General features: G+C 35.4%; 2 protein-coding genes across 5 annotated transcripts; both read right to left on the bottom strand.

Moving 5' to 3' along the window:
• Window positions 1-17474: 17474 nt before the first annotated feature.
• On the bottom strand, window positions 17475-37615 carry LOC123525682 (fibrinolytic enzyme, isozyme C-like). Of its 4 annotated transcripts, none has more exons than XM_053538922.1 (6): window positions 37481-37604; window positions 20825-21035; window positions 20126-20216; window positions 18764-18926; window positions 18076-18227; window positions 17475-17695 (listed from the first exon to the last, which is right to left on the bottom strand). In XM_053538922.1, the coding sequence occupies exons 1-6, from the start codon at window positions 37539-37541 to the stop codon at window positions 17528-17530; spliced, it is 846 nt and encodes a 281-aa protein (XP_053394897.1). In that variant the 5' UTR covers window positions 37542-37604; the 3' UTR covers window positions 17475-17527. The 4 variants fall into 4 exon arrangements, 2 of the variants coding, with proteins under 2 accessions (XP_053394897.1, XP_053394898.1); XM_053538923.1 differs by lacking the exon at window positions 37481-37604 and adding an exon at window positions 24544-24662; XR_008370289.1 differs by lacking the exons at window positions 17475-17695; window positions 18076-18227; window positions 18764-18926; window positions 20126-20216 and adding exons at window positions 24544-24755; window positions 25138-25195; window positions 27574-27705; window positions 28011-29309 and having other exon boundaries at window positions 20907-21035; window positions 37481-37615.
• A 5140-nt stretch (window positions 37616-42755) lies between these two features.
• On the bottom strand, window positions 42756-51728 carry LOC128555933 (fibrinolytic enzyme, isozyme C-like). The gene is made up of 5 exons (XM_053539764.1): window positions 51671-51728; window positions 45581-45791; window positions 44933-45023; window positions 43289-43451; window positions 42756-42808 (listed from the first exon to the last, which is right to left on the bottom strand). Exons 1-5 carry the CDS (start codon window positions 51726-51728, stop codon window positions 42756-42758), a joined length of 576 nt encoding a protein of 191 aa, XP_053395739.1.
• Window positions 51729-71168: the final 19440 nt, after the last annotated feature.

Raw genomic sequence — 71168 nt, 5'->3', positions numbered from 1 at the left:
CTGGTCAGTTAATGTGAGAAACTTATTAAATGAACTTGGATTTTCCTTTTTGTGGAATTATGATAGAATATCTGAATCAAATGTTAATGCAGTAGTTCAGAGGATCTATGACCAGTATTTACAGCAATGGTTGGCTGAACTTGATTCATCTACTAAACTGAATTATATTAAACAATTTAAGTTAAATTTTGTTCAAGAAAATTATTTAAGCATAATAAATAATGATGCTCATAGAAACGCTTTAGCAAGATTAAGATGTTCCTCTCATAATTTAGAAATAGAAGAAGGTCGTTATAGAAATGTTGTTAGATCTGAAAGAGTATTTAGTCGATGTAATTTGAATCAAGTTGAATCAGAGTTTCATTTTCTGTTAGTTTGTCCTTTATACAGAGATCTGAGATCACGTCTTTTGAACAGATATTATTATACATGGCCAAATATGATGAAATTTAGAAAACTGATGTCTACAGCAAAAAAGTCTGTTCTAGTGAAGCTCGCGAAGTTTGTTTACCTTGCTATGAGGGCTAGAAATGATAATGTTTGATGTACTTAATTTATATATATATATTATATACTGTAAAGTTATTTTACTGTATTATATGATGCAGTTTAATTGTTTTTAATGAATTTAAGTTAATGTGTTTAATACGGTACATACATTTGTATATTTGTTATTTTCATGCTATGACTAGTATTGCCACGTTTGTAAAATTGTCATGCTTTTCAATCTACTTCTGTTAAGCAAACCGCCAAATGATAGTTTTTGGCGAAAAACATGTATATATGTTTATGCCAATAAATATTTTGACTTGACTTGACTTGTTATTTGGCCACTAGACGCGTTTTTTGATATGTTCTAAATGTAAATGTACGGTAATTACGAGAACATAAGTATTGTGTATTGCTTTTACTATGATTGACCATGTATTGACTATCTTTTAACCTTTGTTTTCAGAATGTGTTGCACTACTACTTTAGTAAACGGTTAGAATAAATTGGATATAGAAGAGTTTGACCTAGTCGTATTATAGTATAACCATCCAATTACACAAGTGGACATTATTGAACTCGTAGACCCTTAGGGCTTCGAACTATTATTATTAGCATAGCGCCGATACACCTCCGTAACATATACAGGTAGATGTATTTTAATCATACTAAGCCTAGTAATTATTCTTATACATACATCGAACTTCAATGATATGGCAAGTGAATATTAGGATATCAGTCGTACAACGATAGTAATACAACTGTAGAAAATAGTGAGAGGATGTGGTTAGTGTTGACAAATTATCAACTTCAATTTTTGTTTTAATTCGGGGAGTTTTATTTACTGTTTTTAATAAAAGGCCACGCTACGAAAATCTCAATCCAAGCTTCTCGTCATTCCATAGTTCTTTTTTGATTCCGCTGTAGCTGTACTGTGCATCACCGCTGACGGTGTTTTTGTTGTTGTTTTGCAGAAAGGTACATTTTCCTGAGGATTATGTGCGAAGAAAAAGTCATTTGTTAAAAAAAAACAGATTAAAAAATATCCAGGTTAGATATTAACCATGGTTTATAACAATTGTTGTTATCTATGTCTCTGGTTATATGATAGGTTGTGCTATAGACAAAAAACAGTTTCCCTGTTGCAGGTCACTGTGACCTATTAGGGGTCATTGTCACTGTGACCATGACCTAATGACCTCAAAATCAATAAGTCATCTTCAGGTTATGATCAACCTCCGCCAGTGCGAGGACTGTAGGCCCAAGCATTTCCTAGTTACTGAATTTCATTTAAAAATGTTCAAAAGCTATAATTGTACACTGAACTTGGCCCTGGTGAAAGCTGCCAAATTAGCGTCGATATCTTTTTTTTTTTTTTTTTTGAGGCCCCTTGTGGGTAACCCCGTTTATTATCTCCGTAACTGGTATAATAGGGGTCGGAGAACCATCCGCCTATTAACCTTACAATATCCAATACATTTAAATATTTAGATATATAATAAAAGTTACTACATGCATACACAGTACGATACATAATACCATATTTACAAACAGTTGATGATATTCACTAATTGTATCTTTTCTGGCACATAAAACAATTTTGTGATGAATGTATGATGCTTTTGATGTAAAAAAGGAAATAAATTATAAAAACAGTTGATGATATTTCTAATTTAAGATAATAAACGGACTTAAGATAATAAACGGACCTCAAGAAAGAAAATGGAAGAAAGAAAAACTGACAGAAATACAAGCGAAAAAAAACTGAAAAAATGTAGCATCGATATCTTACCATTTTTGCGAGAACCTCATCTGACAGGCTTGTTTGTCAACTGCCCCGTTCGTTTGGACCCAAGAAAACTGAGTAATAAACTAGAACAAATAAAATGTTTAGAATGTCTTTTTCAAATAGCACATTAACAATAAAAATATCTCTGAAAAAAAAATACATTAAAAAAAGAATGATATATTTTTTCAGTTCCGGCAGACGTCCGTTCGATTGGGATTTTCTTCTAAGCTTTTCTAAAGTTCTCGAATTGCCGCCTTGTTTTGATCACGTGATTAACATCTCCGACTATCGTGCGGAAGACACAGAAGCTCGTAAGAACTCTTCTTATGTCGGCAGATCTTCCGAACAGGGCAAACGAACCCGCCACTTAAACAATAAATTCATTTAATTGAACGAAATACATTTTAAAGGCACGATGATTCAATTCATGTGCATATCTTTGAATACTGCGAACAAAGAATAGTAAATATATATCTATATATATATTTGTTAATAACTGAACCGTTTCCAACATTTGTAACAATAGTATTACACTGTATTTCTTTATTTTAAACGAACAAGTATTTTCGTCTTACTTACTTGTGCGCAAGGGCATTGGGCCATTTTAGACTGGTTCCACCGTAATTTGCATTAGAAAGCGAAATCTAACGCCATAAAATTAGTAGATTAGTCTAAATCCTCCTAGTTTGAAAGCCAACACTATGGACAGGTCTTGATAGACATTAATATATAATATGCGTAGGCTTGCCGGCTTAGAAAGATCTCAAGATATGAACCCCATACGTACACTACAAATTTCCTTATCGGTCAGTTTATACTGTATTACTATTTTGTTAATATTACATGTATTTACAAGAAATTTCACATACCGACATTTGAATAGGTACTGCAGCTAGTTATTGATTTATTTTTGGCCGACTCACGACCAAAGTATCCGCATTGGGCGTTTTGACCAGTATTGCATATTTTGCACGTGCATGGCATGTGCACTGATATGCACGTGTTCATGAACACTTTTGGCATTACTGACGAATGTTCTGCTAAAAAACCACGTATGAGCCGCACAATGAGAAAACCAACATAGTGGCTTTGCGACCAGCATTGATCCATGCTGGTCGCAAATCCACTATGTTGGTTTTCTCAAGGCGCGGCTCATATCATAATGAAATTGACACAAGAGTAACGCGCCCGAGCTGTCGGAATTTTACAACAAAGTTCAAAATCGGTCACTTCAATGAATTGTACTTTGGTTATATTTCTCCAAAAGAGCTCGGATGGTCGATAGCCACCAACTGAAGGTTCTTGTAAACGGAAATAAGGTTAAAAATGGAAATAACCATCAAAATAACAGCTACAAACAAATTATATCAAAATTCTTTTGAAATTGTCAAAAAAAAAAAAAAAAACAAAAACAAAAAAAAAAAAATATATATATATATCAAAAAATAACCAAGTGTCGTAAATGTGTCCCGGCTAGCAACATTCCGACAGCTCGATCGCGTTGCTCTTGTGTCAATTTCACCATGATATGTGTTTTTCTAGTAGGACTTTCGTCAGTAATGCCAAAAGTGTAAACGAATACGTGCATATTGATGCACATGCCCTGCACGTGCAAAATATGCAATATTGGTCAAAACGCCTAATGCGCTTACTTTGGCCGTGAGTCGGCCAAAAATAAATTAATAATTAGCTGCAGTACCGATGCAATTGTCGGCATGTGAAATTTCTTGTAAATACATGCAATATTAACAAAATAGTTATACATTATAAACTGACCGATTAGGAATTTTGAGCGTATATACGTGCCCTGGCACGAGTCGCGTACCAAGGGATGTAACAGCAACTGGTTACATACATGGTTATATGAAGATTTATCTTCCAAATAGAGAGATACATGAAGATCTATATTCATTATGTTTAACTCTCATACATGAAATGAGGCTGATGCAAGACATTATTAGACGTTCGCGCGACCTCAGTTTAAAAAGCAAGCTGTGAAGAAATGCCGTCTATACTGTTTTCACACCAAAATTAAATACTCCTTTTTGCCCGGTTTTCACAGCCATGAATAAATGCCGTCAGTCTGCTTCCACAGCTTGTACTTTAATTCTCTAATGCTAGAGTGATTGTGTCATCTCTTTTGAGTTAACTGAGTCTTAATGAGATAAATATTTAAGGGTGTATAAGTTCTTAATGTGTTTGGATGAAAATTATTTCCAACTATCACATTAAACAAAATTGCAATAATTAAAAAAAAGTGTACAGAGGAAAACAAACAATTATGGAGGCGAAGAGCGAAATTTATCATCATCATAACATGGAGCTGTCCAGATTTCAGCGAGCTTGCGATCAAATTCTTCAGCTAAATGAAAAACTGGACGACATCAGTAAACGTTAATTGTCTGCTAAATACAACAACAACAAGTTCTTCCGGTGTTCATTGCGCAGCCGGATATTGGTGGTAGAAGGCTTGATGACAGCATATTGCAACTACGCTAAACTGAAGAAACAGCAAATATTAAAACTTAGGCGAAAACTTCACGACTGGAGTGTCACCGACGACGAGGATATGACGAGTGACGAAGAGTTCTGAAAACGTTTCAATTTTTTCCGTATGGGCTAAAAACCGCATCCAGTACACACTATGCAGGTGCTAGAAGCCTCTGTCGGTACTCACTGCACAGTCGCGCGAGAAAAGACTGCGCTGTACAGCGGACAACCCGGTGACAATGGTTGTACAAGATTTAGGACGAGTGGCAAAAAGATGCTTCAAAATGAACTTGGTCGTTATATTGAAAAACGAATCTACATATTACACTGTATCAGGTGTTATTATCGTATTTACTGAATTTCATCGCACTGAAGGACGTTGGACAGTTCGAATGCACAATTCTCTCAGTTACATATGACTTTATATTAGAATTGCGCGTTAGTGGATGAACTTTAATGTACTATGTGATATTTGTAACCTATTTATATGAATTGTAAATTATCATTTTTTTTTTTGGTAATTTATATTTTATTTCCAGAGAAACTCCTTTTACATGTTCACATAATATAGCATGAATCTTTCAGTAAATCAATAGCATGATATGTTGAATTACAAACAGATGACTGAACATAATACATAGTGACAAACAACAGTCGTGAATATTCTATTGCCAGCAAAGATATCTTTCCTACTTATAGACAAAACAAGATAACTAAAGGGAGATAAAAGCTGTTATTAATGATAATACTTTCTGACTAAGTTGTTTCCCTCTGTAGCACTGTGTTAAAATCACGAAGAGAAACAGATATAAAGCTAGATAGATAGATAGATAGATAGATTCTTTTATTAATATAAAACAAAATTTGTTATTTTTAATCCATAAAATTTTAAATTATCTTTATAATAATATTTCTTATTCTTAATAACAATTTAATCATGCCTTTTCTAATTTACCTAATCCATTCTAAGACTATGTATTAAGAAAAATATTTAGCCAGTGGTCTGGTTATAAAGTATACTGATTATCATTATCTTCAGTTTGTTTAAGACAATAGAAATATTCACTGAGTTAAAGAGAGAAAAAAAGACAACAAAAGGTAACAGAATCTAGTTTGTAAGACAAGGTTGTCAGTTGATACTGTAATATCTTGAACACAATACAATAGGAGTACTCCAGGAAAAAAAACAGCAACAACAAAAATAGAAAGGAAAAGAAAATAGAAAGGCAAGGGGGTTTAGCGCGTGAGTCTTCTATCTGTGTGACCGAGTGTTTATTTGTAAATAATATTGAATGAATTTTAACTGAGTGTTCTTTTTTTTTGTTCACTCTCGCATTGCTATGCATGTTTAGTATATTTTGTTCTTATAACGATGAACTGTACATGTTCAAGTTATATCAATAAATTACTGTTCTGTTCTGTTCTATTTGGAGGGAGTGGGCAACCTATTTTTAACCTGATACAAACAATATAGAAGCGCTTTAACCTTCAATCTTTTGATATAAGTGCATAAAAGGTAGAAAGAAAGAGCATTTATATAAATCTGGTATAATAGTAACCACAATAATTTCTTTTCAAAGAATTTCTAATCTATCAACGGGAGGAAATGTCTGCATTGACTTTCGAAATTTTGCAACTTAAAAGTTTTAACTGCATTGTATTTATTACTTTAAATAAGCATTTAATACACTTTTTCAGTCCTTCTGTGTTTGGCAAAGCATTTTTCATTTTACATGAATAAATATATGATTTACATGAAATAAGGACAAGGTTAAGTACATCTGGAAACAGTCTGTTACCAAATAAAATATCAGTATTTGTCCAGTTTGCACCTAATGTAATTGATGAACACTTACTTTGAATCCAATTTCTAACATTTAACCAGAATGTGGTTATAAATGGACATTCGTAAAACAGATGTAAAATAGTTTCTGAAGCTCTATGACAAAAGGAGCATTGGTTATCATGTACAATACCCATTTTGAAACAAAGATGATTAGTTCCTTAGATTCTGAGATTGATTCTGTACTGTAACCACTGTAGTTTTGGATCTGATGTAACTTTAAAAGGTAGACTATACATCTTTTGCCAATCAAAGTTAACCATATTTATCTCATTTATCCATTTTTGCTGAGATATCGGTTTGTGTTTTCGTTACCACAAGTGAATCGTACATAAACCTACATCCCTGTTTTTGTTTAAGAATAACTTTAGACAAAAGAGGTTGTAATGGAAAGTTTTCCTTCTTTGCCTTATGTGAAACATACAAGGTAAAATATCATTTTCATTCTATTAAAGTAATTCAGATTTTACTCTTGAACTTATTTTTGAAATGCGAGATATGCAGTAGTGGAGTATATTAGACCAATTTTAATAGAATTAATAATGAGCAAATGCTATACACAGTATCAGCTTGTAATAAGTTCAAGTTCAAGTTACTTGTCAAACGGGCTAACATTCTTGCATTTGCCATTTACAAATATAAGTATGGCAAACACATATATCATGCAATACAAACGTATTTCATGCAATACAAACATAATATCAAACAAGAAATATCTCTAAAAATGATTTCGGCTTTGGTGGGTATTTAATGTATTGAAAATGGATTGAACAGTCTCCCACGCGTTGTTTACGTAAGAAGTGCATTATTTCTTAACAATTATAACTCAAAAGAGTCGGAAAATTCCTGTGCAATTTTGAATTAATACTGCATATCTGACACTTTTCAGTAGATATACCAGCAGACAGACGGCATTTTGCGATTCAAAGTTTGTCGTGTCCTCTTGTTGTCGTGTGGCTCCCCCCGCCAACATAATACAGTGCTATTTTTAGGTCATTGTGATGCCGCGTTGCGCCCCGCCAGTATGACGTCACGACAAAATAAGGCATCGACGCGGCAGAAAAATGTCGAAAATAAACGAGCCACCATAAAATACAAATAAACGTTATGAGGGAAGACAAAATCAAAGTAACGTCATTGTACCCTATCAAGATTAAACGTTTGATTTTTGTATCATAATTATCTAATTAGAAAAACACGTCTGTTTTATTTTAACTATATAATATTCGTCAGTTTTCTAAACAAATGTGTGTCGCAATAATTTGAATATAGTTACATCTTTGCGTACTTCAGTTTATTACATGTGTTTCAGTGAATTTTCAAAGTATTACAGTGAAATATATCTCGTATTTTCAAAATGAAAAGATATCAAAAATAATTTTCAGTGGTAAGAACTATAATCTGGGTAAATTTAGTCAAAACATTAAAAAAAATTAATAAAAAGAAATTTTGATTGTTTTACATGAAGGGTCAAAATATCACTCATGAACACCATATCTTATATTTTCACTCGTGGCTACAACACTCGCGAAAATACTGCATATGGTGTTCACTCGTGAAAGATGTTCCAGTCGCTCAGTAAAAAGCTTAAGGAGGTAGGTTACCTTCATATTTGTATGTGCGCATGTCCAACCGGAAGCTAATGTGACGATTTACGACGACGTTTACGACAAACTAAATGTGTTTGTATATTCATTCTTCTGAAAAAAAATCATGAATTTGTCTTCGATCTGATGCTTTATGGTTTAATAATGCAGAAATAATGAATAAATTGCCGCAGAAACGCTTCAAAACAATGCTGCCTTAAAATGACGTCATTGACGTCATGACGTTACGTGTCAGTTACCGCGCAAAATTAATAGTTTTTATCTTGAAAGTACGTAATTCTGTACATTTTCTTTATTTTAACTATTTTCCAATAACCATTATTTGCTGAAATATTTTTTATGAGTCTTTTGCTCTGAATAATAATCAATATTTTGCTTCTTTTATGTAGTTATATTGAAATGTTATGCGGAATGTAAGAAAATGGATGATGGCAACCCATGTTATTTGGAATATAGTTGGGTGAAAGGTTACTTGTTACGGCCATTTTCAAATAAAAAGTCTAGCAGTTTGATTTGTAATACCTATTTTTCAGGTTCCATTGATAATTTGTTACTTACATACTAAAACTAAGATCTAAAATTGTTCAAATTTCAGTAGAAAATTGTGGTTTCTTGAATTGAATTGATGTTACCATGGAAACGAAGCCCGTGACCTATGTATCTAAATGTAAAATTCAAAAGCGTTGACACTGGTCTATTTAAGAAACACAGCTTCGGCTTTTTATTTTCATTTCAACAATATCCATGAGAATAATAGCAGCACGCTGAACGATTTTTCCATGAAAAATGGCAGACGAGGGGTACTGCTGTACGTATTCTAAACTGTGAAATTTGTTTGAATAAATGCAAATAACACGAAAATGTAACCTACGTTAGAAATAATATGTTTTAAAGCTACATCAACTAGAAAGATAATCTTAATAAATATTTTTTTTAAAGAAATTACGACAAATAGCAAGATATAAGCTAATTTAAACATCTCTGTTGCCATGGTTACTTTAAAATTTAAGAAAAATAGTGTACCATGTAAAGTGCTTGGTATTTTGCTAATAATATTACCCAAATATTTAATGTTGGTCATTAACAGAATGGCACTGAAGCCGTCGAAAACCCCTATTTTTATACATAGTTGTTTAAAAATGAGAGAAAATGCGTTACCATGGAAACACGAGCCCCGCAACATATACATTTTAGGCTTATATTAGAAAGATAACGTGCATACCAGTAAAATTATCAATTATGCAGACTTCTACGGATATCAATAAAACTAAAATACACTGAAAAGTGTTAAATATCCGTATTTTCCTTCTTCTTTCAATATGAAATACCTTTGGAGGGTCATGTTCTTCAAACCTGGATAAAAATTGAACTTGAAGGGACAGAGACAAACGAAATTGAGATTGTAGCAGTTAAAACTTCATATTACACGAAATACAAAAACATGCTGCGGTTCAACTAATTTGAATTTACCCTTGTAACAAGGTATCCTACCTCCTTAATATTGATGTAGTTCTAAAATTTCGTCAATCATCTACATGTAATAATGGCATTTATAGACTTGTCAGCGGAGAAAGATCTCAGGTGTCGGGACATTTTTGTAGATATGAATCTCATACCCTTAAGTTGACCTTCCAGATTTGCTGCTTACATACGCCCTGGCACGAGTCACGTTAGGGGTGTAGCCTGCGAATCCAGTCTGTCAATTTCTAACTTGTTTTCTATCTGCAAATTGTTGATTATATCAAAAACTGGATGAATACCAATTAACACTAATTAGCGCAAATTTAATGGGAACTTTAACGCATAGGTATTAGGTATGATTCGTGTGTCAAAGCGCCCAAACTACAAGCAGCTACTTTCATAATTCATTATATGAAGACATCCTCCCTTTGACAGATCGCTATTCTATTAATTAATATATGAAGATATACATTCCTTATGTTTAACTTTCACTGATGCAAGAATGTATTTAATAGACGTTCGCGCAACCACAGCTTAAAACACAAGCTGTGAAGAAATGCCGTTTTCACACCAAAATTGATACTCCTTTTTGTATTTTTCACAGCCAGAAATGAATGCCGTCAGTCTTTTTTTCACAGCTTGTACTTTATTTTCCTTCTGAGAGTGATTGTGTCTACTCTTTTGAGTTAAATGAGTCTTAATGAGATAAATGTTTTAGAGTATTTAAGTTCTTAATGTGTTTGGATGAAAATTATTTCCAACTATCCTGCAAAACTAACAGACTTAAAAAAAGTGTGCAAATAAAACGAACAATTATGGAAACGAAGAGCGAAATTTATCACCATCATAACATGGAACTGTTCAGATTTCAGCGAGCTTGCGATCAAATTCTTCAGCTGAATGGAAAACTTGATGACATCAGTAAACGTTACTTGTCTGCTAAAAACAACAACAACAAGCTCTTCCGGTGTTCATTGCGCAGTCGGATATTGGTAGTTGAAGGCTTGTTGACAGCATACTGCAACTACGCTAAATTGAAGAAACTGCAAATATTAAAACTCAGGCGAAAACTTCATGACGAGAGTGCCAGCAACGACGAAGATATGACAAGTGACGACGATTACTGAATACGTACGGTTCAATTCCATTTCCGTTATTCAATGCGCATGGGCTCTACCGGCCGCGCGAGAAAAGAAACCAAACCAGAAAAGAAACTGTGTCAAATAGTGAACACTGGCTACAATGATCGAGTTGTATCAGATTCAAGACGATTTACACCAGGGTGACACCAAGACGCTTCAATGTGAATATGGTCGTTATTTTGAAAGAAAAAGACCTACATGCACTGTTTTAGCTGTTATTATAATATCAACTAAACCAAATTTATCACGGTGTTGACTTAACATCATTTTCAGTTTTTATTTCTTCTCGAAATTTGAAGAATGTCGGACGGCTGGAAGGCAACAGTTTTCACTGTTACTTTGTTTATCCTAAATGACTTTTATGATTATTAGAATTACACGTTAGTGGATTTATTTTTTTTATTTGTGACATGCTATTATGAATTGTAAAATATCATTTTCATTCGAATAAAGGTTCAAAAGTTTCTTGTCTTACATTATGACATATTAGATATTCAATAGTAAGTAATTTTAATGGTCATTAAACATACACAGAACAGGGAAATCAGGTAAAAATTGAAATCCTGGTTTGGTTACCGAATTCAGTCCAAAAAAGTGAAAATGATCACTTTTTTACAAATGAAAAAGGTCCCTTTTTTACATGTTTGTCGGTCTTTTCTTTGCTATTAATCTAGAAGTTCTTAATCTGTGGTATTAAAAATAACTTACATATTTCATTTACATACATACTGAATGTCAACTATATGCACCCGCCCGCTTAGCTCAATAGAGAGAGTGCAAACGTCGGTGCACGACATTACGTCGAAAGACAGATGATAGAATAATATGTCTTACTCTATCATTTATCGTTCGATGAATGGTCGTAAACCCCGCAAATGTACGGATCTCAGTGGCGAATCAATCCTCGGACGGGGCGTAAGTTCTCTGTGACGATTTGATGGAAGACATTGTGTCTGAAATCATTCCTCTACTTTTGACTTCTTGTCTTACTGCAAAAAAGGACCACGTACAGAAGTATTGCTCCAAGGTATATGAGAACTCTTGGTTAATCTGTTTTGGTCCATCAAGAACTCTGGAGATGTTATCAAAAAACTAATAAACAAACACTTCAGATGTTCTACTATAAGTACTTTTGACTTTTCTACTCTTTATACTATTTTTACCACATAATCTTATTGAACAAAAACTGGTAGCTTTATTGAGGAAATATTTGCAAGAGAAAACGTTAATTATCTTGCATGCAATGAAACAAGAGCATTCTTTCCTAACAGTAAATTTAAGAGATACACCCTATGGAGTAATGATCTAGTTTGTGAAGCTCTAAGGTTTCTATTAGATAACATATTAACCTTACAGGTAATGTTACAAATTAATTGATCAACAATTACCTGCTCTTATAAAAGCTCTTCATTAACAGTTTACCAAAAGATTATAATCTTCTTAGTTCTTCTCGCGAATATACCGCGATCATTAGTCTTCCTGCGAATATCCCGCGAACTAATATCAAATCAATCGCAGCATGATCGCGGTAGCGGCGAATATCCCGCGAATACTTCCTACGAATAGGTATGTTCTTGGCATGTTCGCAGCATGTTCTTGGCATATTCGCAGCTTTTTGACCATTTCGTAAGTGCCAGTACAACCTGTACATCTAATATATGGGTCTATCGTTTTAAAAAAATAATGTATATTCTTATAAGATTAATTTTCTATTCTTTAATTTGGTAGCTGGTGAAATTCTTGCCAAACTTTTAAACCTAGATAGATCTAGGTCTAAAGGAATAGATCTAGATATCACTTGCAAAAAGTATATCTTTGGTAATATGCAGTCTAAATGTAAGATTGTTCAATATTCTTTTTGTGATGAAAAAAAAGTTTGAAATTTGTCTGAAATCATAGACTGTAAACTTACCTGAAGTATTGGTAAATATTAATATAATTGTGTATCAGGCTTTCCATAGTTCACACTTTTTATTATCACGCCGGTATCATGGGAAACAACTTTGACTTGTCAGATTTCAACATGGCATCATACTCGGCGGGAATTGACAAACAATAACCAGATAATTGAAGTTTTCAGTTCATTATAATAATGAGGAAGGATGTAGGAAGCAGCAAAGAAATAAAAAATTGAGATGAATTGTTTTCTTTAGTTTCATTCGTTTTGCGCACGTTAAGTACCCCGATATCATGAGAAACCAGGCTACTTTGCTTGCAATACATTCAGGAGAGGAAGTGGTTTTGATTCGGAAAGACATCTTAACTGATATAAATAGATATATGAGAGTACATGCAAGGGAGAAACTACAAATCGGATGTATGTGATTATGCATGTAAGTAAAGCCATACTCTGAAGAGACCCATAAAAAGTCATAAGGGAGAGAAATGCTTTAAGTTTGATGATTGTAATTTGTATTGATTTGCAGACAAACTGAAAATATATAAGGAGAAAAATGCATTCAATATGTTTGTGATTCAAAATTAAGTGAAGCAGTTCTTTGAAGATGCATATTAAACATATGAATAATTAAGGCTTTAATTTGAAGAGACGTAGATGGAAATGCCTACTGAATAGAAACGCTTCCAATGTGATGCTTTTTGTTTTCCATGCAACAGAGGTAGTAATCTTACAAAACATCATATGAGAGTACATACTGGAGAAAATTGCTTTAAATGTGATATTTGTGATTTTGCATGCAAAGTGCCTCTTTGAAGAGACATATGAAAATACATACAAGAGAAAAAGGTTTTAGGTGTGATACTTGCGATTATGCATGTTATACGAGCTATAATCACAAGAGACATAAGCGAATACATTCTGCTGACAAACGCTACAAGTGTGTTGTTTGTGAGTATGCAAGCAATTACAATGCTGATCTGAAGAAACATATTAGAGTCCATACAGGAGAGAAGTGTTTTAAATGTGTAGTTTGTATTTATGCCTCTGCACAAAGTAGTCATTTAAAGAGACACATGAGAATCCATACAGAAAAGAAGTGTTTTCAGTGCTACTTTTGTGATTATGCATGTAATCAAAAAAATTCTTTAAAGCTGCATATGAGAAAACATACTGGAGAGAAACGATTTCACTGCAGGATTTGTGATTATGCATGTAATAAAAGTGGTTCTTTGAAGAGACATATGATAAAACATACTAGAGAGCCAGTGCTTTAAATGTGATGTTTGTGATTTTGCATTCAGTAGAAGTGTTTCTTTGAAGAGATATATAAGAGTTCCTACAGGACAGAATTTTTTTAATGTTACGTTTATGATCATGATTAGGCATGTAAAACAGATTGTGGTCTAAAGATGTATGTTTTTGTGATTATGTGTGTTATACAATCAATGTATGAGAACGCACCCGTCAATATAAAGTTTTGATGCACTTTTAGCTTTTCTGTTTATTACTTAATGGATTTTGTTCAAGCTTAAACTTGTTGTTCCACATCATCAGAAGCATCAGATGATCCAAGCTCTGTAACTATGACACCAATATTTTATGAGTCATGACACTGTTTACTTAGAATTTCAGGTAATTATTTTCATGCAATTTTATTCTACATGTATCTTACTTAATAGATTTGATTTACACTTAGAACTAGCTGTTCTACATTATCAATTCAATAAGTTACACATTAATCATTCCATGGATGGTTCAAGATTGCTCTGATATATGCATGCCTTTTATCGAGGAAGCCATCCTGCTGGCTTACGGAGGGTCGTTGGTTCTACCCAGGTGCCCGCCCGTGATGAGATAATGTACGGAGGGTCACCTGGGGTCTTCCTCCATCATCAAAGCTGGAAAGTCGCCATTTGACCTACAATTATGTCGGTGCGACGTTAAACCCAACAAAACAAAAGCCAGCATCGAAATGTTCAAACGGGCCTTCTCCCCCACTGTTGTTAAAAACCTGTTCCATTTATATGCATCCCTTTATTACATGTATTTCTAGAAGAAACTCGTTTTGATTTCAATCCACTACACCACACTGGCCATAGCTGTAGCTACAATTATACAGTCCTGATTTTTGATTGAAATTCTACAAAATCAGCAGTCCCTCATCAGATTGTACAAAAGTGTTTACATAAATGGAAAAGACTTGCACTCAGCAAGAGTTTGTGGCTGGTACAGTTCAAATGTGGGCTCCTGTCTCACTTGTTGTTTCCAGCCAAATGTGAACATGTAAGATAAACTCATCAGAAAACTTCGATGACAGCTGAAATAAATTAACCTGGACATATATATCCACTGTTTCTGGGACGAATCCTCCACCTTCGCGGCGTTGGAACCATCGCGTCTGCGCAAGCTATGGCCAGTGTGTATACAGCGGCAACTAAAATCGAAACTTCATATAAACATCAGTGACATCATGAAATGAAATATATAAATTATGGTTTTAGAAATTCATTTCGTACAGATACATTGAAACATGTCTTTTAATGGACCAGGAATTTTTCCCAGGCCATTATCGTCATGTACAACATGCATTGTAAATCAGCTACAATTATTGTGATTTTTTTTTAATCATAACGATATGAGTTATGTCTGCAAGAGACTGATCTTTTGTAACAATGCAAAGCTCCTTCATGTGTGATACAATTATTATTGAATTTGTAAAAAGGGTTATACGAGAAATAACATAATAAGTTTATTAGCTATTTTTTTATTTTCATTTTGAACAATAAACTACTAGGATGCACTACAGAACAGTGATGTCCATCTGCCCGTCCTTCAACAATTTCTGTTTGCATCAACTTCATCTAATAACAAAAATCGTCCATATCGCCCTTGCATGGCCTGACTAGCAGAAGGTCGGCAGTTCTAAACAGGCACTCACCTATATATAAAATAATGCTTGGACGGGCCTCCATCATTAAACCTGATCTGTAGCACCCACGACTTAGCTGATCATTTCTCAGATTTTTCACTGTTTATTCTGGGACTAAATTTTGATGCACAGCCGTTGTCAGCGTTTTTATACCCCCACTTTGGGGGTGGGGATGGGGGGCATATAGATTTGCCCTTGTCCGTCCGTCCAACCGTCCTTCGGAGAATGTTGTGTCGCGCCTAGCTCCAAAAGTATTTGACGTAGAGTCACAAAACTTTAAATGAATGTTGGTCAATATGTGTAGTTGTGCACCTGGGGTTTTGCGTCCGGATTCATTCAGTCGTGTGTGATTTATGGGCCCTGACTTTGTAAATATTGGTAATTTTATTGTTGTGTCGCGCCTAGCTCCAAAAGTATTTGACGTAGTCATAAACCTTTACAGGAATATTGGTCAGCATGTGTAGTTGTGCACCTGGGGTTTTGCGTCCGGATTCATTCAGTCGTGTATGAGTTATGGGCCCTGACTTTGTAAAAATTGGTCATTTTAGTGTTGTGTCGCGCCTAGCTCCAAACGTATTTGACGTAGAGTCACAAAACTTTACAGGAATGTTGGTCAGCATGTGTAGTTGTGCACCTGGGGTTTCGCGTCCGGATTCATTCAGTCATGTAGGAGTTATGGCCCCTGACTTAGTAAAAATTGGTCATTTTAATGTTGTGTCGCATGTAGCTCCAAAAGTATTTGAGCTAGAGTCACCAAAGTTAACAGGAAGGAATGTTGGTCAGCATGTGCAGTTGTGCACCTGGGGTTTCGCGTCTGGATTCATTCAGTCGTGTAGGTGTTATAGCCCCTGACTTAGTTAAAAATTGGTCATTTTAATGTTGTGTCGCGCGTAGCTTCAAAATTATTTGACCTAGAGTCATCAAAGTTTACGGGAATGTTGATCAGCATGTGCAGTTGTGCACTTGGGGTTTCGCGTCCGGATTCATTCAGTATTGTAGGAGGAGTTTATGGCCCCTGACCTAGGAAAAAAAAGTGTGTCCTTTTTCATATAGTGGGGGCATCTGTGTCCCATGGACACATTTCTAGTTTAACATTGAATCATTTGAGGAAAACTTCTCCACGAAAAGAGCAAGGTGAAATATTTATGTCGTAGCTTTGTATAGAGGTCCTCAGGCCGGGCCACATGGTCACAATTTGTTGCCGCCACACCGAATCTTACATGAAACCTAAAGGCTTAAAAGGTTACTAAGCCTAAATTGAGAGGCCAGCACAGGTGTCAGCAGTTTTACATGTAATTAGATAAATCTTCCAACTAAAAAATGTTTCAGAAGTAAAAAAAAAAAGGTTTCAGAGGTTAGAAAATTGAGGTCTCTTTTAAGTTTGATTACAGGCCAGGTTAGTAGAGAAAGTCCAGAATTAGTTTTTCTTGATTTATCACAATACCACTGCAGGTATAGGATAGATAGGTCAATTTACCGAGAGTCACGTGCCTTGATTTAGCAAAATTACATTTGTAATATTTTTCTAGTTTATCGAAAGTACATGTTTTCTTACACTATTACTACTGGACCAAAATGGAAAATAATGTTATATTATCTTAGAGATATACATTATATTTTAATAAACAAACTTAAAGAAACGTTGCTGAGAGAAATTCTGTACAAAATAGAACATTGACACTAGAGATATATGTTACTGGGCAAAAAATAATGTCAAAAACGCCTAACATTGTATATCTCCAAGTAGTCCCACAGATACAACCTTATCGTGATCGGTTTGTAGGTTTGATCTGGCCAAGAAACGAAGAAATTGAAACTATAAAATGCAGATTTCCCTCTACCTTTATTTATAACATAACAACATTTACATAAATTGTTTAGAGGTTGCAGTTTCCACAGTTGCTATTAATCCAGTCATAAAATGACGTGACACGAGCGTAAACACTAGGATATGTCACCACACCGCCGTCATGGCAACCGGAGAATCCCCAGGACGTGACACCAACTAGTTCATTTCCGCAGACCAGAGGACCGCCGCTGTCACCCTGTTTCAAAGGACAAAACGTCAGTGTATGATTGTTAGCAAACGTTGGGAGGAGTTCTGAGTTCTTAAGTTAATATCAGTTATAAATGATACTAAAACATTCTGGATAAAACTCTTCATGCTTGTTGTTTATATTCGACGATACTAAAGGTAAAATAATAAAGGCAATCGCCGATGCTTTGACAAAAAGTAAAAACAAAACATGAATTAGTCTTTCTTTAAGTGAGTGCATCATTAGGTCCTTGCATAAAAGAGGTGTAACTATAAAGGCAAAAATATCTTAAATTCATTAAGTTACATAGACAGATTATACCAATCACCTCGTGGTTAAAGCTTCGCCAAGAAGCGCATTGTAAATAAATGTGTACGTGAATTACTAACATTGCAAGATCCACTTCCTTCGACTGTATCATAACCTTTCACACAGATATGTTGATTTAGGATGTTTTTGCTTCCCCAGTAGCTCACACATTGGCTCTTGCTCAGTACAGACACGTCAGCTTTCTTCAGTTTTGAAGCACCAGACCCATCAACTGTAAGTTATTACAGGTTTACAAATCTATTTAGTTCATACATCTTGTTATACATGTATCTTGTAATCTCTTTTTAACTCGGCTATATATGGTTATTTTCGATTTTTCACTTTTATCAATGATAAATTATATTTTTACCTCGGCCATGAATGATAATTAATTAGCTATTTTAACGTAAATTATAGTTATGTGTTTTTACTCGGCCAATGATAATCAGGGGTTCAATTCTAACTTGGCCATAAAAAGAGCCTATCAACCTTATTTTAATTCGACTGCAAAAGTATTACATCTGAAACGTATGCAACACTGAGAAAAACAAAGGGTGGTACATTGCACAGACTCTAAAAAAGCCCGAATCCATTATTTTTCACGAATGAGAACCTGCATGGCGTATTGAAATATTACAATAAATATAGGGAAAAACAATCTTATAAAATACCGGTAATTAATTTATATACCGATGCACATGTTTAGACGAAAATGTTGTTTTTTTTTCAGTGTTTGCACTCGTATAATTTTTCAAAGATTTTAGGTACCTTTTACACCCCATCCACTGATGGTGCAGATTTGACCTGCATAGTCACTTGTTCCGCTTGCTATTTTGATTATGTTCTTTGTGATGTCTTGTCCATTGGGTTTAAGCCTAAGAAGAGCAACGTCATTCGGAAATCCCCCAGATCCTTGGTTGTAGTTGTTGTGCTTTTAATATCAAAAGTAAGACATAAGGTATTTCGAAGAAACAATCAATTTATGGTATAGAAAAATCGATTAGAAAGCATATTTACATGATTTATTATGCAAAGAACAGGTATTTATGAAATAAATATGAAAATGACCAGTCGTCAAAAGTTCTTTCACAAGTGTGGTTGATAGTTTATATTTTGTACATGTCAGGTCTTGTTTAAACTAAGATTTTTTTTGGGAGGGGGGTGGGGAGGGGGGTGGAGACCTGTGATTTAAAAACTATTCTAGAACAATAGGTTTTCAGATGAATACGTAAAGAGATGAGTTTTATCCTTATGACTGCCTGCAAGTCTTCTAAAGTAGTAACGATATGAAACTGTTTTTATGAATATTCTATGTTCTTTTCATTGTTTTAAATGATGTCGCTATAAACTGAATCCACGAACAAAGACCTATGAAAAGATAAGATATTTCTGACTTATGTTCGACATATTGTAAATTGTTTGACAATAAAAAGAGGGAAAAATCATAGAAATACAAATCAATATTTGGATATGCCGCCAACTACAGCAATAGTACCAGAAAAGAATGCTGCAATATCAGTAGCCTGGTTCCCTAAGTTTACTAGTAGCAGTTAAAGGGCAGGTAATGCAGTTGTTTTGCAAATGACCTTTTGGTAGCAAAAACTTTATTGTAAATAATCTACTAAATAGGCCGCAATAGACGCCAATTCCTACAAAAAAATGCCTTTGTCATTTGGTTTAAACTGTATTTATTTCCACATTTTTTTTACAAACATGAGTAGTACATTTAAATTAACAAAGTTTGATAAAAAGACATACATCAATCAAAATAGTACAAACAAACAAAGAAAATATTAATCGAATGGATTGGAAAACAAGCTACTTAAAACTTATATGAATCCCGCTCCTTTGTCATTTGTTTCCGGAACTGCCAAACTTACATGGTAGCTCAGGCCCTGTCCACAAGATGGCGCAAATACTGACTGAACAGTAAATGATGTTGCTACGCCAGAATAGTTAATATACTGTAGTTATCAAGTGAATATAAACAGGTTAAATTAGATTTATATTGAAAGTGAAAATCGTAAAGCGATTGATCAGTAAGCAGCAATAGATAAAAAATATGATTTCAATGCACCATGTTAATAGATATATGACAAGCGGATGAGTGATGCAGTATATGAGGCTTACCATGATAATATCTTCAATGTCAAACCAAATGTAGTTCCCTGGGTTAGTATAATCGTGAAGGTCTACCACTATTGCCAGTGATGATGGAGTTCTGCGATAAAAAGGTAAACATGGCCGTATTATGTCAACATATTACAACATATTACTTTTAATTTTCTGTAATGGCTTTCTCCGCGGCCTGTCCCATCTAAGCTTAATTTTGTATTAAGATAATTCTCATTTATGACATGAAATATGTAACAAAAAGGCTGCGTTGCATGTCTCATAATCGAAATACTATAATTGAATGGTTTTACACTAAATTCACACACTAGAAATCGCAGATAATTCACTAGACGTCTAAGCACACGGGACATGTAACTTCTTCGTCGTGTTAGTAGTATAAAAAACGCATTACACTGACCTAAATTTTTGGTGTCTTATATGTGTCAAGAAATAATGTTTACTTGTTTCATCGACTTATTATATAAAAAAAGCGTATTAAAATACACGGACCATGTCTTGATATCTTTAAACAATCCGAATCAGCTACAGTGGGCGTCTAACCACTTCCGTCGTGTTTGAATATGCCAGTATAATAATTAGTTCGAGATATCCTACATTATAATTCTTTATAACGTTGTACACATACTCGGAAGAACCTCGGCACTGGTTTCCATTTTTTTAACGAATATTATTACAAAAAAAACCCCCACATACCTTCCTTCTACACAATGGGCTGCTGTAAGCACCCAATCCTGTGCGATCACCGATCCACCGCACATGTGTGACCCTCCTGTTGCTCCCATTGAAAGTAGCGCCGCCTGGTGGGGAAACTCGTAGGGCGTAGCTTCGATCCCATTAATGATTCTAGACACGCCCATTGGCTTGCTTAGCGTGCGAGAACCTGCCTCATCAGAGGCGACAGCAGCTTAAAGCAGAAAAGCAATTATTTATTTATGTGTTTATGGGACATGCCTCCAGATCCACATTACAATATCTTTTTGTTTTTGAAACAGATATACAAATGTTATTGAATCATAAATCACGATCATTTAAGGTGATAATTGTTAAATTGTTATTGTGTGAGTAACGCGGTACATATCTGTTTTAATATATTCTACAAACAATACTAGTGTTCTTGTAAAGACATAAATCTGCTTGCATCACACTGAATCATAATAATAAGAATTATGTTTTTCATATGTTTTACTGATGAACAAATAAAGAAAATCAGAAAATCTCGAGACTGCTAGCTTCGAATGTAAAAGCCTCAAAACTGTGTTATATTACAAGTATATTTTTTCAGATAGATGCGAGAAAACGACGTTTATAAAAAACAATAAAGAAGACTATGAAGAACAGAAGAAACGAAATGTCGATTTATTACAATGCAAAATTTAATCTAATAAACTATAATCTGATGCTACATTTCTGTAAATGTATAAAACAGACGTTTTCATAGGTCAACAACGAAAATTCTTAATGACATAATATATAAATACATAAAATTCTTAATGACATAATATATAAATACATCAAATTCAAAGAAGTAAAAAGAACAGCTTAAAATATAAAAGGAATATAAAATATAACTCACCTGCAACTGCAAACAGAAGAGTAAGTACGAACATCTTGGATATTTGTCGATCTTACAAGTGTGATGGGAATGACAATAATTCGACCATCTTTTATACCAAACCATGTTCAAATGTTCGTGATAAGTATGGGACTGTTAGCAGGTGTAAATAATTAACAGGATCTGACCAGTGGTCAGTATGGCTATTTTATTGGTCAATACGGCTAATTTAGAGACACTTTAGCCACTTCTGGAAACGGTAAGGACAGTCAAGAACTATCATTTGCATTCACTTTGCACGACAATGCCCGAAATTAAGACTGGAAATGTTTTAATACACGTATTTAGAATTTCTTAACTGTATTTAAAATTGAAATTGCCACAATAATTTTACTAACATGTTTTACGAAGTATGCTTAATACTTTATCAATTCACTTTTCAACTTATGGCGAAACAATGCCACGGACATTTATTGCAAAGATAGTCGGCAATTTCCGTGCAATGACGAATTTCGGTCAATACAGAATTTTTCACAGCAACCGGAGAATACCGAAATCGTGGACGGAAAATACGGAAACGAACGGAAACTGCCGATTGTGAAGTAAAGGGTACACTAACTTAAAAAGAGTTTCTCAAATATTGAGAAAAGTATATAGTTTCATGAATGTAAAGGAAAAAAAATCAAGGTTTTCATGTTCATTGAAGAAAAATAGTTTCTATCTAATTATCATGCTATCTAACTACATTTCTGTTTTCTCAATCCTCAGTTATGGTAACATGGTTCGAGTTACGAGAGATACAAGTATATGCTCAAAATATTTTAAAGTATTACCCGGAGATGTCTTACATAAACATTATTTTACTTCTATCTTTAATGAGATTATTATAGTTTTCTGCAAATTTGGTCTACTTTTGTCAAATTAGCTGAACACGAATGATCGTATTTTTCAGTTTTTTTAGAATTAATGTTTTGCGGAATAATTTCACGAGTGAATTATAAATGGGGTTAAAACCGACTCGTACTATTGAGACCTGTTAAAACATGGTCCTGCTAAATATTATTTCGATTCTAATATTTCTTTCATGTAAACACTTAGACGAAATAGGGAAGCACTGTTTCATTGCGTGGGTATGGCGCCAAATATAGTAGGTTGACGTAAGTGACTTCAACACGAAACAGTATTTTTAACAACGTTGAAAAACGCGAAGTAACACATCCCGCGGAATTATTTAGGAGAGCGTAGACGTCTGATAATGCTATTATTCGCGCATAAAATAACATATACACTGTAAATGAATTAAGTGTAACACAATTCCGCTATATCATTTCAATTCGGAAACGTCATTTATATACAATATTAGATCAAATATAGCAGCAATCTTTTTTCGGTCCATGTATGGCGCCAAATAATATGTATACGTCGACTTGACGTAACGGAAATATGCCAGAATTAATGAAACCTCTGAGGTTTAAAGGTAGTTAGTCTCATCGAAGCAAAGTATGACATACATGTTTCATTTTTCGTATATTCTGTAAGAGAATTATTGTCAAAATGACAGGAAAGAAAAATCAAATTTACGAAATTTTTCAAATAAATTTTTTAACGTGTATTAAGCGTTTCCTTTGTCCTGTACTGAGCATAATTAATTATAATACAGACTCAAATTGACTGAAATGTGATATGACTTATTTACATTCTGCGGTGATGTCTTTTTGTCCTACTTAAAGTGCGCATGCACGAAATTTTACTTCCGTTGCTAAGGAAGATGCCGAGTGTAAATTCGTCTATAGATAAGATTAAATGTTGATGATTGCTTGACTTTAATCAGATTACAGGTGCAGCCACACAAGTATAAATATGACAAGTATAATGAGAGTCATCATGTTTCTAAATTTTTCTATTTTAGCTAAAAATGTCGCAACCTGTTTCATGCATTTGGATTGCTGGAATTAAATAAGAAGTTATAGCTTTCCAAAAATCCTGAAAATATTCAGATATAAGGTTTAGTTTGCTTATTCATCATACGAATAATGGATACATAAATATACAAAATATATGTACCGCATACTAGCTAATTTTTAACGGTCACAGAAAATGTAGCGTAGAGGAGAAACAAGAGGGTCATGATGACCCCATATCGCTCATCTGTTAAACTTGGCCTTGAAATCATTAAGATAAAAATTCTGACCAAGTTTCATGAAGATAGGGTCATAGATATGGCTTCTACAGTCCTTCGATTTGAGTGGTGACCTAGTTTCCTAGAAAGGAACCAAGATATTATGCCAAAACAATTTGTGTGTAAGACTGATTAAAACCGATTGCAAAATGTGGTCACTACCGTGTTCACGAGCCAAAATAGCAAATTTTGGCCCTTTAAGGGGTCATAACTCTGGAATCTATGAAGCGATATGGCCAGTTTTCGACAGGAACCGAGATATTATTCCAATACAAGTTGTGTGCAAGTTTGATGAAAATTGATAGCAAAATGTGGTCTCTATTGTGTTCACAAGAAAGTGTGGACGGAAGGACAGACGACGGGTGATCAGAAAAGCTCACCTTGTCACTACTTGACGGGTGAGCTAAAAAGATTTGTTTAAAAATAAACTTAACAACTAACAACAACAATAGCAGCAGCAACAACAAAATCAGAAATTAGAAAAATACAAACAACGTATATAGTACAGAGTTCCTTAAGCTACTCGCCAACAGTTCGGGTGAAATTTTTCAACTTGATCAACTGGCATGCTGAAGGTTGGTCGTTGTACCCAGATGCCAGCCCATGCAATGAATAATGCTAATTGTTAATTCTGTCGGTTTGACTCTAACCCCCTCCCCCCCCCCCCACACACACACAAACCTTTTAATTTGAAGATGTCACTAAACACCCAACTGTTGAGATGATGTCTATTCAGAATTGAACTTCGGCTATGCTATGCACTCTGTGTGTATATATGGTCATCATCACTGGGCTCTAGCTGGCTATAATTAGCGCCTGTCATTACATTTGCCTGTAAGTCTCCATTATTTTCATATTCCATGTCCTGTTGTGGCGCATTTAGCGGCGATGCACTGGAGAGGGAAATAAAATGATACTGCCAACCTCTAAATTAACTACAATATTGATATTGATAAATCAATGCAAATTATTGGTCTAGCAGAATGCAATAAAATGTCTGTTTCACGAACTACTTTTTTAATGTTGGTTAGTTCAAAGTTGATCGGAAATTACTAATTTCGTTCATATTTATTTAAAAAGGTCGTACATGTACTACATTTGTATATCTGAATAAGAAAACGGAAGTGAAACAATAGTCGCCACTTATAATAACATCTTCATTTAAAATGTCTGGATTTTTTTCTTCACCACTATGTAAATTTAGAGAAATACATAATGGTATACGTTAAATATACCATATTACATACGTTTGAAATACCTAAGCATATACGCTACCTTTCTGTTGCGCCTGATCTTAGTTCACCTGTACACGTGTTATAATAAACAGCCGGCTCTGAAATAGTTACTAATATATGCTATTTACCAATAAAAGAAATTGTCTTTTTATGTAAAATACAGTTACTTCAGATTAATTTTATAAAGTTTTTAGATTTTCACTCCGTCAAAGATCTATTTCACAAGATATCCATACATTTGCTTCAAGAAAACGAAAAGAAAAAGAGTTGCTGAACAGTAGTGAAATGCAAGTCACACACAGAATAAACAGCCCGTAAACAACTCGAAAACATGCGAATGTAAGCATGAAAAGTGTCTTATTTTATGTGAAATACATTCCACTAGTGAAATAATGCCCATTTGGCAAATGCGCTAAAAATGAAAAAAAAAAAAAAAAAAAAAAAAAAAAAAAAAGAAAAATAAAAATAAATAAAAAAAAAATAGGATCTATTTATTAGTGACTTTTTTCGACTACACCATGGAAGCACAATTTTGTTCGAATTTCTGATATATAAACATTTTAGATTATTCTATTTGATGCGCTAGAATGAATTTTTATGATGAAAGCGGATAAGGTGCATTAAAATGTAAGAAGAAATTCTTGAACCATTGTAGCTGCAACTTATAACAAATGTGTTAAATAAAGTTCTTGAAACTGTGAAATATGTGAAAAATTGTAAGAGATATTAAAATGACACAAAATTTACACAGTTACAAAGAATACACTCTAGGAACAGCTTCCAATTTCCTAGGATACAACGACCCGAAACAGCTTCAGTAGAACATTATTTGTTACTCAGATAGTTCATGATTTTAATATCTTGACCTGCGTATTAGCTGTAAATTGCCAAAGAATGCAATAAAACCACATTTCTTTTTTTCAAAGGTTATTGTATAACATTTGTCTGCGGGACTTTATATTTCTGTGCGAAAGGATAAAAGAAGTACTCCAGAATTGAGCCAAAACGAAATAACTGAAAATGTGAACAAATACTAAATACTTTCATTGATAGCAAAAGAAAAAGCTAATTGTTGACTATAGTTGTCTTCCGTTTTTGATTGACTCGGATAGTGTTAAACTTTAGGAAATCAATTTTGCAAAACTTGAAAATATGTTACTATTTATCTAATCTAGTATGTATCAATAGCGTTTACATAGATCTACCTTATAAAATATAGAAAACTGTTCTACTTTATAATTAAGATATAACTAAAATGCATGAAATACACTTATTCAAGGTCAAAACAATTACTTTCATGTCTTAATTTGAGGTCGAAGTCTACAGAGGACAAGTCAAACGTTTGGCAACAAAATACAGATATTACTATGGTTATAAGGAGCTTTTCTCTTGATTCTCATTTTCATATCTTTTTATGCATGTACTTGAATTATCCAGAGATAATTATAAATGTAGTATTTCTTAAAAGTAGCTTGTTATGGATCACCTCTGCATAACTTACTGTGATATTTCTTGCTAAAAACTAGTTTGTTATAGATCACCTCTGCATAATGTACATGATACTTCTTGCTTAAACTTGTTTGTCATGGATCACCTCTACGTAACTTACTGTGATACTTATTGCAAAAACTAGTTTGTCATGGATCATCTCTGCGTAACTTACTGCGATATTTCTTGCTAAAAACTAGTTTGTCATGGATCACTTCTGCACAATGTACATGATATTTCTTGCAAAAACTAGTTTGTCATAGATCATCTCTGCGTAACTTACTGCAATACTTCTTGCTAAAACTGGTTTGGCATGGATCACCTCTGCATAACTTACTGGGATATTTCTTGCTAAAACTGGTTTGTCATGGATGGATCACCTCTGCATAACTTACTGTGATCTTTCTTGCTATAACAAGTTTGGCATGGATCGCCTCTGCATAACGTACTTTGATATTTCTTGCTAAACTAGCTTGTCATGGATCACGTCTGCATAACGTACTGTGATATTTCTTGCTAAAACTAGTTTGTCATGGATCACCTCTGTTTAACTTACTGTGATATTCCTTGCTAAATCTAGTTTGGCATGTATCACCTTTGCATAACGTACTATAATCTTTCTTGCTAAAACTAGTTTGTCATGGATCACCTATGCATAACGTACTGTGATATTTCTTGCTAAAACTAGTTTGTCATGGATCACCAGTGCATAACTTACTGTGATATTCCTTGCTAAAACTGGTTTGTCATGGATCACCTCTGCATAACTTACTGTGATATTTCTTGCTAAAACTGGTTTGTCATGGATCACCTCTGCATAACGTATTGTGATATTCCTGGCAAAAACTAGTTTTTCATGGAACTCCTCTGCATAACTTATTGTGATATTTCTTGCTAAAATTGGTTTGTCAAGGATCACCTCTGCATAACTTATTATGATATTTCTTGCTAAAACTAGTTTGTTATAGATCACCTCTGCATAACTTACTTTGGGTTTGGTTTGCTCTTCTTCCTCGCCTATATAAGCAAAACAGTCCGACAACAGAGGCCAGAAGTGCTGCTGTTACAGCTGCTAAAAGCACAGTTAGTACCTCTACAGTGGCACTGTTACATTGTGTACCTGGATAATAGTTATGATTTTTAAAACATGTTGTAACAAATTTAAGAATAGAAAAAGCAACATGGAAGGATAACAAAAGGTTCATTTAGCTTCAGTGTTAATGATAAACGGACAAAAAGTCACTGAAACTGATCTCGAAATATAAGTGTTTAACGGAAATTAAACGTACTGTCCTTGTATTTTAGAATGAAAAAGTGATACATGAGAATAAGTCATTTCAAACTTTTCTGTTTTTAACACTTGTGGCATCATTTAAACGCTAGATCATATTCAAAGAAATTTATAAATTTTCAATCAGAACTTACATCTTTCACAGAAAACACCTTCAAATCCGTTTTCACATCCATTGAGACATTCAGCTGTATGGATATGACATAATCGGCCTTTGCACGCGATGCTACAGGTTTCTTGGCATGTGTTGTTGTGCCAGCCAGACATACATCCATGATCACAGTGACCTGTGTTCTGGTCACATGATCCATTAGTTTTATTATCTCCCTTCCCACAATTCTTGCTGCATTCTTGTTTGCAGAAGGTTCCAAAGTATCCATCCTGACACTTCAAACAAGACCCGACAGCTTTATAACACCGTTGTTTGTTTTCTGTAAATTTCTCACAGTTTTCCGGACAAGGTTTGTCACAGAATTGTCCATAAAAGCCGAGTTTACAATGTAAACATTCTCCATTTGCTCTATGACAAATCGTTTTTCGCGAATTTCCAACTGGTTCAGTTCCACAGTTTTGTGAACATATTAGTGTACAGTTGATGCCATAATGATTATCTTTACATGTATCGGAAATTCCTGTGGTCTTGTTACAACCAGATTCAGAGTTCGGACTACACTTTTTTGAACAGGTCAAGCCGTAGAATCCAATTTTACAAGCAGAACATTCCCCTGTGCTTTTGCTGCAGCTGTTTAATTTAGTGATAGGATCTAAACAATTTCTGCTGCAATACTGATTACAATATTTCCCATAGAACCCATCAGTGCAAGGACCACTGCATTCTCCATCTTCGATAGAACATGTAACTTCGTTCGAGACATCTGGCATACAGTTCCCGCATTTTTTGTCGCAGTGATTTATTGAGCCATAAAGTCCATTGACACATTTTTTGCAGCGGCCGCTAAATTGGTGGCATTCCAAGCAACGATCTTTCTCTGGGCAATCGGAATTACAGTGTAATCCGAATTTGCCTCTAATGCAGCCTTTAGCACATCTTCCGCTCGAAAAGCAGTAAGTTTCAGGGCCACCCTCTCGGATGCAATTGCGACTGCACACACATTTATTCACTCCAGACCAGCCGTCTTTACACTTTGTACACTTATCATATGATATACATTCTAGACAGTTCTCAGGACATTTCAAACCGCACTGTAGCCCGTAAAATCCTGGTTTACATTCTGTACAGATAGTAGGCCTAACACGATAACAAGCTGTACAATTACCCATACACTCAAAACATTTATTCCTCAGCAAAAAATATCCTTTTTTGCATGTTGTACAAATGGACACACTTGAATTTTCTCTCTTAGCAACACACGCCTGACAGTTATCTGCACATTTATACTCGCAGTTTTCACCAAAGTATCCACCTTGACACACTGCTTATAAAAAACCAACAGTTACTTAACAAATAATCAAGGCCTTCGAGTGGTTTATCGTCTGATTTATCACGGTTCAGAGTTCAGATGCGTAGAAACTGAACCACGAGGGCGTTAGCCCGAGTGGTTAAATACTGAAGCATCTGAACGATGAACCGTGGTAAATTAGACGATAAATCACAAGAAGGCCCTGATTGTTTTCATTCTGACATGCTCATTGATATATTTCAATAAATATTATGCTGGGCTTCAATTACGCGAGGAGTAATGTATCGGACGTCATGCGGCAATTTGACGTCATAAATGACGTCATAATGCTCTCGCGCGTCAACCGTTGTTTATCGCAGAATATACAGAGCTCGATTTTCTTCTTTGTTTAACTGGAAATCAATTCGAGCCGTGTTAGAATGCATATCATATCACACCGGACTTATGCATACATTGCTCCGGTTTATCGATAAAATTATCTCCCTTGTTAATAGCCCGCCCGCTTCGCTCAATAGGGAGAGCGCACATCTACGGATCTCGGGGTCGTGAGTTCGATCCCCTGGCGTGACTGCCTGCCGTTACATAACTGAAATACTGTTGAAAAACGGTGTTAAAACCCTAAACAAACGATCAAAATATCCCTTGTTAACACCAGAGAAGAGGACTCGCTTGCAAAACAAGCATTGGATCATATAGTGAAATTATTTTTAAACGTTTAAAACACCAACCTCTATTTATTTGTCATAATTCTATAACCTAAATTCCCAATTTACAATTCTTCCAGAAGATAATGGTTCCCATTTTAACTCGTTTAAAAGGTTATTGATACTGTATAATTTTGTAGCGCCGGTAATGATTCTCGCGGCTTCGATTTGTATTGCTTCAGTTTGTTGTTTTTTTCTTCAGCAGAGCAGTTATCCCAGAGAGTATCGCTATATTCCAATAAAGGTCGAATGAATGAAAAATATAGTCGTTCAAGACACGATCTTTTAAGTAGGCATTTCAAACCCCGTAACATTCCTATACGTTTCCAAGCTTTAGATATCATAGAAGAATCATGAGAATGCCATTTACCTTCGTTATCAAAAATGACACCTAGATGTTTATGTTCAAGTACGTTTTGAATAGGGACTGAGTTCATTGTTAACTGGGGATGGATCAGTTTAATTTTCTTTCTTGAAACTAAAAGGGATTTCGTTTTATTTGGGTTAAAGTCTACCAGCCAAGTTTTTGCCCATGTGTTAATTTTTTCGAGGTCATTGTTCAAGGTAATTGCAGTAAAATTGGGAGTATCCACTATTAGATGTAAACTAGTGTCGTCTGCAAAATGTCTAATGTTAGATTTTATTTCTGTAACGATATCGTTTATGTAAATAAGGAAGAGTACAGGACCAAGTATAGAACCTTGTGGGACGCCAGCGTTTATTTCGTTCCATTCAGATTGTGAGTTGTTAATTACAACTCTTTGGTGTCGATTAGTAAGATAAGATTTGAACCAGTTGTGTAAGTTGCCTTGTAAGCCAAATGAAGATAACTTTTCTAATAGGCCGCGGTGCCAAACGCGATCGAATGCTAGTGCCTGACAAATGTCGTTAAAGATAAATAAAAGTTGATTGATTGTTAAGTCGCCTCGTATAAAGACGGACTGAAAAGCCGTCAACAAATTATTGGCAATGATGTAGTTGTAAAGATGTTTATGGATACAGCGTTCCATTAATTTACCAAGACAGCTAAGAAGGGAAATGAGCCTGTAATTACTTGGATTAGAAGGATCGGCCTATCTGAATATTGGTGAGACGTGTGCTTTTTTCCATTCAGATGGGAAGTACGCCTTTTTAATGAGCAAAAACATGTTAAGCTAATTACCTTTTATAAGATGATTAATCATCTTACCCCAAATTATCTGTCAGACTTGATTCCGACGAACTCACAAACTCGGTAGCTTTAAGGAACATAAATGATGTTCCTTTAATACACACGCGCACGCAACTTTATAGAGAATCATTCCTTCCTTCCGTCATCCGCGAATGGAACGCGCTACCCGAGCATATAAAAAATTCATCTACATTAAGTGAATTCATGCGTAAACTTAATACAAATTGTCATAGTGTACCCCCACACTTTCTTATTGGGAGCAGACTTTGACAAATCCTTCATAGCCGTCTTTGTCTAGAATGTAGCTCCCTGAAATACGACTTATTCAGAAAATCAATTGTAGATAGCCCGCACTGCATACGTGGAGAGATTAACACAGTGAACCACTTCCTTCTAGTCTGTCCTCTTTATAACGCACATAAACAAACATTCTTTTCAAATTTACCGTGTCCAACAACCTTCCAAAATCTCATTTACGGTTCTGGAAACCTAAGCCAACCAGAAAACATTACCGTGTTCTTGCAAGTTCAATCATACATCGTTGCCACACGACGTTTCACGACATGAATCTTATTAAAGAGTTTGGATTGTCAAGTCGCGTGCACATCGGGCGTTGGGCAATTGTTGATTGCAGCAAACTTCATTTTCTTTCCTTTTTTGTTTATTTCTTCTTTTATCCTTCCCGTTTCAAAAATTTCATAATACGTCATCTCAAAAATATACACACACACATACTCAAAATTTTGACCAACGTCATTAAATCTTACACACTCAAGGAAGCGAATTCATATAAGTCTTCTTCGAAGGCTTGTTTTCGAAACCTATGTATAATTTGCTTATATGTATCTAACTGTATATATGCATGTATATACTCATTGTAATCGAAATAAATACTGTTTAAACCAATTTACAATTCTTTATCTCTCATTTCATGTAAAAAAATATGAAAATATTTTAAGTGTAAATTGCTTCCTTTTAACTTTCAATTTTCTCACTATCGCTCATAGAGAATACATATATATTTGGATAAAATAAAATTTATCCAAGTTTAAGGGTTTATTTCTTCATTTAATGATAAAATACCAAAATTTAGTAATTTTTATTCTGTATATACATTATCCGATCTTTTAGACAATGCTATTTTGGAAAAAAATATTTTGCTTCCAATTTTCTGTCAAATTGCTGAAATCATATCCTCAGTTTTTCGGATATCGAAAATCTGCGGCCATTTTGGTGCATTGAAACCGTAGTGATTATAGCTTGAAGAATGTATTGTAATATGTTTATTTGAAATAGAGTTTTAATTTTAGATATATCTATGTTTGCTTGTATGAGAACTTGTCCTAGATTAGTTTTAAATATGATATATAAAATCACTAAAATTCTTTTATTCTCACACAATAACAGCACAATTGTTGTTAAAGAATAGAGAACTGTAGGTTTTATTATTACATACCTAAAATTATTTTCCATTGAGTTTCAATGGACTGCGATCGTGTAATATTTTTCCATATTGACGTGGAACGCTTTCATATCAGACTGTTTTCTTAACGTTTTAATGAAAAGAATTGCGTGACGTCCACGCGCTCGTTGCGATAACAAGTTGACGTCTTTTTCGCGGAAAATATTAATGCGCGTCAGTTTGATTTGTTTATTATATTTCGTAGAAATTCTTTTCGTATTTTTCCTGTCTTTCGTTATAGAACGATAATTTAGACATAAAGTAATTATTTGATACTGGGTAAGAAATAAAAAGGTTATCAACTTTATACGTGGATATATGCACTCGTTCTTCGCGGATAATATTGCGCTCCACAAGATGCGCAATATTACCACTGCAGAACTCGTACAAAGTTAATAACCTATAATATTATAATAATTATATATGTATTATCAATCCGAATGATTTAAAGCGGCACAAAAATACGTACAGCTCTTCGAGCAAGCCGGACAACGCATAAACTTTCACAAACCTTAAAGTACAAAACGCAGTAATCTAGCCACTAGACTGATAATAATTATACTTCAACATTTTTCCCTTCTTTAGCAAATTCAATTTCATAGAGACAAAAGCCAGTCTATTTTAGAGATTTTCACAGAGGAATGATATGATATTGGACATAGTATATAGACTGGCTCAGTTTACTACATTTAATCATAAAAATGTAAAAAGATATATCATAGTCTAGGAGCTAGTCTAAAAACGCAGCTGAGTACGAGATTTAATCCATTGAGAATCGAAGCCTGCCACAATTACTGTGAGTTGTGTGTACTGCAATTTATTTAAGTGTTTCTCAGATCAATTAGTAGGGGCCAATAAACATGTAGTGGTCTTAATTATCATTTGTTCTTACGTAATATTGTTAACTCTCCGCTTTGTCATTGCGGACAACCCGAGACCAGCTCACATTTTTTGCTTGAATGTAGACTGTATTACCTTCCTCGGCATGTAATGTTAATTTCTGTTGGTAATTTCACCCAGTCTATCACTGTTAACACCTTACTTTATGGTGATACTTCTCTGTCTGATACTGACAACAGACAAATCTTCACAGCTGTCCAACAATTTATCCTTGGAAGCCATAGGTTCGCTTGACTTGTGATCTGACCCCTATACTGTTTACACTGTCATATCTCCATACACCAAGACTTTTAAAAGTTTTTTAAGCTAGGAGGGGTTTTGGGGGCAGCTGAACATTTTCTCTACATATTTTTTCCTTCCTTTTTTCATTCTAGAGAATATAGTTCTTCTATGTACTATTTCATACTTTAACCATTATGGTTACCTAATTTGCTAAAATATACTAAATATTAAAAAGGCGATGTACTAATACTTTTATTTCATCTTTACCTTCCTTTTTCTGGCATTTTTGTTTGTTTTTTTTTTTTTTTTTTTTTTTTTGGGTTTTTTTTTTTTTTTTTCCTTTTCATGAATAATAAGAATGTGTTACACATTAGTTTAACAGCCATCCATAGTATTGTAAAATTATCTTTCCGGAGGTTGACTCGATAAGTATTTCATTACTTCCGTCAATATCCTATTGCTTGTGTTGTTATGTCTGTCTGTATGTGTATGAATGTATCTTGTGTAACATTTGCAATAAAATATTCTTAAACTAAACATGGGTCATTTAATATACAGACTGGCGTCATTATGTTTTGAAAAGTCATTCAACTATATAACTGTGCCAGTAAGTGTTTTAAAAGTGACTGATATCAGACATAAAGCAGGTTTTTTTAAATTTTTTTCAAATTTCACTTCAATAGCCATTTTTTGACATGAAGAGTAATTTTTTTTTTTTTTTGAATCTATTGTAGTTTTACTTCTATATTACTAGTTAATTTCAATGAAATGTTAATTTTGTTAGATGTATGCGATTAAAAGAATTTAGATTCAGCAATTTATTTTTGTTACCAGGTCAGAGACCACCAATTCAAAATAGTACGGGGAACTTACTGGGAATGAGGTAAGTGTATACCTGGGCATAAGGTAACGTCTGTGCGTTCTGATTGGTCAGTCATGTAAACAAACCCAGGAAGTGATTTTTTTTCACTGCATTTACAGTATTTCGTTATACATTTTAACAAAATTTGCTACATTTTATGTGTATTGAAAAAAAGTTTTGTCAATCGAATTTCTCCAGCCATGCCAATGATGTAAACAGGGGTTCATCTCATTCACACGAAAATTACTTAAATAAAGTATCACTATTCATATGTTTTTCGTCCGATATTTTGGTAGAACTAAGATAGTTCTTGAAAAACTTGTAAATAGATATACATGTTTCGATGTATGGAAGGCCGTGTAAGTCTATGGGAAAACAATTGGTGGTATCTAACCACCAATGATAAACAAAAACGTTCTGAATATGTAGCGTCTTTAGAGATATTTTAATATAAAGTATAAATAATTAGCATGTGCACAAATTCAGTACGATTGTCACAAAAAAATCATATCCCAATAAAAAGAACAGGAAATGGATTATTTAACCTATGCTTTTCTTGCATACCAGTCGGGGGATTTCCGGTATTTTTACCGGTGCTGGAAAAATCCAATTACACCCCGGGTTGTAAGATGACTCCCGTGCTTTAAATGACGTATTACGAACTACATATATGTAGAAGATTTATGTAATTATTTATATTTTATTTCAAAAAAAAAAAAAAAAAAAAAAAACGGAATAAAAACCCAATACCTTGACAGTTCCTCTTTGTTCCTGATAGTATATTTCTCGATTCAAAATACGTTATTTTATCAAAAACTCATAACGTTACGCTGGAACTGATAAAACAAAACCAGAACTAAACATTATTATTTGTCTTTGAAACGTCATGACGTCTTTCCTGTTTACGGACGTAGGTTTCCCGCGCTTTGTTTAAATACGCTGCTATAAGAAATAATTCTAAAAAGAAAGCCGTTCGACTGATTTTTTTTAAATTTTATCTTGATATCGGTTTGCAAGAAAAAGATTCTGTCACTGGTTATAGGTGAGATGGGAATACCCGGCTCTCGGGTAACTGTTTAGGCGGTAACTCGGTAGGAACCTCGTTACCGCCTAAACAGTTACCCTCGAGGCCGGAAATTCCCATCTGCACCTATAACTAGTGAAAGAATCTTATAATCAAAACAATATGGTCTTATCACTAGTCTTTGGCCAGTTGCTCATGGACCCCATGGATGAAATGGCATGTTATATCAGAATTCTGTATGGTGTGGCAAATATTGCAGTATCAATTTTCGTATATTTTTAAAATCACAATAAAATAACAGTTAGCTTAAACCATGAAATATTTCTTTTCATCAGTCTTTAAATATCTGAATAGGTTATCATTTTGTATGTTTCTAAATATAGAAATCAATTTTCACTGGATATAATTATGAGCTGCATAAGGCGATATCTGACACTCTTCCAAAAATCCATGCGAAAAAGAATAAGACTGACACAAGAAGTAAAACGACGTCAAAATCATCGGACAACGTTTACGTTCATGCGCATTATATAGACATTTTATAGCGCTGAACAACATACTTCATCTTGTTTTAACTACTACTATTCAAAAATGCAATACTTTTTCTTATTATATACCTTACTATAAATAGTAACTAACTTAAGTAAATATTACACAAATAAAAAGGGTATTGGCCCGTGATCAAAGTATGTTGTAAAGAGTATTAGTATTATTAGTATTATTTCACTAGAATAAGACTGATATAAGAAGTAAAATGACGTCAAAATCATTGGACAACGTTGACGTTCATGCGCATTATATAGACATTTTATAGTGGTGAACAACATACTTCATCTTGTTTTAAATACCACTATTCAAACATATGCAATACTTCTTTTTTATTTTACACCTTACTATAAATAGTAACTAAATTACGTAAATATTACACAAATGCAACATTTTTTTTTCGGTTAAACACCGCACCGACACAATTACAGGTCATATGGCGACTTTTTAGCTTTGATGGTAGAGGAAGACCCCAGGTGCCCCTACGTGCATTATTTCAGCAAGGGCGGGAACCTGGGTAGAACCACCGACCCTCTGCAAACCAGCTGGATGGCTACCTCACAAGACGAATCAAACGCTCCTAGTGAGGCTCGAACCCACATCGGTATAGAGGAAGTGATTTGAAGCCGGCGACCTTAACCACTCGGCTACGGAAGCCCCCGGATACAACATTTAACTTGCTCATGTGGTATTGGCACATTTGCCAATAACACGTTATCGGCATACTTTCGGTCCATGGCCTTTTTTCCACAATGGCAAACCTAGTTTCACAGTAGCCCGAGGGCACTAGATCACTAGATGTTCCATTATGGTTCTCTTAATAAAACAGAGCTGGTGTGCCATACGGCGATATTGGCATACTAGGCGAGGTATTGGCCCATGATCAAAGTATGTTGTAAAGCGTCATTGAATATTCATGTAATGCAGGGGTCGTCAACGTTGATTATTCCCTTGAAAATCCTTTCAAGTAAATAGCTATAAAATCAGATTTTCAGAATCAAGTATATTCTGTTTAAATAACTATCCCAAACTAATTTAAATCAGCTATTTGTTTAACGTTGCTCATTTTGCTCATATATTGAAATGTTTCAGGACTTTCTCATTTTGTTTTAGCAAATCAACCTTATAAAACTGTCTTTCCTTAAATGTAACATGAACCGTATCAATGTCTACAGATTCACATTGATTCTTCTCTCACTAGTGAAACAGAAATCTCCGACCCATCCACCTCAATAGTTTCTACTGGTGTCATAATATATATATAATACAAAAAGTAACAAACATTATCTTACCTGATTGTACTTGCAAAAAACAAAGGATAAATATTCCAAATAAGAAAAAAGTCTTAATCATCTTAACAGCTGGATTTACGGACTAACGAGTAAACCTGCCCGGACAAGGAGTTATAAAAATAGTAAAAGTTTCATGTTAAGTAAATTGTTGTACTTACTTCCTTGTAAAATTACTAGTACATGTTCTTTGTTAAAGCGTGATGAAGTATTAAAAAGAAATGAATAATGTGCTAGTTGTATTTGTAAATTTTCTATGAAGTTAAGTTAAAAATTTGTTGAATATGTGTTTGAAAAATAAATCATTTCTTGTATAAAGTATAAAGCAGTCTTCCCAATCGAGCAAATTATAGAAGTAATTTTTTTCTTCTCGAGAATGAACCTCGTACGTCTCACTTTTTAATAGCTTACAGCTAAATTTTGTCAAAAGCGTTACGCTCAGTGAAGATGGCAAAAGTTGGCATGAATATATATGTAGTATCATGTCATCTGCTTTAAAAGTTTAAACTCTTTAACCCAATCGATATTCTTTTATGCACAGACAAGGATAATGCATCACTTGAAAAAATTACAATATGAAGCTGTTACTAATGTCATGCATGCAGTGACTGGTTTAACCAGATCCGTCTCTTAACGGAAAAGGCTGGACACCTTTGTTAAGTCTAAATACTCTACTAGATCTATATGGAAAAAATCTGATGAGGAAAATTCAGTTATCGCTTGAGCGAAGGTCCAAAATTCATTACGTACTCTAACCGTTTTAAAAGTATACTTAACCAAAGAGCTAACCCTCCGTTTGCTATTTTGCGAATGGTTCAAAATTTACTGAAAGATCATTTCTTTAATTAAGGGGACAGTTACATCGATTTATCAAATTGAATATTAACATATCAGAACTTTAGAAGTATTAAATTACGCAAAATAATATAATTTTATTCATTATATTTACAAGGCACGTTTGTTTTTTTTTTAAAATCACAAAAATATACATGAAAAATGAGTTTTTAGAAAATGAATATATACAATTTATAGAAATACATTCTCATTCATCAGAGATTTGTCAAATCCCGAAACTAGGGAACCATGGTATCACTGAAGAACAATAAAATTAAACCAAGCTGTTTCTTTCAACAACATTTCACAAAAAGGAAAGGAAAAAAAAAAAAACAGGTAGAAATAAGATTTAATCACTTACAACAACACAAAAAGTTAGTTGACTATGAAATGGTATACGTAGTTAGGGGTTTCTTCTTTCGTCAAATTACACACGAGGCACTCTAAATTATGAATCTTCTAATTACTATTGTTTTGGTTAGGAAAAAGGAAGTTGATATATATAAGACACGCAAAAAGCACCAGCGCTTCATGACTGCTTTAGAGAAATAGGAATAGCCACAGCTATTTACCTTTGGTAGACCACAGTAAGGAAGTAGTTTCGCGGAAAATAGTTCCACTGTTTGATGGGAAATATTGATGAAGATAACAGTGGAAGACATGCAATGAATGGCATAATTTAAGAGAAACTATATATAATAATATTAGGTTCGTGTAACATGTAATAAAATCAAAATGTCAGAAAATGTATAAAATGCCTTTTTGAACAGTTTGGCCTTTTTGCGACACTATTCTCATGTTCAAGATTGTAAAAAAGCGACGGTCAACTCGATGTTTATTTGTGGATGGAATGTTTTCTCCTACTGTTTAGCGGAGGTTTTTTTTTTGTTTCGAACGCATGCAGCAAATGTCTATGTAGAGGAAAATAGGGAAAATAAAGTTATTTAGTCTTTAGACAAATGCTCACAGCGTCTGCGCCTAATAGATTGTGTCAATATTTCTAGTCCCAATACTGTGCAGTAGAATTGCTCTGGTATATGTTTATTACTTTAGCAAATTTGTATACACAAACATGTGAACTTGTTGCTTTATTTAGCTTCATTAAGTGCCATTCAAATTTCGCTTGACTTAAGTTCTTGCTCTATAATTTTATAGTCCTCTTCTTTCTTTGCAATTCGGTCCAGGTGAAGCTCCTCTTCCTCTTTTAAAAAGTTGCAGCACTGGAAAATATTGTAGAATACATGCACCAAACGAGGGCGAAATGAAGCAATAGAAGCAATGAAACAAATCTCTGTTCATTTATCTAAATGGAATGTGAATTGATGTAAACAAGTGAAACCTGGAGAAAATGAATTTATCATCAGTGAAGCACTGTGGAATTACCTGTGGTGCCTGTGGAAAAAAGTTTTCTTTCTAGAATTCATCTTGATATATTCTCAAGCCAAGTTCTGAATCTAATATTTACATGTTCTTGTATGTCAAATGTGGTCTCATCATGTAGCTATTGAAATTAGGACAATTGTAATAGGAATGCCACAGGATCAAAGAAAGTCATTACCTTTCTGTGTCATTCCTCCGAACAGACACTTCTGTATTGTAGTAAACTGCAGGTGCTGTAAGCGGAAAGAAGATCGAGTTTTAATTTACGTACACTATGACAGAAATCAACTGGCATACTGTGAATTTGCGCCATCTACAAATTAAAGTTGCCGGCTTTTGAATTGATATAACTTCACTATAACCTGGTTCCCGGCGTATACTAATAGTACACTGTGTAGCCGTTAAGGGGCAAACTTCACTATAGGTTAAAGGTTACTTATTTAAATCCTTTTTTGTTTCAAATAAAAAACGACAACTTTAACCCTGTTGAATTATCTAAATGCAATGTGGATGGATGAAAACTTGTTTTAAAATGAGTTTACCTCTTTTTAAAAAATGAAAATTGGAGAAAACTATTGTATTATAAGTGAAGCACTGTGGAAATGTTCAAACGGGCTTTCTACTCCCACAGTTGTTGTTTAAAAACATTTTCCATTTACATGCATCCCTTTATTATTTCTAGAAGAAACTGATTTTGATTTCAATGCACTACACCCCACTGGCCATAGCTGTCGCTACAATTCTTCAATCATTATTTTGATTGAAATTCTACAAAATCAACAGTCCCTCATCAGATTGCACAGTTCCAAGTGTTTACATGAATGGCTAAGACTTGCACTGAACAGGAGTGTGTGGCTGGTAGAGTACAAATGTGGGTTCCTGTCTCACTTGTTGTTTCTAACCAAATGTGAACATGTAAGATAAACTCATCAGAAAACTTCCGATGACACCTGAAATCAATTCACCTGGCCATATATATCCACAGTTTCTGGGACGAATCATCCTCCGTCGTGGCGTTGGAACCATCGCGTCTGCACAAGCTATGACCAGTGTGTATACAGCGGCAACTAAAATCGAAACTTCATATAAACATCAGTGAAATCATGAAATGAAATATATAAATTATGGTTTTAGAAATTCATTTCGTACAGATACACTGAAACATGTCTTTTAAATGGACCAGGAATTTTTCCCAGGCCATTATCGCTTGTCATGTACAACATACATTGTTAATCAGCTACAATTATTGTGATTTCTTTATCTTAACGATATGAGTTATGTCTGCAAGAGACTGATCTGTTGTTACAATGCAAAGCTCCTTCATGTGTGATACAATTATTATTGAATTTGTTATACAATATATAACGTATAATTTTATATAAGTCTATTAGTTATTTTTTATAATAAAATACTAGGACGTATTAGAGAACGGTGACGTCCATCAGCCCATCCTTCAACAATTTCTGTTTCCATCAACTTCATTTAATGATGCAAATCTGCCATAGCACCCTTGCATGGCCCGAGTAGCAGAAGGTCGGTAGTTATACACAGGCCTGCACCCACCTACGTCTAAAATAATGCTCTGGCGGGCCTCCGTCATTAAACCTGATCTGTAGCACCCACGACTTATCTGATCCTTTCTCAGATTTGTTCACTGTTAATGCTGGTACTAATTATAAATCTTGATGCACAGCAGTTGTCGGCGTTTTTTTTACATTGAATCATTTGTGGAAAACGTCTCCGCGAAAAGAGCAAGGAGAAATATTTATGTCGCAGCGTTGTGTAGAGGTCCTCAGGCCGGGTCACATGGTCACAATTTGATGCCGCCACAGCAATTCTTACATGAAACCTGAATGCTTAAAAGGTCACTAAGACTAAATTGAGAGGCCAGCACAGGTGTCAGCAGTTTTATATGGAATTAGATAAATCTTCCAACTAAAAATGTTTCAGAAGTAAAAAATAAGGTTTCAGAAGTTAAATAAATGAGGTCTCTTTTAAGTTTGATTACAGGCCAGGTTAGTAGAGAAAGTCCAGAATTAGTTTTTCTTGATTTATCACAATACAACTGCAGGTATAGGATAGATAGGTCAATTTACCGAGAGTCACGTGCCTTAATTTAGCAAAATTACATTTGTAATATCCTTCTAGTTTATCGAAAGTACATGTTTTCTAACACTATTACAACTGGACCAAAATGGAAAATAATGTTATATTATCTTAGAGATATGCATTATATTTTAATAAAAAAAACTTTAAGAAACGCTGCTGAGTGAAATTCTGTACAAAGTAGACCATTGACACTAGAGATATATATGTTACTGGGCAAAATATATTGTCAATAACGCCTAACAATGTATATCTCCAGGTAGTCCCACAGATGCAACCTTATCTGATCGTTTTGTAGGCTTGAACTGGCCAAGAAACGAAGAAATTGAAACTATAAAATATAGATTTCCCTCTACCTTTATTTATAACATAACAACATTTACATAAATTGTTTAGAGGTTGCAGTTCCACAGTTGCTATTGATCCATCATAAAATGACGTGACAAAGACCATAAACACTAGGATATGTCACAACCGCCGTCATGGCAACCGGAGAATCCCAGGACGTCACACCAACTAGTTCATTTCCGCAGACCAAGGACCGCCGCTGTCACCCTGTTTCAATGGACAAAAAGTCAGTGTATGATTGTTGGCAAACGTTTGGAGGAGTTCTGAGTTTATAAGTTAATATCAGTTATAAATGATATTAAACATTCTGGATTTAAAAAATCTTCATGCTTGTTTTTTATATTCGACGATACTAAAGGTAAAATAATAAAGGTAATCGCCGATTTCTTTGACAAAAAGTAAAAACAAAACATGAATTAGTCTTTCTTTAAGTGAGTGCATCATTAGGTCCTTGCATAAAAGAGGTGTAACTAGCGCATTGTAAATAAATGTGTACGAGAATTACTAACATTGCAAGATCCACTTCCTTCGGCTGTATCATAACCTTTCACACAGATATGTTGATTTAGGATGTTTTTGCTTCCCCAGTAGCTCACACATTGGCTCTTGCTTAGTACAGACACGTCAGCTTTCCTTTAGTTTTTGAAGCACCCGACCCATCAACTGTAAGTTATTACAGGTTTACAATTTTATTTAGTTCATACATTTTTGTTATACATGTATCTTGTAATTTCTTTTTAACTCGGCTATAAAAGGGTTTTTTTCGATTTCAACACTTTACAATGATAACTTGTGTTTTAGGTTATAAGTTTTACTCGCCAATGATAATCAGGGTTCAATTCTAACTTGGCCATAAAAAGAGCCTAGCAAACCCTTTTTTAATTCGACTGCAAAATTATTACAACTGAAAGTATGCATCACTGAGAAAAACAAAGGGGGGTACATTGCACAGGCTCTAAAAAGCCCGAATCCATTATTTTTAGAATGAGAACCTGCATGGCGTATTGAAATATTACAATAAATATAGGGAAAAACAATCATAAAATACCGGTAATTAATTTATATACCGATGCATATGTTTAGACGAAAATGTTTTTTTTTTCAGTGTTTGCACTCGTATAATTTCTCAAAGATTTTAAGTACCTTTTACACCCCATCCACTGATGGTGCAGATTTGACCTGCATAGTCATTTGTTCCGCTTGCTATTTTGATTATGTTCTTTGTGATGTCTTGTCCATTGGGTTTAAGCCTAAGAAGAGCAACGTCATTCGGAAATCCCCCAGATCCTTGGTTGTAGTTGTTGTGCTTTTAATATTAAAATATATATATTATATGGTATAGAACAAACGATTAGAAAGCAGATTTACGTATTTATTATGCAAAGAACAGGTATTTATGAAAGAAATGTGAAAGTGACCAGTCGTCAAAAGTTCTTTCACAAGTGTGGTTGATAGTTTTTATTTTGTACATGTCAAGTCTTGTTTAAACTAAGACTTTTTTTGAAGGGGGGGGGGGGGGGGGGGGGGGGGGGGGGGGGGGTGAGACCTTTGATTTAAAAACTTTTCTAGAAAAATAGCTTTTCAGATAAATACGTAAAGAGATGAGTTTTATCCTTATGACTGCCTGCAAGTCTTCTAAAGTAGTAACGATATGAAACTGTTTTTATGAATTTTCTATGTTCTTTTCATTGTTTTAAATGATGTCGCTATAAACTGAATCGGCACGAACAAAAACCTATGAAAAGATATTTCAGACTTATGTTTGACATATTGTAAATTGTTTGACAACAAAAAGAGGGAAAAATTATAGAAATAAAAATCAGTATTTGGATATGCCGCCAACTACAGCAACAGTACCAGAAAAGAATGCTGTAATGTCAGTAGCCTGGTTCCCTGCGTTTACTAGTAGCAATTAAGGGGCAGGTAATCCAGTTGTTTTGCAAATGTCCTTTTGGTTGGTTGGTTGTTTTGGGTTTAACGCCATTTTTCAACAGTATTTCAGTCATGTAACGGCGGGCAGTTAACCTAACCAGTGTTCCTGGGTTCTGTACCAGTACAAACCTGTTCTCCGCAAGTAACTGCCAACTTCCCCACATGAATCAGAGGTGGAGGACGAATGATTGCAGACACAATGTCTTTTATCAAATCGTCACGGAGAACATAAGCCCCGCCCGGGGATCGAACTCACGACCCCGCGATCCGTAGACCAACGCTCTCCCTACTGAGCTAAGCGGGCGGGCCGGTCCTTTTGGTAGTAAAAACTTTATTGTAAATAATCTACTAAATAGGCCCCAATAGACGCCAATTCCTACAAAAAATGCCTTTGCCATTTGGTTTAAACTGTATTTATTTCCACAATTTTTTTTACAAACATGAGTAGTACATTTAAATTAACAAAGTTTGATGAAAAGACATACATCAATCAAAATAGTACAAACAAACAAAGAAAATATTATTCGAATGGATTGGAAAACAAGCTACTTAAAACTTATATGAATTCCGCTCCTTTGTCATTTGTTTCTAGAACTGCCAAACTTACATGGTAGCCCAGGCCCTGTCCACAAGATGGCGCAAATATTGACTGAACAGTAAATGATGTTGCTACGCCAGAATAGTTAATATACTGTAGTTATCAAGTGAGTATAAACAGGTTAAATTAGATTTATATTGAAAGTGAAAATCGTAAAGCGATTGATCAGTAAGCAGCAATAGATAAAATATGATTTCAATGCACCATGTTAATAGATATATGACAAGCGGATGAGTGATGCAGTATATGAGGCTTACCATGATAATATCTTCAATGTCAAACCAAATGTAGTTCCCTGGGTTAGTATAATCGTGAAGGTCAACCACTATTGCCAGTGATGATGGAGTTCTGCGATAAAAAGGTAAATATGGCCGTATAATGTCAACATATTACAAGCAAAAGTTTAAACTTTTAATTTTCTCTAATGGCTTTCTCCGCGGCCTGTCCCATCTAAGCTTAATTTCGTATTAAGATAATTTCAATTTTTGACATGAAATATGTAACAAAAAGGCCACGTTGCATGTCTCATAATCGAAATACTATAATAGAATGGTGTTACACTAAATTCACACACCAGAAATCGCAGATAATTCACGTCTAAGCACACGGGACATGTAACTTCTTCGTCGTGTTAGTAGTATAAAAACGCATTTACACCGACCTAAATGTTTGGTGTCTTATAAAAAAGCGTATTAGAATACATGTCTTGATATCTTTAAACAATCCGAATCAGCTACAGTGGGCGTTTAACCTCTTCCGTCGTGTTTGAATATGCCAGTATAATACTTAGTTCGAGATATCCTACATTATAATTCTTTATAACGTTACACACATACTCGGAAGAACCTCGGCACTGGTTTCCATTTTTTTTAACGAACATTATTACAAAAAAAAAACACACATACCTTCCTTCTACACAATGGGCTGCTGTAAGCACCCAATCCTGTGCGATCACCGATCCACCGCACATGTGTGACCCTCCTGTTGCTCCTATTGAAAGTAACGCCGCCTGGTGGGGTAACTCGTAGGGCGTAGCTTCGATTCCATTAATGATTCTAGACACGCCCATTGGCTTGCTTAGCGTGCGAGAACCTGCCTCATCAGAGGCGACAACAGCTAAAAGCAGAAGAGCAATTATTTATTATTGTGTTTAAGGGAATGCCTCCAGACCCACATTAAAATATCTTTTTGTTTTTGAAACAGATATACACATGTTATTGAATCATAAATCACGATCATTTAAGGTGATAATTGTTAAATTGTTATTGTGTGAGTAACGCGGTACATATCTGTTTTAATATATTCTACAAACAATACTAGTGTAAAGACATAAATCTGCTTGCATCACACTGAATCATAATAATAAGAATTATGTTTTTCATATGTTTTACTGATGCACAAATAAAGAAAATCAGAAAATCTCGAGACAGCTTGTTTCGAACGTAAAAGCCTCAAAACTGTGTTATATTACAAGTATTTTTTTCAGATAGATGCGAGAAAACGACGTTTATAAAAAAACAATAAAGAAGAATAAGAACAGAAGAAACGAAATGTCGAATTATTACAATGCAAAATTTAATCTAATAAACTATAATCTGATGCTACATTTCTGTAAATGTATAAAACAGACGTTTTCATAGGTCAACAACGAAAATTCTTAATGACATAATATATAAATACATCAAATTCTTAATGACATAATATATAAATACGTCAAATTTTTAATGACATAATATATAAATACGTCAAATTCAAAGCAGTAAAAAGAACAGCTTCAAATATAAAAGGAATATGAAATATAACTCACCTACAACTGCGAACAGAAAAGTAAGTACGAACATCTTGGATATTTGTCGATCTTACAAGTGTGACGAGAATGACAATAATTCGACCATCTTTTATACCAAACCATGTTCAAATGTTCGTGATTAAGTATGGGACAGTTAGCAGGTGTAAATAATTAACAGGATCTGACCAGTGGTCAGTATGGCTAATTTACTGGTCAATACGGCTTATTTAGAGACACTTTAGCCACTTCTGGAAACGGTAAGGACAGTCAAGAACTATCATTTGCATTCACTTTGCACGACAATGCCCGAAATTAGGTCCGGAAATGTTTTAATACACTATTTAGAATTTCTTAACTGTACTTAACATTGAAATTGCCACAATAATTTTACTAAACATGTTTTATACTCTCACTAGTTCGTCTGTGCACGGTCAAGTACAGCAATTTATTAGTGTATATAAAGTCATTGACATACTCACCACCTGAGGTATGCTTAATACTTTATTAATGCACTTTTCAACTTATGGCGAAACAATGCCACGGACATTTATTGCAATGATAGTCGGCAATATCCGTGCAATGACGCATTTCGGCATCTTTCTGTCAAAACAGAATTTTTCACAGCAACCGGAGAATACCGAAATCGCCTACGGAAAATACGGAAACGAACGGAAACTGCCGATTGTGACGTAACGGGTACACTAACTTAAAAAGAGTTTCTCAAATATTGAGAAAAGTATAGTTTCATAAAGCAAAGGAAAAAAAATCAAGGTTTTCATGTTCATTGAAGAAAAATAAAGTATCTGTTTAACTAGCATGCTATCTGATTACATTTCTGCTTTCTAAATCTCCAGTTTTGGTAACATGGTCCGAGTTACGAGAGGTACACGTATATGCTCAGATTTTTGTTGAAATATTACCCGGTGATGTCTTACCATAACGTCATTTTACTTCTATCTTTAATGAGATTATTAAAGTTTTTGCAAATTTTCTCTACTTTTGTCAAGTTTGCTGAAAACGAATGGAATCTTATTTTTCAGTTATTTCTGAATTCCTGTTTTAGTTTGTCACAGTCATTTGTTCAATTATATTTTCTAATACTGGTAGGCATTTTACTTAAGATATTGCAGAACCACGATTTACCATGTCGGAACACTACGACGAGGTTATACGAATGCGGAATAATTTCACGAGTGAATTATAAATGGGGTGTAAAACCGACTCGTGCTGTTGAGATATATGTTAAAACATGGTTCTGCTATTAAAATATTATTTCGATTCTAATATGTCTTTCATGTAAAATCTTAGACGAAATAGGGAAGCGCTGTTTCAAGGCGTGGGTATGGCGCCAAATATAGTAGATTGACATGAAGTCAACACAAAACAGTATTTTAACAATGTTGAAATACGCGACGGAATAATTTAGGAGAGCGTAGACGTCTAATGAGCTATTATTCGCGCATAAAATAACATATAGACTGTGAATGAATTAAGTGTAACACAATTCCGCTATATCATCTCAATTCGGAAACGTCATTTATATTTTATCAAATGTAGTAGGAATCGTTCTTGGTCCGTATCTGGCGCCAAATAATACGTCGACGTGACATCAGATTTCCGTGTTTTAACGGAAATATGCCATAATAAATGAAACCTCTGGAGCTGACGTTTAAAGGTAGATAGTCTCATTGAAGCAACAGTATATGACATATATTTTTCACTTTCCGTATATTCTATAAGAGAATTAATATCAAAATGACAGGAAAGGAAAATCAGTTTTACGAAATTTTTCAAATGAATTTTTAACGTGTATTTAGCGTTTCCTTTGTCCTGTACCGAGCATAATTAATTATAATACAAACACATATTGACCGACCAAATTGACTGAAATGTTTCTGATTACACTTATGTTGCACTTGCTGGTCAAACCCCTAAGGGGGTGAAAAAAAGTAGTAAAAAACCGCAAGGGACATACAGCTGTAAATGACTGTGTGACATCTGTATGCATTGCAGAAAATAGCCAGGTAAATGAAGATTGCCCATTAAATATTTTTGTAGCCGCATTTGAGGAAGTTTGTTGTACTGTCCAGAATAACAATTTGCCCTGTGCAGATAAGCCTTTGAGGCATGTTCCCAGTAGAGACATTTTGTGTAAATGTGAATATGAGCATTATATACAAAATAAGCTTAGTTATTGGTGTTGCTGCTGTGATCGATTTCTGTTTAGTAGTCAGGTTTATCATCTGGCCACAGGTAGGAATAATGGTTTCCTAGATGTTCGTTCTGGAAATAGATTCAGCTTCAAATCTGTGTTCGACATGTCGTACACAATTAACAAAGAATGAAATGCCTGTAATATGCTCTCGCTTGAATGGTCTTGCAGTCGATGCAATACCTTTTGAAATGTCATGTTTGAGTAATCTTGAAAAAAAATTACTTGCTAAAATACAAGTCTGTATGACAATGGTTATTCTTTCAGGTGGGCAATATGCTGAGAAAGGGTTAATGATTGACCTCCCTAGAGACATAGAGATAACTTTAGGAGAGCTTCGTGGGCTTGATGGAATGTGTTTAGTTCGGTTTGAACATGTGTCGGCCATAGGGTCTGCTGGCAATTTTCTGATAGACCCATTTAAGGTAGTTAGGGCTTGGTTACAAGAACATAATGCTTTGTATAGAAGTAGTAATATTTCTGAAGAGATCAGTTTGAATGAGTATAAACCTACAGACATTGGAATACCTCTTAAAGACGTTGCTAAGCTTAGAAATACAGTTAATTCTTTGGAACAGGTCACTATAGCTTCAGTTGATTTTCCCAGTAATTTACATATAGGCGCGCAAGGCGTATCACACCGTCTCTCTACTTCCGTCATCGTTTGTACAGTAGGCATGGGTATTGGCGAAAAGACCTAACATATCTTTTGCATGCTGCAGTTTCATATGATAAAATGCTACTAAAACAAGACATTGGGGTGTGTATGAAAATGACTAAAGGCTGTACAAACGCCGGCAATTCTATTGCCTTCACTACTGCTGGCGATGTACGCAGCAGGCGCAGTAATCCAGATATTTTGGAGAACTCCTTCATGTTCATGAAACATATTCGGGGAACAGTAGCTTATTTCCGTAATGCTTTATACGATCTTTTAGCTATGTTTAGGTGTTTAGGCCCACCATCATTATTTATGACCTTGTCTGCAGATGACCTTCATTGGCCAGAGTTAGGGATGCTGTTAGAAAACCTGACATATAATGAGGCTGCTTCAATGGGTTTGTATTTAGCTCACCTGTCAGATAGTGACAAGGTGAGCATTTGTGATCACCCTTCGTCCGTCGTCCGTCGTCAGTGCGTCCGTCCGTCCGTCAACAATTTCTTGTCTGCACGATAATGGTTTCATTTATGATTTTATTTTAACCAAACTTGCACACAAGTTGTATTACCATAACATCTCGGTTCCTTTCTTGAACTGGCCAGATCCCATTATGGGTTCCAGAGTTATGGCCCCTGAAAGGGCCAAAATTAGCTATTTTGACCTTGTCTGCACAATAGCAGCTTTATTTATGATTTGATTTTTATCAAACTGGCATACAACTTGTATCACTATAAGATCTTGGTTCTTTTCTTGAACTGGCCAGATTCCATTATGGGTTCCAGAGTTAGGGCCCCTGAAAGGGCCAGAATTAGCTATTTTGACCTTGTCTGCACAATAGCAGCTTCATTTACGATTTTATTTTAACCAAACTTGCACACAACTTGTATCACCATAAGATCTCAGTTCCTTTGTTGAACCGGCCAGATCCCTTAATGGGTTTCAGAGTTATGGCCCCTGAAAGGGCCAAAATTAGCTGTTTTGACCTTGTCTGCACAATAGCAGCTTCATTTATGATTTTATTTTAACCAAACTTACATACAACTTGTATCACCATAAGATCCTGTTTCCTTTTTTGAACTGGCCAGATTCCATCATGGATTCCAGAGTTATGGCCCCCTGAAGGTCCAAAATTGGCTATTTTGGCTTTTGCAGCCATATAGAGACGTCATTTATAGTTTTAATTGATACAAACTTCCAAAGTATCTTCAACAACAATAAATCGTGGATTCCATGACAAATCAGATCCAATCGTAGGTTCCAGAGTTATTTTATATCTGATTACCTCTCCTGATTGTAATCAAAATGGATTTATATCAGTAAGGACTTACTTGAAATTTCATTATTGTCATTAGTTGGACTGAGCCAATCATGGTAGATAACTATGGACTGATTTTATGTCAAATTACCTCCCTTTATTTCAAATTAAAGTGGGTATATCTCCATAACTAATGAAGATACTGATCTGAAATTTCATTTATGTCAACAGATTTACTTGGCAGATCTTTCTTTTGTTCACTTACAATAATTTTGTTTTTAATTACTGTCCTATTACGTTACTATAAATAGCTTATTTTTAGTAACTTTTTTATTATTGGCCGTAGGGGAAAACCGAGACCACTTTTCTGTGGTATAACATGGATGGTACCTCCAATTTTTAGGTGTATTTTGACATATCTGTAATTTTTTTTTCATTTTGGTTAAATTTCTTCCCTTTGTTGTTCCTGTCCTTTAGACTTAGATAGTTTTTCTGAGGACCTTCTTGTCCTCAAGTGCAATAACAGGTGAGCGATATAGGGCCATTATGGCCCTCTTGTGTTACTATAAATAGCTTATTTAGTAACTTTTTTTATTATTGGCCGTAGGGAAAAACCAAGACTACTTTTCTGTGATACAACATGGATGGTACCTCCAATTTTTAGGTGTATTTTGACATATCTGTACCTTGTATGCATTTTTTCTTTTTGGTTAAAGCAATGGTACTCAGGTGAGCGATATAGGGCCATCATGGCCCTGTTGTTTTTTCAAGTATGTGTGCTGATCCATTAATGACAGCTATACAATTTGAAAGAAGGTTTGGAGGGCTTTTGAAATATGTGATTTGTGGTCCAGAGAAACCTTAAGGCCAGGTGAAAGATTACTTTGTCCGTGTGTGTGTGTGTGTGTGTTCGGGTTTAACATCTTTTTCAACAATTTTTCAGTCATATAAACGACGGTGTCTACTTGTAGCAGTGAGCACAATGTTCAACTTTATAGTGCTGCCTCACTGGAATATCACGCCGTAGACACGTGGCATGATACCCCACCCAATCACATTATACTGAAACTGGGCTGACCAGTCCTAGCACTATCCTCTTGATGCTGAGCGCGAATCGAGGAAGCTACTAGTACCATTTTTACTCTTTGGTATGACGCGACCGGGGATCGAACCCACGACCTCCCGCACCCGAAGCTAACGCGCTACCACTAGGCTACCAAGGCGGTGCTACTTTGTCCGTGTCGTGTTTGAGAACAGAGGATCGCCACATTAGTTAATGACGCTGACGGAGCAGCTTACTATGTTTGCCATTACCTTTGCAAGTCTCAGCCAGATGAACTACGATGTGCCCTTAGTAATTTGATAAACATAGTTTTTCGCAAAAATCCAACCATGCCACCCTTTCAGCGCCTCTGGAACATAGGGATCTGTGTACTAAAACATAGATGCGTGTCTGCTCAGGAAGCTGCTTTTAGGCTTAGCAATCTTAAGCTTATTCAGTCATCAAAAACAGTGGTTTATGTAAATACTCCGCCACAGCATAAACGTTTCAAAATGTTGAAGTCGTTTAATGAAATTTCTGCCTTAGATGATTTGGACACCAATATCTTCATGTCTAACATTCTAGATTACTAGTACTACAGAGGCCGCCCTTTGTCCTTAGAACATGCTTCTTTTTATTACTTTGCTGCTTGGTACATCAAGTGCCCTGGGCCATCCGAAAAAAAAACAAACAAACACGGATGTTATCTGAAAGAATATTTCTGCCAACATACAACATATGGATGAGGAAACGCACTTCCTCAGTTTTTTTTCTCGATTTCCTATTAATTCTGTGTCCAATGACGATTACTACTTCTCCCTGTTAATGCCTTTGTTACCGCACAGGGATGAAACTGAAATAGTTGGTGACTACCCATCAGCCAATGATGCTTTTATGGCTAAACATGCTTTGTTAGATTTTACTATGCAACTGCATAACTCGTTCTTAATGCCGGTCGAAACAAGTATCCATCGCATACGGCTTGCTGAGGCAGAACCAAGTGACCAAATCATTGCAAATGATGTTCCCGTTGCAATTAATGCTTGTGGTACATCTCAACCAGTATCACCTAATGTTTCCATGGGTGAGTTTATTACTGAAGAAGATTCGATTTCATCGCACTACCACCAGATGTCTGCATGTCTCATGACAAATGATGAATTCCAAGATCAATTGCTAAGGTTAACTTCCTGTCAAAGAAATGCTTTGTCTGTTGTTAAGAATCATTTTGAGTCCCGTACAGGAACCCCATTAAGACTCTTTATAACAGGCGGTGCAGGAGTTGGCAAGTCATTCCTTTTAAAGGCGGTTGTTGCTTTTCTGCAGCTGAGAACTGCTATAATCTCAGGTGTATCTCCTGTTAAGTGTTCAGCTCCGACAGGTACTACGGCTCGTCATATTTATGGTCAAACTATTCATTCCTTACTTATGATACCTGTTGACAATACCTGAATTATGCAAGCCTTTCACCTGCCAGCATTGGAACTTTACGCAAAAAATTTGCAGGGATCCACACCGTTGCCATTGATGACTTTGGTATGGTGAGTGACCGATGATAAAGTGGGGAAAAATAAAAGTTAGATATTGGTAAAAATGCAAGAAGAATACAAATTTTCTGAATTATTTCAAAAGCGTTGCAACGATTTAGCTGTAAACAGGCATTCTGAAAAAGAAGTACAAGAATACATCATCAAATACAAATCATATAGAACAATATTGGAAGAACAGTATTTACAATTTACGAGAAACAGCTGCTACTTTCAAAGTTAAAGGCCAACTTATAAAAGTAAAAAAAATAAAGATTTTTTTTATTTTTATTTTTATTTTTGCAAATAGTGAAAGTATAAAAGAGCATAAATGCGCATTTAAGAAATGCGTTAATACATCAGCTACCAGTTCCGATCAGATCGTGAGTGAACTAATTAGCAACTGTTTTTCTTCAACAGAATAAAAATTAAAAACAATGTTTAAGAATGTTAAACATTATTTACACATGTTAAAATACTTAAAGGTATGCAACAAATCTGCACACAGTAACTTGCAAAAAGTCTCGAGAATCGGTATATCTCTACATAACAATAAATATGAGAAAGCTTAACAACAAATTATTATCATATTCTGTATAATAGCTATGGAACGCCACATATGTCAGAAGGTTTAAGCAAATATTTTCACTCATTGTTTCATATTGTCAAATTGATCTGAATATCTACATTAGTTACGCTGTTTTATTACTTTTGTATCTCATCTTCAACTATTATTTCAATGACACGCGAACTATTATTAGAGAGATATTTAAAAGACATAACTGGCTAAACAATGCACTTTTTGCACCAATGTTATGCGACTGTTCTTCCATTCATAATATTCCTTTATGATGAAAATCAAATTTTAGAAATAACATCCAGAAAAAATGTTTTAAAGCGGCATGCCTCCAGACCGTTCGACAACAAAAGAGATTTTTTTTAGATACCTTGAAGTAAATGCTTTATTTCTTAAGAAGGCTTTAAAACTTAATTACTGACAAACTTTATGTTACGGAAACACATGAGAATTTGCTGTTTTTACTACTTTTTACGATGAAAATCGAAAAGCGTTTGTCACGCTTTTACTCCAGGTAAATTGTCTCGATCATAAATATCTATATTTTGAAGTCATTATTCACTACCTCAGCTATTGGTTACGAGGACGGGAAAATGTCTTTATTGCCGCGGAGGTCCGGGGTTCGATTCCCGACGTGATCATCTTTTTTTCTTGATTCGGAATTTTTAAAATATTTTAGAAACAAAAATCCATATTCTAATGTTCATGATATGGCCAAAACTTCAATTTGAAAGAAAGATTATTTTAGCCAAATCTGGAGGCATGCTGCTTTAAGCACTCAGTGGAAATAAAATTGAATTGTACCCACAAAAGACCTTTGAAAAAATGTAAACATTAATTCAGCCAATGTTTCGTTTTGATCCAAGTAGCATATAATGTCCGCTGAGATACATGTTAACTGCCTGGCTACCTCCATTCAAGTTGAGTTAATTTTAGGGGAGGGGTTGAGATGGAGAGGCCTCCGTGGCCGAGTGGTTAATGCCGCTGACTTGCCTCTGCCGATGTGGGTTATGTGAGGATTGCTGAAGGTTGGGGGTTCTATCCAGGTGACCGCCCATGTTTTAAATTATGCTAATTGTCAATTGTGTCAGCTTGACTATAACCCTCCCCCCTCCCGCACCACCTAAAATCGTGATTAATGTCCATTTTAAGTTTGGAGTTGTTACTAAACACCAGACTGTTTAGGTGATGTCTATCCAGAATGAAACTTCGGCTATGCACTCTGTGTGTGTATATGATCATCATCACTGGGCTCTAGCTGGCTATAGTTAGCGCCTGCCATTACATCTGCCTGTAAGTCTTCATTATTTTTATATTCCAGGTCCTGTTGTGGCGCATTTAGCGGCGATGCACTGGAATCAGAGAGGGAAATAAAATGATACCGGTTTCAATCTACTCAACCTTTAACTAGAGCTGCTTTTGTGAAAAACACATGTCTCCCACAACTGCCTAATAATCTAAATAGTAATTCAGTCTTTATATACTGTTTACTCACTACAAATATACTTTTTAAGAGTAAATGATTTTGGGTAATTCAAGGGCCATAATTCCGAAGTGCCTGGGGCGATTTGGCTAGTTAATGAACTTGGCCGAGGAGGTATGGTCAAAACATTTGGTTCAAGTTTGGTAAAGATCGGATGAGAACTGTTTGACTTAGAGTGAGGACAAGAGTAAAAAGGCCCATTTACGTTAATTCAATGAGCATAATTCCGAAGATCCTGGGCCGATTTGGCTATTTATCGAACTTGGCCGAGGACTTATGGTCAAACACATTTTATTCAAGTTTGGTGAAGATCGGATGAGAACTGTTTGACTTAGAGCGCGGACAAGATTTGCGACAGACAGACACCCAGACAGGAGTAAATCAATATGTCTCCCACAACATTGTGTGGTGGGAGACATAAACTACAATATTGATATATAAATGCAAATTATTGGTCTAGCAGAATGCAATAAACGTCCGTTTCATGAACTACTTTTTAATGTTGTTAAGTTCAAAGTCTATCGGAAATTTCTCATTTCGTTCATATTTATTTACAAAGTTCGTACTATATGTGAATATAAAAACGGAAGTGAAACAATAGTCGCCACTTATAATATCATCTTCTTTTGAAATGTATGGGTTTTTTTTCTTCATCAATATGATTTTTTTTGTAAGATTCAGACTGAAACAACCTGAAAATTCTAGCAATATTTTTGTCTTTTCATGCCACCATATTTTAACGTTTTGGCACAACATTCTTAAAATGCAGACCCTGCAATATCCGGTTTTCGTAGCCAAAGACCCCATCGATCCCCATCAGTGTCACATTCTGATAGCCAAACCCATCTCCATTTGTTCCCATGTTTGCTTTCTAAGTCCTAAGTATTGTACGCTGGCGGTAAAAACTTCGTTTTTCGCGCACTATCCCGTGCAGCCCTAATTACGGCGTGTTAATCCCCGAAAGAAATCTTTATCTTCTTCGTGTTCCTCGTGGAAAGATCGATACTTTGGAGATAAAAAGCGTGCAAAGCGTAGAAATCAAGACATGTGTGTGAAAGTCCATGCAAACTTTGACGCGGCAACTTTTAGGCGCACGTGAAAGTCATGAAAAACGTGAGTGAATAGTTATATAAACGGTCGTCTAAAATGATGTTTTAAAACAACAGTTGAGGTAAATTTCGGTACGTAACGGGATTGAGTAATCATCACTGCAGTATCTTTTTTTAAAAGTGACTCTTCCGTGGTTGACGCTTGTTTTATAATTGGAACTCTTTACAAGGTGTGTATAATAAAATCCAGACATCGCGAAAGTTGCCAAAAATGGCCGGACATTCGGTCCTGCACTGCCGGACCGAACATTAAATATGAAAAAGACAGGAATATTGCTTCCTTTTATCAGTATGCAGCTGTTGATATATTTTCTTGTATCCTATCTACATTGCTTTGGATTCGAAAATCCCGAAAAATAATTATTTTGAGAAGTGTCCAAAAAATATGGACACAATAATTATCAGAACAGAACAGAACACAACTTTATTAACTCAAATCATATACATGACACATGAGTATACAGTGAAAATAATGTTTTAAATATTTTGCGACATGGTATAGGTATACATAAAATATATTTTCAAGTATACACTTCTTATATAAGTACAAATGTAGAAAAGTTGAAGAAAACTTAAAAAAAAAAACGATCATTTAACCAGATGCAGGTAAAAAATAAAAGAAGAATTAGAAAAAGAATGAGAAAAAATAAAAAGAAAGAAAAAGGGGGAGAAACCTTTATGCTATCGTTTATATCAATTTAAAAGAAAAAGAATCGCTGTATTGAAAAAAAAAATCTATAATGCAGTAGAAATAAATGTAAGGTAATTATCGGATTTCAATGACGACCAGTATTTAAAAATCATGCAAGTCGTGCGTAAAAATTGTTTTGACGGCTAAGGGTGGAGTTATTTTCATTCAAGGGTTTTGATACGGTTTAGTCGTGCGTTTTTTCATTCATTATTATTCAAATTAGATTCTGTTAAGTGTTTTGATTGGTTATTGACATTTTTTATTGTAAGATTAATGCGAGCGGCAGACAATAGTGATTCAATTTGGATATTATGACCTTGTAAGTTTTGTTTTGTTTTTCTTTTATTTATTGTGTTATGAACCTTTTCTATAATATATGTTAGCACAAAAAATTATTTAAGATGATTTATATGGTCTTATAATAACTTAATAATGAGGCTTGAAAAAATCTAAAATAATCTTGATAAAGAGACACAGTTTTCTTAATTTGTGCGGTGAAGTTTCGTTGAGAAGTTGTCGGAATTTGATAATATTTGGGTACCTATAAAAGTACGTCTGAATATATTTTGATCGTTGTTCCTTGAAATAGGACATATAAGAAGGTAATGCATTTCGTCACCGGTATCATTCTTATCACATAGAAAACACTTGCGATCTGAAATGTCAATTCCTTCCCATCTTCCAACTTCAACTGGCAAAAAATGATTACCTGTTCTGTATCTTAGCAGATAAATAGAAAGTGGCTTATTTAATTTCAAAAGATAATTTTCAAGGTAAATCGACTCTTTAAAGATTGAATAGTTTTGACCTTTTGACGATTGTTGCAAAGATGCATTCCATTTTTGTAAATATTGGTCTATTAATGTTCTCTTAATTGTGAATTTGACTGTTTTGCACAATAATGTTTCTTGGTTTTTCCAAATATCTATTCTTCCTGTGTTTGTAAATATGTTTTTTTATATAATTTATCCATTTAGAGTTAAAGTCTGGTAGGTTTAACATAAACTGGTATATCTTATAGGAAAGTTTATCTTTACTACCTGTGACAATCCTATTCCAAAAACCAATCATTCTTGTTTTTATTGTGATATCAATAGGGTATCTACCAAGTTCTGCAAATAGCATGTATATAGGTGTACTTTTACTCAATTTTGTAACATATCGTAAAAACTCGCAGTGAACTTTTTCAATTAATGATGTATTTTCGTAACCCCAAATATCGCTTGAGTATGTGTGAATTGGGAGTACTGTGTGATCAAACAGTTTCAGTATTAGATCCATAGGCAACTGTATATTATTAACTCTCATATAAAGGAAATGAAGTGCTTTTCTGGCCTGTTCGGCTAAGTGCTTCCTTGTATTTAAGAAACTACATGAACTTGAGAAGTAAGTTCCTAAATATTTATATGTTTTAACAATTTCGAGTTCCGTCGTACCAATTTTAAATGAAAAACGGCGTGTATCTCGTGCACCAAAGATCATCACTTTAGTTTTGTTTATGTTAACCTGAAGTTTCCACAAATTACAATATTCAGTAAAGTCATCCAAACATTTTTGTAAAGCTACTGCGTTATCTGCCAATAGAATGGTATCGTCTGCGTATAAAAGGATTACAATTTTCAACATATTTACTATTTCTTCGTTTATTTGACCTAGACTTATTCCTGAATTATCCCTATTGGTAAGAAATTGTTCCAAGTCATTCAGAAAGAGGGAAAATAGCACGGGCGATAAATTTTCTCCTTGAGGAACGCCAGAGTTACATATGAAAAAATCAGAAAAGTTCTCTCCTGAAGAGATACACGACTTAATGTTACTGTACATGTTTTGTACCACTCGGAGGAATTTGCCTTTTATATTGTTATTCGTGAGTTTACGCCAAAGACCAGCTCTCCAGACGGTATCAAAGGCTTTTGTAAAATCCACATAAGAACAGAACAACATTTTTTTCTGGCTTCTTAATATCTCTACTAGTGAGTTTAAAACAAATATATGGTCTGTTGTTGAATAATTCTTTCGAAACCCAGCTTGATTTTCCAATAATATGTTGTTTACTTGAATAAAATCATTTAGACGTTTGTTCAAAATTGACGTGAAAAGTTTTCCCACGCAACTTAAAAGAGTTATCGGCCTATAGTTTCCAGGGTCTTGTGAATCACCCTTATTTTTATATATAGGTTTGATTATTCCCTCTGTCCATTTGGATGGAATTATACCATTATCTAGGACTAAATTAAACAGTTTTTCATAGATAGGTAACATTTTAACAATAGTGCATTTAATATACTCATTTAATATCCCATCAATCCCAGGTGCCTTGTTATTTTTCAAACCCTTAATAGCTTTTTCAATTTCTACTTTTGTAATTGGAATATTAAGGCAACTATCATCCCTATCAACAACGTTTATTAAATCATAATCATCGTCATCATTGTATTCATCAATATTGTTTATGTCCTTGAAGTAATTATACAAATCCTGTAGATCAGGAGGATCAACTTGTTTCTTATTCTTACGCCAGTAATCTTTTGGTCTTTTGCTGTGCATTTCACGAAGTTTTTCCTCATTTTGCTTGTTGTATAAATTTTGATATCTGTTCATAGTATTTTTAATGGACTGGCATGCATTTTTTAAAGCGTTGTAAGATTTATGTATCACATGTTTTATGTATTCTATATCAATGCTAAAAGCTATGATTTATTTAAAGTTAAATCATAATGATGTTTGTATTTCTTAAGAATGACAGTTACCTTTTTTTTATCCTGCAATGTCAGTTATTATCGTGCACGTTTTCTCCCATGTTTATGCATGTATCTTTTTGTTATTTCATATTTCCAAGGAGTACATTGCACTTTAACTAAATTGTCACCATTTATTAACTTTACTCCATCCATTTATCTGTATTTTGTGTGAATGTTAACTTCCTAAAACTTTTCCTGAAATTTATGGAGGCTGCCATGTTGTTTACTGCAGTGTGTAGAAATACATCCATTTTCATATTCTAATGCAGCATATTTGTATCATTTTGTGAACTGTTCATTGATAGGATGTTAGAAACATGTTTTGATTATTAACTGTCACTGAAACTTTACATTATTGTTCATTTTTGTGAAAGAAGTGCGTACTATTTGTTAGGTCATTCGCGGTGTAAATTTGGAACTTTCAATCACCGGAATTCTCCATTTTATTGCATCAATTACATTTTATCTACCCAAATGTTACTCATCATTTGATTCAATACCATAAAAGATATATTGTCTTTGTGTATTATTGCTCACATTTTATTGTATGTCGTATTATTCGTAATTTTACTTGGAGATTCCGCTTAGCGTATTTTAGGATGAGATTTCCTACCCAACTCTGATTGGCTTAGAAAATTCTTATGTGCAATCTGATTGGATGAGACATCTCTCCTAAATTCCTAAACGGGTCAAAGCTTATAAATAGAGCGATCTGCCTCACTTTGGAAGAACAGTTGCGAAGGCGCCATTATTCAAATCATTATTGGTCAAAACAACTAACGTACAATTCCTAAATCCAAATTTTAGTAAGTATTTAGGAATCTTTCCTAAATATCGGTTATCCAATCTTAGGTTCATTGAATTAGTATTATATAAATACAAGTATAGGTATACTTGTATACGAAATAGTTTTTAGTACGAACTTTAGGAAATAAAATCCTAAACTTAGGATTTTATCTTAGTTTTTAGGAATACGGTTTAATATATTTACTTAGGCAACTGTCCCCATTTGAGAGCCGGCGCACTTCATGAACATGATTATTTTTAGGATTTAGGATTGCTATTAAGTATTTGTATGTTATATATATATCAGTTATAATGCATTATTGCATTTAATACAGAGTGTTAAAACTGATATCGTTGTCGTCTTCTATATTGAAGTAATACTACTGCTGGTGTATTGAAACTCCAGTAGTCCTGTATATTGTAGTGTATTTCATCAAGGCATCCTGACCCCCCCCCCCCCCCCCCCCGGCTGAAGTACGCTACAAACTGGTGTCAGAAGTACGGTATTGATGCCAGAACATACTGTTTAACGAACACACAGTCCTAATTTTATGATGGTCACAATTCAAGGACAGCTGTACCTCATTACTGCAAAACAATTTATTTCTTTTCAACAATCAACCAGTGACGTACGTCAATGATGGCTTCACCAGATCCTGAAGTCACATTTCAGGCACCATCTACTGTAGTAAGAGGTGACCCGGAAGACGAACTTCAGGTAGAAAATAGTCTTTCTGATGATGATATGAGTGACAGAGGGAGTGTAACTGTTTCTGTCAACAGTCAACAATTACCTGAAGGCAGACGATATCTCCATCAACGGGATGGTAATAGAACTAATAATCACTGTGGTGACTATGTTCCACTACCACCTCCGCATCACAGTATAACACACACAATTAAACCTGAAAAAATATGATGGTTCAAAGAGTTTTGAGCAATACCTTTCTCATTTTGAGGATTGCTCTGAACTAGCTTGCTGGTCTTACATACACGTGTTCTAACCTTGTCTGCCAGTTTACGTGGGCCGGCTCGAACCTACTACATGACTCTATCAGTGAGTGAGCGCAGAAACTACAACACCCTTATTGCTAGGTTACAAGATAGGTTTGGTCATTTAAAGTATCAAGCTTTGTGGCTGCAAAAACTAGACAACAGAAAACGTCAAAAGGGAGAAGATTTAAGACAGCTGGCACAAAAGGCTCACTAAGACCTTGGAGCTAGAGCACAAGAGAAGCTAGCACTAAATCAATTTTATAAATCATTTTCTACCGACATGAAGTGCCGGTGTGTTGAAAATGAGTGTACTACGGTAAATGAGGCTGTAACTGTAGTAGAACGTTATGAAAGCATTTTAGGAATTCAGAATGCAGCCCCCATTAGAGCTCTTGATATTAATTCAAAGCAGAAATCAGAAACTGAAGAACTTAAAACAATGATTAAAAAGCTAGAGGAAAAGTTAGAAAAGATTGAGCGCACCTGCAGTAGTAACTCAACTCAGACTTCTAGCAGCAACGCCAGACAGTGTTTCGGTTGCAACTCTGCAAATCATTTGTGGAGAAACTGTCCCCTTAACACTACCACTGACCGAAATAACACTTTCCGTAACAGACAAAATTTCCGTCGCTCTGAAAATTCTCAACGTTACCAGAACCGCAATAATCAAAGTACTGAGAGGCTGACTTCTAAGCAAGGGGAGTCACAGGGTCTCTCTACTAGCTTTCAGGAAAACTAGATGTGGCTGATTCTGCGGGCAAAGAATCAGCAATAGTCAAAGAGCCCAAACAAAGTACTGAGATTCATACTGCTCGAGCAGGTTCGGACCTAAATAAATTTGATAATGGTTTTTATACTACATGTTACGTTAATTCTGTTGCTGTAGATTTTCTTGTCGACTGTGGAGCGACATCCTCCCTTATTTCAAAGAAAAAACTCTTTGAAATTGATCCTCATCAAACTTTATTTACTGTTTCACCAGTTACACAGACCTTACATGCAGTAAATGGTGAAGAAATGTCTGTATGGCGTAGCGTTGACCTTATTGTTAAACTTGGAGATCAACGCTATGACATAACATTCATTATCTGTGACATGGATACTGGGGGTATCCTGGGGCAAGACTTCCTAAAGCGGAATGTTGATAGCATCAACTACAAGCAAAACTGTCTCCAGATGGGGAAACATATTGTACCTTTTTGGAGTGGTGGTAAGGCATTCCAGATTTGCAGGGTAGAAGTGAAAGATACTATACGCCTGCCTGGTCAATCTAGGATGTGGATTCCCGTAAAAATTCCACATTCTGAACATCTCAGTGAAAACGGATTCCCTGAGCCGTCTACTAATGTAATGGCCAAAAATGAAGTCATTTTAATGAGTGGAGTTGTTAAAACAGAGAAAGAGGTTGTTGTTAATGTCGTAAATTACGGCCAAACTTCAACAACCTTATATAAGAACATGAACATTGGTACATGCGAATCCTATTTTGAAGAACAGAAGCGAGACTCAGCTAGGGTAGCTCACGTGACTGAAACAAACGCAGAATCAACCTTACCAGACCATTTAAAAGATCTATATGAACGAAGTTCTAAAGGTCTTAATGAAATTGAGAAGCAAGGTTTGGCTAAGCTACTGTGTAAATATTCAAGTACCTTTTCCAAATCTCAAGAGGATATAGGTTTAACTAACATAGTTCAACATTCTATCAATACTAAAGATGCTCTGCCTATTCGTCAGCCGCCACGTCGTCTACCTTTAGGTAAGCGGGCAACAGAGAAGGAGGAAGTCAACAAAATGCTTGAGAGAGGTATTATAGAACCCTCTAATAGCGCTTGGGCTTCCCCTGTTGTTCTTGTTACTAAGAAGGACGGCAGCCCCCGTTTCTGTATCGACTATAGAAAGGTCAATGACGTAACGGCCAAGGACGCCTATCCGTTGCCTAGGGTGGATGACTGCATCGATGCTTTATCAGGTGCCAAATATTTTAGTTCACTTGACCTCAAAAGTGGGTATTGGCAAGTTGGTATGAAACCCGAGGATAAAGAAAAGACAGCCTTTGCTACAACAGTCGGTCTTATCCAGTTCACTGTTATGAGTTTTGGTTTTGCCAATGTCCCTTCTACATTCGAGCGGCTTATGGAAAATGTCTTGCGAGGCCTTCAATGGGAAGAGTGCCTGCTTTATATGGACGACATTATAGTTCCAAGTAACACCGTCACTGAGGGTCTCGTTAGACTAGAGCACATATTTCAAAGGCTCAAAGAAACTAATCTTAAACTTAAGCCATCTAAATGTATTCTGTTTCAGAAACAAGTTAAATTCTTGGGACATTTAGTCTCTGAATCTGGTATAGCTACCGATCCAGATAAGAAATCCGGCTGTGCAAAATTGGCAGAGACCTAAGAATGCCAGGGATGTAAAAAGCTTCTTAGGCCTTTGCACATATTATCGCCGTTTTGTTGAGGGCTTCACAAAGATTGCCAAGCCCTTACACAAAGTCGCTGAGAAATCTGCCAAATTTATATGGACCGATGAGTGTGAACAAGCCTTTAAAACCTTAAAACAAGCTCTAGTGTCATCACCAATTTTAGGATATCCTGTACCTGGATCACAATTTATTCTTGATACAGATGCTAGCCACGTATCCACAGGTTCTGTACTTTCACAGGTTCAAAATGGCAGAGAGGTTGTCATTGCCTACTTTAGTAAAACCTTAAACAAGCACGAAATGGCGTATTGTGTCACTCGAAAAGAGCTTTTGGCTGTTGTGCATGCGCTTAATGCCTTTCATCATTACATATATGGCCAGAACATTGTCCCTCGAACTGATAACGCAGCAGTTAGCTGGATGAAAAATCTCAAACAACCCACTGGACAAGTAGCAAGATGGCTCGAAGTTCTAGGTACTTATGACTTGACAGTGAAGCATCGACCTGGTATACAGCACAGGAACGCTGATGCATTATCCAGGGCACCCTGTTCCAAATGTGCCAAGCAACAGAGTAATAATGAAGTACTTCATGGAACCAATGACATTGTACCAGATGTCTCTGCGACAAGAATTAATCCTGATGATCAGTCCCTGAATATAGACATCTGTGCTGTCCAAAAGCTAAACAGCACTGAAGAAGATGTCTGTAATTCCATTCACTTCTCACGAGCTGTAACAAGAAGCCAAAAAGCACCATTTCACGAATCACTTTGCTCATTGCCTGGGTGGAGCCCAAGTGAGATCTCCGATCAGCAAAAAGCTGATCCAGAGCTCAAATCTATCATGCAAACCTTAGAAAACTCTTCTGGTAGACCTAGATGGCAAGATATAAGCTCACAAACCTCTTCAGCAAAATCACTCTGGAGAATGTGGGACCGTCTATCTTTAGAAAATGGTGTCCTAGTCAGAACATGGCATGACGATGTCAAAAATCGTCATACACAGATTGTGGTTCCAAAACTAAGATGTGCTGAAGTTATTCACTATATGCACGATGTTCCTACAGCTGGCCATCTTGGTGCTGAGAAGACTCTGGAGAAAATACGCCAAACTTTCTATTGGTCTGGCATAAAACAGGATGTTCAGGCCTACTGTAAACGATGTAATCAATGTGCACCTTGAAAGCCAGCAAAGCCAAACAGGTCCCCTTTAGGTTCGTCTTATATCTCAGAACCTCTAGAAAATGTTCTGTAGATATTTTCGGACCTCTACCCAAAACAAGCTCTGGCAACTTATATGTCCTAGTTATCTGTGACTGTTTTACTAGATGGACAGAAGCAGTTGCCCTGCCTAACCAGGAAGCATCTACAACAGCAAAAGCTTTTGTTGACCATTATGTGTCTCGGTTCGGTGTACCTTTGACTATTCACCGCGATCAGGGTCGTAATTTTACATCAAAACTTTTCAGTGATATGTGTGAACTCCTACATATACATCACACAAAGAGCACGCCAATGCATCCGCAATCCAATGGTACTGTTGAGAGATTTAACCGTACTCTTGCTGCTATGCTGACCATGTACTGTGCTGATAATCAGCGGTCATGGGACCAGTATCTCCCACAGGTCATGATGGCCTACCGATCTTCCAAAAACTCGACCACTGGTCAAACATCAAACAAAATGGTGTTTGGGCGTGAAGTAGTTTTACCGTTACAGGCCTGCATTGGTCTGCCGCCATCAGAAAACGTCCCTGATGATATCAAGGTGTCACCAGAGAATTATGTAACAGAACTTCAAGAAAATCTTAGTGTTATACACAATAAGGCCCGTGAAGTTCTCAAAACCAATGCCATATACCGTAAACGCCATTACGATCTTTTTGCAAAAAGAAGGTCATTTAAACCCGGAGATCTTGTATGGGTTCATGACCCAACACGACGTCCAGGTGTATGCAGCAAGCTATCGGTCCGTTGGAAAGGTCCGTGTGTAATCGTAAACAAAATTGACGACTTGGTTTATCTAGTTAAACGGTCAGCAAAAGCACCAGCCTCGCCACTGCATGTTGACCGCCTCATGAAGTACGTTGGCTCTCAGCTCCCCTCATGGATAAAGAAAGAACTGCCTAGTAATGATGCTCATCCGCAGTAATTTTTTAACAAAGCAACAGAATGTCAAGGAAATGTGGTTGTCTGCATCTTGTTTAGCTGATGTTGGTGGCTGGTCCATCCGACAGTGTCTGTGCAACTTTTAATTCGAACCGAGAGATCTCTCATTTGAGTAATGAAGGTGAATTGATCACTCACCAGCGATTTACTCCTTGGCGTCGTGTAAAATCAACGAAGAGATGCAGTTAGGTTACCTTGACATGTTTTTGCTCCACCATTGATGTCTTCTGTTGGATATTCATCTTTGTTATCTGAGGGTTGAGTCTGCATGTATTTTATAAAATAAATCTAGTCTTAACTTTTTACTTAATTTTTCATTTCTTTACACAGGAATGAACTGTGGTGACGTAAGAAAAGTGAAGTCAACCTTAGGCACATTCAGCTGCCAAGAGTGCCCGTCAATCTTCCTGTCGAAAAATGACTTGAAAAAGCATATTAAGAAGACAGCTAAGCATGACCCTGATCTTGATCGTGTTATTTGCGCATTCTGTGTGCAGAAAGAACAGAGGGAGTTCCGGCGTGTGGGTGATCTTCGCTTTCACATTAAAACAAAGCATGCAAAAGAGCTCCTGGACGCTCCAGAGGGACTGCTTACCACACGCACAGTCTTCTATTTCGCTCTGGAGCCATTAAATTATCTTCAGGAACACAGAGCGGAAAAGTTCGATGACCCGGCTGCGGTGTATGCAAGGCAACTTGTGACCCGGTGGTGTACTGGCAGGACACCTGGTGTGTCCAAATGGTAAGCTGGATGGGAACTGGCGAAAGGATCTCCAAACACTGGCGAAAAGAGACCCTCAACGTCCTTGGAGTTGATAGATGTTTGTATTGCTCCCAAGGAAATCAAAGCTCACTTCAGCCTAGGGGAAACGTACTTAATGGCGAACCTTTCAATCTCGGAGGATTTTCGAGGGATGGACAGCCTCTCACGAAGGCAGAGGGCAATCCAATGTTCAACTGAAATTCCAAGTGGCTCTTGGAAGGTGCTTAACAACCCTGAGACCAAAGCTGAGAGTGCTGCACTCCTTGGTATCCAGGAACATTACATTTATGTCCTTTTACATAAGCCTAAGCCAAGTTTTCACGCTAAAGTTCAAAAAGTGTCTGAGACTCAGACTCATATCTCTCCATCAGAAGCACCAGATGCGCCAAGTACACAACCGGCCTGCCCATAAGGAGCTAATGACGACCTCATGCAGGAAGTAATGAAATCGTGTGGTATACTTCCACCGTTTTCACCAATACCATCACCACCACCAATTCACCTGGGCCCTGCTGATGAAGGCACTTCCAACGACACAGAAGACCCCTTTCCACAGGTGACAGTGCTCTCCACATCCGCCAGTTTATCTCCAGCTCTCCCTGATGTCATGACATCCTTTCCAGATGCTAGTGTATCTACACCTGTAGCTGTGCTTCCATCAAACAAGTCAACTCCACCTCCAGAGGTACCTACTGTTGAAGTGGTCCCTCCACCACCAGCTGTATCCAGTGATGAAGTGGTCTCCCTGCCTCCAGCTGTAAGCTCTAATGTTGATGTGGGCCCTCCATCTCCAGTTGTTTCAACTGTTGAAGTGGTTCTTCCACCTCCAGCAGTATCCAGGGATGAAGTTGTCTCCCAGCCTCCAGCTGTAAGCTCTTGCAGTTCTTATGTTGAAGTGGTTCTTCCAGCAAACACATCACAGGAAAATTGCCCTTCAGTTGTCAGCATGTCTACTGTTTCACAAGTAATGACTTCAAGTGCAATTGACTCTTTACCACTGCTCAGCTGCAGCAGTAACTCATGCTCGCTTTTCACTGGGTCCACTCCCGTTTACTGCTGCTCAAGTGTTGCACCTACTCCGACTTATGAGCCGACTATGATTGGTGGTCAGAGGCCGTCTGAAGTCATCTACCAACACCTATACTCTCCCCTGACATAGTTAGACAGAGAGCTAGAACTTTGCTGACAAAGGGTTGTATGCCCTTACTTCCACCAGCACGCCGTGACTGGAATGTCATACCAGACCAGAGCATCCAACTCTGTCCTGGTCTGTTATGGCCTCCTGCTAACTGGAAATCAATGCTGGCAGACCAAAGATCATTAGCAGTCGAATTTGCTGCCCTCACTCTTTTGCGCCGGACAGGTACCACCAGTTTCTTCCCAGACCGATTTCCACTTGTTCACCAGTATAACTTTCTGGTTCTTCCTGGAAGTGGGCCTTATAAGACCGATATCAGAGGGAAGGCCCGTGTTTACAACTACGAAGCTGTATCCCGAATCATCAATGGACAAGATGTGTCACCCATATCCGATCAAATGGACTTCCTGAACTGTTTCAACCCTGGCAGTGGCATCGTCAACCAAGATGTACTTCAAAATATCAGTGCTGTGCCATTAAGACAAAAATGAAATATTAATAATTCATCATTATGTGTGATAGAACTTTAAAGAAATTGAAATAGTGTTCGCATATGTATTCGCGCAATGCCAGTTGAATTTTTAGTCTTAATTGTAATCACTTTTAGTGTTTTATTTACATTTAATTACAAATGTACAAATTTTTTTATGTCAGGTTACTTCAGGAGAAGTAAACTTTTAAGGTAGGGAGAGTTGTAGGATTTATGTACCACATGTTTTATGTATTCTATATCAATGCTAAAAGCTATGATTTATTTAAAGTTAAATCATAATGATGTTTATATTTCTTAAGAATGACAGTTACCTTTTTTTATCCTGCAATGTCAGTTATTATCTTGCACGTTTTCTCCCATGTTTATGCATGTATCTTTTTGTTATTTCATATTTCCAAGGAGTACATTGCACTTTAACTAAATTGTCACCATTTATTAACTTTACTCCATCCATTTATCTGTATTTTGTGTGAATGTTAACTTCCTAAAACTTTTCCTGAAATTTATGGAGGCTGCCATGTTGTTTACTGCAGTGTGTAGAAATACATCCATTTTCATATTCTAATGCAGCATATTTGTATCATTTTGTGTAATGTTCATTGATAGGATGTTAGAAACATGTTTTAATTATTAACTGTCACTGAAACTTTACATTATTGTTCATTTTTGTGAAAGAAGTGCGTACTATTTGTTAGGTCATTCGCGGTGTAAATTTGGAACTTTCAATCACCGGAATTCTCCATTTTATTGCATCAATTACATTTTATCTACCCAAATGTTACTCATCATTTGATTCAATACCATAAAAGATATATTGTCTTTGTGTATTATTGCTCACATTTTATTGTATGTCGTATTATTCGTAATTTTACTTGGAGATTCCGCTTAGCGTATTTTAGGATGAGATTTCCTACCCAACTCTGATTGGCTTAGAAAATTCTTATGTGCAATCTGATTGGATGAGACATCTCTCCTAAATTCCTAAACGGGTCAAAGCTTATAAATAGAGCGATCTGCCTCACTTTGGAAGAACAGTTGCGAAGGCGCCATTATTCAAATCATTATTGGTCAAAACAACTAACGTACAATTCCTAAATCCAAATTTTAGTAAGTATTTAGGAATCTTTCCTAAATATCGGTTATCCAATCTTAGGTTAATTGAATTAATATTATATAAATACAAGTATAGGTATACTTGTATACGAAATAGTTTTTAGTACGAACTTTAGGAAATAAAATCCTAAACTTAGGATTTTATTTTAGTTTTTAGGAATACGGTTTAATATATTAACTTAGGCAACTGTCCCCATTTGAGAGCCGGCGCACTTCATGAATATGATTATTTTTAGGATTTAGGATTGCTATTAAGTATTTGCATGTTATATATATATCAGTTATAATGCATTATTGCATTTAAAACAGAGTGTTAAAACTGATATCGTTGTCGTCTTCTATATTGAAGTAATACTTCTGCTGGTGTATTGAAACTCCAGTAGTCCTGTATATTGTAGTGTATTTCATCAAGGCATCCTGCCCCCCCCCCCCCCCCCCCCCCCCCCCCCTGGGTGAAGTACGCTACAGCTATATCGTTATATTCAGACGGATATTTTTGAAACTTCTTTCGAGCTTTATTATATATCTTTCGAGCTTTCTTGCAATTTATACCGAACCAAGGCTTCTTTTTACCTAGCTTATTTATATCAAATTGTCTACGTGATTCAAAGGTTGTTTCTGCACTTTTAAGAAAAATACAAGAAAGTTCATCTGAAATCATGTCTAAGTGCAAGCTATCAATATTTTGCCCGTTGCTGTAATCATTAAGCATTTTTTGTATGTTTGTGACATCTATTTTATTTGCAAATTCCTCAACTTTGGTTGGGTTCCAGTTTGGTCTGTTTATAGCCTGAAGTTGATTATTATCTAATTTGTTGCATTTCGTTACAATATTGCAGTTCAAAACCGCGTGACCATCCGAGTACAATTGATCTAAACTAATTATTTCAAAACTATTCAGTAATTTAAAAGCTTGTACAGTTGCAATACAATAATCTAGTACCGATATATTTTTGAAAGTCATTCTGCCTGGAACATCTTTGCCAAACCTACCATTTACAATAATGAAATTATTATTTTAACATATTTCTATAAGTCTATAGCCATGATTATTATTTTTTGTCTTCAGACTTTCTTTTCAGCTTAATGCCATTAGTTTCTAATGAACTTTTTTGGTCAATAAAACTAATAAGATCATCATCCATATCAAAAATATCTGACAAAAAATCGTCACAAGACGTATAATCACATAGTTCAGCAGTGTGTGCATTGAAATCGCCAGAAATGTATATATAGTCATTTTCACTTCTCATTGATGCTATCTCTGTTTCCAACAATTCGAACTCATCGTTATCATAGAAACGTGATTGTAATGGGGGTACATATGTTATACCAAAAACAACATCATGTTCAAGCATGGTACATGCCTTGAAAAGTTTAAGCCAAAGAACGTATTCAGACTCGGTTTCGAGAACTTCAACAAAATTACTGAGACTGTTTTTAACAAATGCGCCTATTCCACCTGATTTCCTTATGTATTTTTGCTTTCTCGGTTTACTTATGAAATGGTAATTTGGGAC

Source organism: Mercenaria mercenaria, chromosome 3, assembly GCF_021730395.1.
Source record: "Mercenaria mercenaria strain notata chromosome 3, MADL_Memer_1, whole genome shotgun sequence".
NCBI lineage: Eukaryota > Metazoa > Mollusca > Bivalvia > Venerida > Veneridae > Mercenaria > Mercenaria mercenaria.
The sequence above is the reverse complement of the archived record's forward strand: the minus strand, read 5'-3'. Positions and strand labels throughout refer to the sequence as shown.

Excerpts from the sequence above, each read along its gene's own strand:
- LOC128555933 (XM_053539764.1), bottom strand. The coding sequence starts at position 51,728 with ATGGTACTAGTAGCTTCCTCGATTCGCGCTCAGCATCAAGAGGATAGT. Across the intron at positions 45,792-51,670 it reads AGAGGATAGTGCTAGGACTG|CTGTTGTCGCCTCTGATGAG; the intron begins GTCAGCCCAGTT and ends TTCTGCTTTTAG. Across the intron at positions 42,809-43,288 it reads CAGTGGATGGGGTGTAAAAG|TTGATGGGTCGGGTGCTTCA; the intron begins GTACTTAAAATC and ends AATAACTTACAG.
- LOC123525682 (XM_053538922.1), bottom strand. The coding sequence starts at position 37,541 with ATGATTAAGACTTTTTTCTTATTTGGAATATTTATCCTTTGTTTTTTG. Across the intron at positions 21,036-37,480 it reads TTTTTTGCAAGTACAATCAG|CTGCTGTCGCCTCTGATGAG; the intron begins GTAAGATAATGT and ends TTCTGCTTTAAG. Across the intron at positions 18,228-18,763 it reads CAGTGGATGGGGTGTAAAAG|TTGATGGGTCTGGTGCTTCA; the intron begins GTACCTAAAATC and ends AATAACTTACAG.